Below are 72089 nucleotides of genomic sequence, written 5' to 3' on the forward strand. Positions count from 1 at the left end.
TCTAGTTGGCTCTGAAAGAGACCTTAGAATCAAATTGTAGTGATAATACTTTTAGGTTCTCTAATTTTTAACGCAAGAAATTGAATTATAGTCAAAGTGTATGTAGGGGAGTAATTAAAAACTATATATAGGGGTACTTTGGTTAAAACTTTAGAAATTAGTCATTATTTGTCCAAAATAAATATGTGTTTGCATTAATATAAAAAAAAGTTAATAGCACTCATTAAAATTAAAAAGTGCTAATAGGGGGTTTTAATCAAAAAAACAATCAATATCAATTATATTTAACAAAATAAAATGCAATTTGGTAAAAAAAAATAAACGAATTCAGTTTTAACTAAAAAAAATCTATACACCCAAATCAAACCAAAATTACCATTTTTGGTTCAAGTTGCTGTTTATCGATGATATTTTTTTTTTCGGCTTTGGAACAAATATTACTTCACACGAAGAGCACCAAATTCAAACAAACATATTACTATAAAAAATCCAAACTATATTGCTTAAAAAACAAACCTTTGCCTTGTATTTTATAATTTAACCACTCATCCACACGCAACATCCAAATCAAAGCAACATTTTTTTTGCTTAGATCGGGTTGAATAAAAGAATTGGGAATCCGTTATTTTCTAAATTTTTTAGCCAGCTGTGCAATCATTAATACTCTGTCACCAAGTACTTAATGATTAATCAAACCATTGTACCAAAAGACAAAGGCTCCAACTAAATCACATCAAGAAATCATACATGAAAATCATGACCAGCAACGGTGATGCGAAGGTCAAGGGAGAAGTTAAAGAGAGCGATGGCGATAGAACCACCTACAATTTGTACTTTCTTCTATAATCAATCTTGATTGCTGGAGCGGCTGTGTGTAAAGCTTTATTGAGTTCTTGTTTATCATCAGGGGTAATGTCTTTGGTATATAACTGAGCCAAACAGTGACGAATCCTGAAAAATAATCAAGGGTCAATTTTGAAGTTTGTTATTTGATAAAACTTGGATCTATTTTATTTTATAAATTTATAGTTTTAATTTAATACCTTCCATGCTTTTGAAGCAAAGATCTACAAATTGATTAAGTGGGATGAGAAGTCAAGACCGAGTCAAATCTTTGATTCTTGAGTGCATCAAAAACCTCTTCAGGGGACTTCTTAAGGTGATGCACAAGTCTCTTGAATGTTTCTTCGAAGTCGGATTCAGTTGTTGCATTAGCTTCATTAGCAAAGTCACCCTTCTTCAGCTTGATCCTACGTCTGGACCTCTTCTGCCAGATTTGCTAAGTTAAGCATGTGACAGAAAGCTTTTGCGATGACAATGGAGTCCCTTGGATCTAAGCTTGTGAGCACACTTCCAAGTTCCTCAAGCTTCTTTGGGTCATACTTTCCTTTATACTCTACAAAAAGATCATATCATTCTTGAACCTAAACAAGCAAACACATTAATCAGTTTCATGCAACCAAAGGATCCGATAACCAATGGACTAATTCCAATGTGACATTTTGTCGAACGGTTTCTAGACCTAATGCATCTCAGAATCCGAAATCAGGATTCTCGTTTAGGTTGTTTTGGCTATAAACGATCCGATATGATGTTCGATTTCCGAATTGTACATTCTTAAGATGAAACTTCGAAAAATCATAACTTCCTCATACGAAGTCAAATTTGGGCGTTCATTTTATGCACGCTCTTGGTTTAACGAACACTATAACTTTTGTTTAGATCGCTAAGGCTAAAAATCACTCTATCGTAAATTCACTATTTACGTCGAGCAGTGTCGTGCAGGTTCCGTCGCGAAACTTCGACGGACCATAACTTCTTCGTTATAACTCGGATTTCAACGTTCTTTATGTGTACGTAACCTTTTTAACATATACTATAACTTGGATAAGGTTAATCCTTCTAAATAATCTTCCATCAAAAACTCGGTTTTGATGCTTATTGTCTCTAACTTGACTAACTCGGATCTATAGGCGTTAGATAAAGTTTCCATGTTTACCCTCTATAACTACTCCAAATGCTCTAAGGTCCTTATCCAAGGTTGGCATACTCAGAAGTGTTTCCATGCATTCCCAAAGCCTTAGGGATCTGGAATCCTTCATTTCCAGAGGAGTTTCTAGTCCTCAGAACGTTCCAAAGATGTTGACTTTATGGACATGCATGTCCAATGCATGTCTTTAGGTAAAAATTTCCCAAAAAGGGGAAAATATGCTCTAAAAAGCTTGCATGGCATCCTTGCTTGATCAAAAGCAAGATCTAGCCCACCTTGGGACTATTTTACCGTGAAAATCCATAAAGTTGCAAAGTTTATGAACCCCATGCATGAAATCATTATGTAAAAAAGAAAACGGAGATTAAACTCAAGATGTAGCCATGTCCTAAGATAAAAATCAAATCTTGGAGACTTACCATAGTCCACAAGATGGTCAAGCTCAAGAATGAGAGCTTAGTTTGCTGCATCTTCTTCTTCTCCTCACTATCTCCTCCTTTTAAACTTCACAAGACACTCTAGCTCACAAATTTAAAGAGAATGGAGATTAGGGTTTAGCACAGACGTTCCTAGGGTTTGGAGGCTAATAGAAGGTTAGCCTCAACGTTCTTAAGGAGATTATATAGGGTGTAAACCTGAAATTAGGGTTTTCTCTCTTCAGCTCCTACTTGCTAAGTCGATACTTCTGACTAATAGAGTAGGTCCTAACCCCGCGTTGCTGAGATGGCCTCTACTCGATGAGTTGGGGCATCTAACTCATCGAATCCATGCACAAACACTTAAATCATATAAATTATTTAATACATGAAATAGGTGTTTTAATATATATCAAAACCAACCCTAATTGAGAATTAGGGTAGTAATCATAATCAAAGGTCCATTTCATATTCTCTCTTACTAGGGTAAGAGAATATCCTACCCTTTCCAAGCTAGACCCAACCAAACATGGCCTAAGGCCCAAAAATGGTCCAAGTACACTTTTAGGAGTACACCATGTGTACTCCTTCCTTAGGCCCTGCTTACTAAGCTTCTACAGAAAGAAAAAAAGCAGGTGGGGATGTCAATCCCGTATAGATCTACACATATCTATCTCGCTCTGAAGATTAACGGTTACAGTAGTGTGGGTATGCTAAGTATTTAAACTCAGCTAATGAAATGCGTCTTACTAAAAATCCCTTAACTAAAAAGTTTGAGAATAACTCTTAGCCGTAACTTACTTGGGGGTAAGTCACTAGGCATAATGAAGAACTTTGTATAAACTTTCTAAAAGTCGAGTATGTTTGACCTATATGTAAAAGTGTAATGTACTCGCTTTTATAACAATGAATGTTTCAAATTAACGAACATATGTACATGTATAAACGTGGTGTACTTAAACATATAAATAAACATGTTTAATAATAACTTTGAATCCTCGAAATACTATAGAGTTTCATACGTACTTGTTATAATATGCAATGTCACATAAAAATCATAAAACTTTGTATAATCTAGTATTTGTTGTGTGAACTGGATATTTCATGATAAAATAATCATAACATGTATACGAAAAGTTTTCACTAGTTTATTTTTAACATTATGGTAAATTGTTAAATAATAATATTTTATAAACTATGTTTGTTGTATTTTGCATAAAAAGGTAATTGGTTTGTATAAACAAAATATATTGGCACACGTATTTCCCCATAAAATAATTAAACTATTAAAAAGGGGCTGTAAGCACCCACCATTGAAGCGTGAGTTCCAATAGTGAGTTCCAATAGTTTGGATTTGGTTTTGTTGAAAAACTGGTTGTAAGAAACCGTAAATCCACCATTCCTGAACTTTTAAATACTTTTGGGACCATTTCGTAACAAATTGACACTATAGGGGTTGTTTCGTAATTTTGCTAAACTATAGATGCTGTTTTGGTATTTTAATTAACCGAAGTCGGACTGATTTGATAAAAATAATTTCAAAGGAGGGGTTGTTTTGAACAAATGGATCCAAGAGTTGGGGTTTGGACTGATTTTGTAAAGTATTTGTCAACCAAGGGTTGGTTTTTGAGTAATTCGCATTTAAATTTGATTTATCTTTGACTTTCACGAGGTCAAACCAGGAACACATATATCTGTGATGGAGCTCCTACCGTGATCCATTTATTGAAAAGGTTAGGGCTTATAAGCCCCGTTCCATTTCTTGGATCGGGTAAAGAAGCAAGGGCGATTGGAACGGGAATAAACGACTGAAATCAAATGAAGCGAAGAGGGGAAAACGAAAAAGATGGCAGTGGCGCTGCCGTTGGTTTCGGGGGTGAAATCGCGAAGGGGGCGGAAGGATAACGGTGTTGATCGGGTTAAGGGAAATATATGGAACGAAGGCTGCGTCGGAAGACGAACGGAAGTAGTGAACGAAGGTAGACGAAATCTCGCCGGCGCGCTTCGTCGGTTTCTTTCTGATCGATGGCGAAGAGGGTATCTCCGGGGTTTGACGAGACCGAAGCAACGACGACGGGAAGAAACAACGGAGCTTTCTTCTTCTCGTTTGGCTGCGGGGTGCGAAGGGGGAAAGTAAATCGAAGGGGTTCTGGGAGGCATCGCGGGCAGCAGCAGCAACGTAGACGTGGGTGCTCGGTGGGTCTTCGGTCTCGGTGGGAGAATTGCTTTGATCGGTAATCAAATGGTACGTAAACGGGGGCTGTTCCAGCAGTCTCTTGTTCTTCTCTTCTTCTTCTTGATTTGAATCAATGGGGGTGTTTGTGGTGATGTTGAGATTCACGGGAAACGGGTTGTGGGTGGTGGAATCGTGAGGGAGGCATCTCCGGTGGTTGCAACTATGCGATCTGCGGTTGGAGATGGGTGGTTCCTGGTGGTCAAGGGCCACCGGTGATGGTTCGTGGTGGGTGCAGGCTGAGAAGGAGGTGGGTCACGACAGGGGCAGTTCATAGATCGGTACCCTTCTTTTTCTCTTCCTTTAAATTTGACTGTAAATCAGTGGGGTTTAATGGTTTAATGGTGGGTGTTTAAGGTGGCTGGGCAGTTGTTTCCTTTATGTTCTTGGTTTTATGGCTTCTAAGTGAAAGAATGTGGAAGTTGTTGCGTCTTCTTGATTGCTGACGATCATAAGATGATATAGTACGTTTGAGTGTTGGGTTCGTTGACAGGGAACAAGGTTGGAAAAGGGAATGAAAGGGAAGGAGTGAAGCAACATCCATATTCATTTATTTGTTTATTTATTTATTTGTATTTGTGTATGTATTTAATTTGTATTATGTATTTGTTTTATTATGTAATTCATGTATAATTTGTAATTAATAAATTTCCATATGTATTTTGTTTCATTTGGATTTAGAAGCACCGTAATACCCTAATTATTTATTTATGTATTTGGGTGAGTATTGATTTATTTTACTAGTTATATTCACTGGCTTACGTATTTGGGTATTATATAAACTAGATGAGGAGCCCCGTTTTGCGGGGATGGAGCTAAACAGTTACGATCGAAAGCATATCATTTGAGTCCGAAAGTGAGTCCATTCAATTTCATTGTCTTCTTCACATACCATTCAATATTTGTCTGTTGATGTTTCTTTCACCTTCAAACAAAAGTCCTGAAACATGATGAAATACCAAATCTATGACATCCAACATTAACACAAGATCATGCACATTTGTGAGTTCTAACGCAAAGATAAACGATATGGACACTCAAAAAAATGTACAATACAAAGACATATAGCTTCATAACCAAAAGAGAAGGGTTTGCAGTTAAATGACACGCTAAATCAAATGCATATAAACTGTTTACTACACAGGTAATCCTAACATCTAGTTGGCTCTAAAAGTGACCTAAGAATCAAATTGTATCGATAATACTTTTAGGTTCTCTGATTTTTAACGCAAGAAATTGAATTATAGTCAAAGTGTATGTTGGGGCGTAATTAAAAACTATATATAGGGGTACTTTGGTTAAAACTTTAGAAATTAGTCATTATTTGTCCAAAATAAATATGTGTTTGCATTAATATAAAAAAAAAGTTAATAGCACTCATTAAAATTAAAAAGTGCTAACAGGGGGTTTTAGTCAAAAAAACAATTAATATCAATTATATTTAACAAAATAAAATGTAATTTGGTAAAAAAAAAAAAGAATACAATTTTAACTAAAAAAAATCTATACACCCAAATGAAACAAAAATTACCATTTTTGGTTCAAGTTGCAGTTTATCGATGATATATATATATATATATATATATATATATATATATATATATATATATATATATATATATATATATATATATATATATATATATTGGGTTTGGAACAAATATTAGTTCACACAAAGAGCACCAAATTCAAACAAACATATTACTATAAAAAATCCAAACTATATTGCTTAAAAAACAAACCTTTGCCTTGTATTTTCTAATTTAACCACTCATCCACACGCAACATCCAAATCAAAGCAACATTTTTTTTTGCTTAGATCAGGTTGAATAAACCAATTGGGAATCCGATATTTTCTAAATTTTTTAGCTAGCTGTGCAATCATTAATACTCTGTCACCAAGTAATTAATGATTAATCAAACCATTGTACTAAAAGACAAAGGCTCCAACTAAATCACATCAAGAAATCATACATAAAAATTATGACCATCAATGGTGATGCAAAAGTCAACGGGGAAGTTAAAGAGAGCGATGGCGATAGAACCACCTACAATTTGTACTTTCTTCTATAATCAATCTTGATTGCTGGAGTGGCTGTGTGTAAAGCTTCATTGAGTTCTTGTTTATCATCAGTGGTAATGTCTTTGGTATATAACTGAGCCAAACAGTGACGAATCCTGAAAAATAATCAAGGGTCAATTTTTGAAGTTTGTTATTTGATAAAACTTGGATCTATTTTCTTTTATAAATTTATAGTTTTATTTTTATACCTTCCATGCTTTTGAAGCAAAGATCTACAGAATGATTAAGTGGGATGAGAAGTCAAGACCGAGTCAACTCTTTGATTCTTGAGTGCATCAAAAACCTCTTGAGGGGACTTCTGAAGGTGATGCACAAGTCTCTTGAAAGTTTCTTCAATGTCGGATTCAGTTGTTGCATTAGCTTCATTAGCAAAGTCACCCTTCTTCAGCTTGATCCTACGTCTGGACCTCTTCTGCCAGATTTGCTAAGTTAAGCATGTGACAGAAAGCTTTTGCGATGACAATGGAGTCCCCTGGATCTAAGCTTGTGAAAACACTTCCAAGTTCCTCAAGCTTCTTTGGGTCACACTTTCCTTTATACTCGACAAAAAGCTCATATCATTCTTGAACCTAAACAAACAAACACATTAATCAGTTTCATGCAACCACAGGATCCGATAACCAATGGACTAATTCCAATGTGACATTTTGTCGAACGGTTTCTAGGCCTAATGCATATAAGATACCGAAATAGGGATTCTCGTTTAGGTTGTTTTGGCTATAAACGATCCGATATGATGTTAGATTTCTGGGTTGTACATTGTTAAGCTGAAACTTCGAAAAATCATAACTTCCTCATACGAAGTCAAATTTGGGCGTTCATTTTATGCACGCTCTTGGTTTAACGAATACTATAACTTTTGTTTAGATCGCTAAGGCTAAAAATCACTCTATCGTAAATTCACTATTTACGTCGAGTAGTGTCGTGCAGGTTGCGTCCCGAAATTTCGACGGACCATAACTTCATCGTTATAACTCGGATTTCAGTGTTCTTTATGTGTACGTAACCCTTTTAACATATACTATAATTTGGTTAAGGTTAATCCTTCTAAATAATCTTACATCAAAAACTTGTTTTTGATGCTTATTGTCTCTAACTTGACTAACTCGGATCTACAGGCGTTAGATAAAGTTTCCATATTTACCCTCTATAACTACTCCAAATGCTCTAAGGTCCATATCCAAGGTTGGCATACTCAAAAGTCTTTCCATGCATTCCCAAAACCTTAGGGATCTGGAATCCTTCGTTTCCAGAGGATTTTCTAGTCCTCAGAACGTTCCAAAGATGGTGACTTTATGGACATGCATGTCCAATGCATGTCTTTAGGTAAAAATTTCCCAAAAAAGGGGAAAATATGCTCTAAAAATCTTGCATGGCATCCTTGCTTGATCAAAAGCAAGATCTAGCCCACCTTGGGACTATTTTGCCCTGGAAATCCATAAAGTTGCAAAGTTTATGAACCCCATGCATGAAATCAATGTGAATGAAAGAAAACGGAGATTAAACTCAATATGTAGCCATGTGTAACATCCCGAAATCGCAAGAGTAGAGTTGAAGGGCTAAAAGTGTATGTTTTACAGGGTGACTCGGCGAGTCCATGGATAGACTCGGCATGTCAGGTCGCGGCTATGGTCGCGTGTCTAGTGGCCTACTCGGAGAGTCCAAAGATGGACTCGGCGAGTAGGTGCTGTATGGAGAAAACCCTAATTTTCGGGGTTGAGCCCTATATAAAGAGCATTATACCCCTCCACAGCCTCCCTTATTCCCCCCCCCCTTGAGTTCCAGAAACCCTAAATTCATGGAGAGTTCATTTGTGGAGCAAATTAGAGCTTGGAGAGGTGTTGTTTGAAGAGATCTTGAAGGAGAAGTGGCTTGGATCAAAGGGCTTTGCTTGGATTCGAGTTTGGTTGCTATTGAGGCACCTTTTGGAGGTAACACTTTCGTTCTTGGGTTGTAACTTCCTAGTTTCATCATTTTGGGGTTTGTGGGGTGTATATCTTGGAATGTTTTGGAGTTTGGAGGTTAGATCTGAGGTTGCTACCTCAGATCTGGAATATTGAAGGCCTAGAGTGCGTTAAAGTTCCTGTGTTTGAGTGCTTAGTGAAGCGACCATGTCCCAAACCTTGGTTCTAAGGTGAATAAGGCTTAGATCTCCTTAGATTCACGTAAAGTTTGCCACTTTACGTGATGGATGGATTGTAGGAGGTTGGATCTATGTTTTGGATCAATTGCATGGCCTGAGATGCTTCTGTATGGATTCAGACCGGTGGTACTCGACGAGTCACATGGGTGGACTCGACGAGTTGGAAGAACAACTTGGCGAGTAGGTTGAAGATAGCCTTGGACTCGACGAGTCCATTTGGACTCGGCGAGTCTTGTCGAGGAAGTCCCAATATTTCTGGTTGAGTCGATGAATCGGTGAGTCAAGGGATGACTCGGTGAGTTGGGTGCGAGTGGACTCAGAGTTGTTGGACTCAACGAGTCTTGGGGTGACTCGGCGAGTTGGGTCGCTGATTGAAGGAAGTTCTGAGCATATGGACTCGGCGAGTCATCGGGTTGACTCGGCGAGTAAGGTCAGTCAGGGGTTGACTTTGACTTGTCCATGGTTGAGCAGTTGTCTTCCAGGGGTATTTTGGTAATTAAGGGTATTTATTGAGTTGTATGTTTTGATGTTCAGTGGAGGAGTTCGTGTTAGCGTTCGGAGCAGCGGGATCTTATCTTTTCAGCTGACAGTTTTGAGGTGAGTTATCCTCACTATATCAACAGGGTCTAAGGCACCAAGGCCGGCCCTTTATTGTATTGAGATTCGGTTATGGTTATTATGTTATTGTGTGATGTGTCTGCATCCTGGTAGTTAGGATGGTACATGCTAGGAGGCCTTGCTAAGGTCAGTTTCCCGAGATACAGAGTGATGATATGCTAGTGACCGGTTAGGTCGGTAACCCAGTTAGGGTAATGATATGCTATGTGATCTGCTTGCTCGGTTCGTTGACTATGACTGTTATATGAATGTATGTTTTGTGCACATGGTTGTTTGGACTGGAGATGGGTTGAGGCGGGTCATGCTTTGTGCTGTAGGCCAAGATACCTAGGGCGGACCGATTGTTCCGAAGGCCCAGCGAGCGGTCCAGATAGGCTGTAGGCCCCACGAGGGCGGACCAGACGTGCCGAGGCTCGGAGAGTGGACCAGGCCGACTGAAGGCCCGATGCGGGCGGACCAGTCACACTGTAGACTCAGAGAGTGGACCAGGTGGGTTGAAGGCCCGATGCGGGCGGACCAACCCCACTGTAGACTCGAAGGACATGACTAGACCTGGAGGATGGATCCGATGGACTGAAGGCCCGATACGGCGGACCAGTCACACAGTAGACCCGATATGCATGGCTGTTCTATGTTCTGTTACGTTATGTATGTTTTGTATGTTTTGGACCGGAAGGCCGCAACCTGGAAGGGCGTATGCGTGGTTGGTATTTTGGGGGTATCTCACTAAGCTTTCGGGCTTACAGTTGTGGTTTAATGTTTTTCAGGTTCTTCAGGAGACCGTGGCAAGACGAAGGCGCGATCGTACCGCTCCTCATGATTTTGTAGCAATGTGATTTTGGGAATACTCTAATAATTTGTATTGAAAACCTTTTTGTAAACATTTTAATGAAAATCAGGTTGTTTTGAAAAATTTAAATTTGGTTGTATTTTTCGGATGTTACACCATGTCCTAAGATAAAAATCAAATCTTGGAGACTTACCATAGTCCACAAGATGGTCAAGCTCAAGAATGAGAGCTTAGTTTGCTGCATCTTCTTCTTCTCCTCACTATCTCCTCCTTTTAAACTTCACAAGACACTCTAGCTCACAAAACGAAAGAGAATGGAGATTAGGGTTTAGCACAGACGTTCCTAGGGTTTGGAGGCTAATAGAAGGTTAGCCTCAACGTTCTTAAGGAGATTATACAGGGTGTAAACTTGAAATTAGGGTTTTCTCTCTTCAGCTCCTACTTGCTACATCGATACTTCTGACTAATAGAGTAGGTCCTAACCCCGCGTTGCTGAGATGGCCTCTACTCGACGAGTTGGGGCATCTAACTCATCGAGTCCATGCACAAAAGCTTAAATCATGTAAATTATTTAATACATGAAATAGGTGTTTAAGTATATATCAAAACCAACCCTAATTGAGAATTAGGGTAGTAGTCATAATCAAAGGTCCATTTCATATTCTCTCTTACTAGGGTAAGAGAACATCCTACCCTTTCCAAGCTAGACCCAACCAAACATGGCCCAAGGCCCAAAAATGGTCCAAGTACACTTTTAGGAGTACACCATGTGTACTCCTTCCTTACGCCCTACTTACTAAGCTTCTACAGAAAGAAAAAACGCAGGTGGGGATGTCAATCCCGTGTAGATCTACACATATCTATCTCGCTCTGAAGATTAATGGTTACAGTAGTGTGGGTATGCTAAGTATTTAAACTCAGCTAATGAAATGCATCTTACTAAAAATCCCTTAACTAAAAAGTTTGAGAATAACTCTTAGCCGTAACTTACTTGGGGGTAAGTCACTAGGCATAATGAAGAACTTTGTATAAACTTTCTAAAAGTCGAGTATGTTTGACCTATATGTAAAAGTGTAATGTACTCGCTTTTATAACAATGAATGTTTCAAATTAACGAACATATGTACATGTATAAACGTGGTGTACTTAAACATATAAATAAACATGTTTAATAATAACTTTGAATCCTTGAAATACTATAGAGTTTCATACGTACTTGTTATAATATGCAATGTCACATAAAAATCATAAAACTTTGTATAATCTAGTATTTGTTGTGTGAACTGGATATTTCATGATAAAATAATCATAACATGTATACGAAAAGTTTTCACTAGTTTATTTTTAACAATATGGTAAATTGTTAAATAATAATATTTTATAAACTATGTTTGTTGTATTTTGCATAAAAAGGTAATTGGTTTGTATAAACAAAATATATTGGCACATGTATTTCCCCATAAAATAATTAAAATATTAAAAAGGGGCTCTAAGCACCCACGATTGAAGCGTGAGTTCCAATAGTTTGGATTTGGTTTTGTTGAAAAACTGGTTGTAAGAAACCGTAAATCCACCATTCCTGAACTTTTAAATACTTTTGGGACCATTTCGTAACAAATTGACACTATAGGGGTTGTTTCGTAATTTTGCTAAACTATAGGGGCTGTTTTGGTATTTTAATTAACCGAAGTCGGACTGATTTGATAAAAAGTATTTGTCAACCAAGGGTTGGTTTTTGAGTAATTTGCATTTAAATTTGATTTTTCTTTGACTTTGACCAGGTCAAACCAGGAACACATTTATCTGTGATGGAGCTCCTACCGTGATCCATTTAATGAAAAGGTTAGGGCTTATAAGCCCGGTTCCATTTCTTCGATCGGGTAAAGAAGCAAGGGCGATTGGAACGGGAATAAACGACTGAAATCAAATGAAGCGGAGAGGGGAAAACGAAAAAGATGGCAGTGGCGCTGCCGTTGGTTTCGGGGGTGAAATCGCGAAGGGGGCCTCGATAACGGTGTTGATCGGGTTAAGGGAAATATATGGAACGAAGGCTGCATCGGAAGACGAACGGAAGTAGTGAACGAAGGTAGAAGAAATCTCGCAGGCGCGCTTCGTCAGTTTCTTTCTGATCGATGGCGAAGAGGGTATCTCTGGGGTTTGACGAGACCGAAGCAACGACGACGGGAACAAACAACGGAGCATTCTTCTTCTCGTTTGGCTGCGGGGTGCGAAGGGGAAAGTAAATCAAAGGGGTTCTGGGAGGCATCGCGGGCAGCAGCAGCGACGTAGACGTGGGTGCTCGGTGGGTCTTCGGTCTCGGTGGGAGAATTGCTTTGATCGGTAATCAAATGGTACATAAACGGGTGCTGTTCCGGCAGTCTCCTGTTCTTCTCTTCTTCTTCTTGATTTGAATCAATGGGGGTGTTTGTGGTGATGTTGAGATTCACGGGAAACGGGTTGTGGGTGGTGGAATCGTGAGGGAGGCATCTCCGGTGGTTGCAACTATGCGATCTGGGGTTGGAGATGGGTGGTTCCTGGTGGTCAAGGGCCACCGGTGATGGTTCTTGGTGGGTGCAGGCAGAGAAGGAGGTGGGTCACGACAGGGGCAGTTCATAGATCGGTACCCTTCTTTTTCTCTTCCTTTAAATTTGACTGTAAATCAGTGGGGTTTAATGGTTTAATGGTGGGTGTTTAAGGTGGCTGGGCAGTTGCTTCCTTTATGTTCTTGGTTTTATGGCTTCTAAGTGAAAGAATGTGGAAGCTGTTGCGTTTTCTTGATTGCTGATGATCCTAAGATGATATAGTATGTTTGAGTGTTGGGTTCGTTGACAGGGAACAAGGAAGGAAAAGGGAATGAAAGGGAAGGAGTGAAGCAACATCCATATTCATTTATTTGTTTATTTATTTATTTATATTTGTGTATGTATTTAATTTGTATTATGTATTTGTTTTATTATGTAATTCATGTATAATTTGTAATTAATAAATTTCTGTATGTATTTTGTTTTGTTTGGATTTAGAAGCAATGTAATACCCTAATTATTTATTTGTGTATTAGGGTGAGTATTGATTTATTTTACTAGTTATATTCACTGGTTTACGTATTTGGGTATTATATAAACTTGATGAGGAGCCCCGTTTTGCCGGGATGGAGCTAAAAAGATAAGATCGAAAGCATATCATTTGAGTCAGAAAGTGAGTCCATTCAATTTCATTGTCTTCTTCACATACCATTCAATATTTGTCTGTTGATGTTTCTTTCACCTTCAAACAAAAGTCCTGAAACATGATGAAATACCAAATCTATGACATCCAACATTAACACAAGATCATGCACATTTGTAGTTTTTCTTTAGTACGTTTTTTTACTGCAAACAGGCAAAGAGTTAAAGATCAGTCATTAGTGAGTTCTAACGCAAAGATAAACGATATGGACACTCAAAAAAATGTACAATACAAAGACATATAGCTTCATAACCAAAAGAGAAGGGTTTGCAGTTAAATGACACGCTAAATCAAATGCATATAAACTGTTTACTACACAGGTAATCCTAACATCTAGTTGGCTCTAAAAGTGACCTAAGAATCAAATTGTATCGATAATACTTTTAGGTTCTCTAATTTTTAACGCAAGAAATTGAATTATAGTCAAAGTGTATGTTGGGGCGTAATTAAAAACTATATATAGGGGTACTTTGGTTAAAACTTTAGAAATTAGTCATTATTTGTCCAAAATAAATATGTGTTTGCATTAATATAAAAAAAAAAGTTAATAGCACTCATTAAAATTAAAAAGTGCTAACAGGGGGTTTTAGTCAAAAAAACAATTAATATCAATTATATTTAACAAAATAAAATGTAATTTGGTAAAAAAAAAAGAATACAATTTTAACTAAAAAAAATCTATACACCCAAATCAAACCAAAATTACCATTTTTGGTTCAAGTTGCAGTTTATCGATGATATATATATATATATATATATATATATATATATATATATATATATATATATATATATATATATATATATATATATATATATATATATATATATATATAGGGTTTGGAACAAATATTACTTCACACAAAGAGCACCAAATTCAAACAAACATATTACTATAAAAAATCCAAACTATATTGCTTAAAAAACAAACCTTTGCCTTGTATTTTCTAATTTAACCACTCATCCACACGCAACATCCAAATCAAAGCAACATTTTTTTTTTGCTTAGATCAGGTTGAATAAACCAATTGGGAATCCGATATTTTCTAAATTTTTTAGCCAGTTGTGCAATCATTAATACTCTGTCACCAAGTAATTAATGATTAATCAAACCATTGTACCAAAAGACAAAGGCTCCAACTAAATCACATCAAGAAATCATACATGAAAATTATGACCAACAATGGTGATGCGAAGGTCAAGGGAGAAGTTAAAGAGAGCGATGGCGATAGAACCACCTACAATTTGTACTTTCTTCTATAATCAATCCTGATTGCTGGAGCGGCTCTGTGTAAAGCTTCATTGAGTTCTTGTTTATCATCAGGGGTAATGTCTTTGGTATATAACTGAGCCAAACAGTGACGAATCCTGAAAAATAATCAAGGGTCAATTTTTAAAGTTTGCTATTTGATAGAACTTGGATCTATTTTATTTTATAAATTTATAGTTTTATTTTTATACCTTCCATGCTTTTGAAGCAAAGATCTACGGACTGATTAAGTGGGATGAGAAGTCAAGACCGAGTCAACTCTTTGATTCTTGAGTGCATCAAAAACCTCTTCAGGGGACTTCTGAAGTTGATGCACAAGTCTCTTGAAAGTTTCTTCATTGTCGGATTCAATTGTTGCATTAGTTTCATTAGAAAAGTCACCCTTCTTCAGCTTGATCCTACGTCTGGACCTCTTCTTCCAGATTTGCTAAGTTAAGCATGTGACAGAAAGCTTTTGCGATGACAATGAAGTCCCCTGGATCTAAGCTTGTGAGCACACTTCCAAGTTCCTCAAGCTTCTTTGGGTCACACTTTCCTTTATACTCGACAAAAGCTCATATCATTCTTGAACCTAAACAAACAAACACATTAATCAGTTTCATGCAACCACAGGATCCGATAACCAATGGACTAATTCCAATGTGACATTTTGTCGAACGGTTTCTAGGCCTAATGCATCTAAGATACCGAAATCGGGATTCTCGTTTAGGTTGTTTTGTCTATAAACGATCCGATATGATGTTCGATTTTCGAATTGTACATTCTTAAGCTGAAACTTCGAAAAATCATAACTTCCTCATACGAAGTCAAATTTGGGCGTTCATTTTACGCACGCTCTTGGTTTAACGAACACTATAACTTTTGTTTAGATCGCTAAGGCTAAAAATCACTCTATCATAAATTCACTATTTAAGTCGAGCAGTGTCGTGCAGGTTGCGTCACGAAACTTCGACGGACCATAACTTCTTCGTTATAACTCGGATTTCAGCGTTCTTTATGTGTACGTAACCCTTTTAACATATACTATAACTTGGTTAAGATTAATCCTTCTAAATAATCTTCCAACAAAAACTTGTTTTTGATGCTTATTGTCTCTAACTTGACTAACTCGGATCTACAAGTGTTAGATAAAGTTTCCGTATTTACCCTTTATAACTACTCCAAATGCTCTAAGGTCCTTATCCAAGGTTGGCATACTCAAAAGTCTTTCCATGCATTCCCAAAATCTTAGGGATCTGGAATCCTTCGTTTCCAGAGGAGTTTCTAGTCGTCAGAACATTCCAAAGATGGTGACTTTATGGACATGCATGTCCAATGCATGTCTTTAGGTAAAAATTTCCCAAAAAGGGGAAAATATGCTCTAAAAATCTTGCATGGCATCCTTGTTGGAATAGTGTCTATGGCTGCAACTATCTTAGGCAAGTATTTGACCCGATTGTGCATGGTCCTTTTGGGTTGCCTTCACCATAGCAACTTGATAGGATGATTTATTAAGAGAGAGTAAATACTATTAGTATATTATGAGAATAATATAAAGAATAATATATTAATATAAGTCATAGAATTAATTGGAATTAATTTGGTGACTTAAAGAGATTAATTAAATAAGAGGGTAGAAACTGTCAATTGCTTGATAGTTCAACTTTAGACTGTAAATCCTTATTGATAAAGGATTGGACGATTTCTAAGGCTAGGATAAGCCAAAATAGTCCATAGGGTTATCAAGGAAAGGATATGGATTAACTTAAAGTCTAAGTATCTAATTAGGGTTTAGGCTGTAACCCTTAAGGAGTCTACAAGTATAAATAGACCCTATGGCTGAGGAAATTCGACATCCCATCTAAAGTAGAGAGACTCTGGCCGAATTCCTCCCCTCTCCTCTCTCCCAAATCGTCCTCCTTGCTATTTGGTGTTTGTAAGCCATTAGAGGAGTGACAATTGTGACTCTAGAAGCTCCAAGACAACAAGATCAATAAGGAGTTCAAAGGTATGATTCTAGATCTGTTTCAATATTGTTATTACACCTAAATAGTCATTAGAAGTCTTGGATTCAAAGCATGTTTATTAGAAAGCCTAGATCCAAGCATTAGGGTTTTGCATGCGCACATAGGAAAATTCTTATGGCTAAAACCCATCAGTGGTATCAGAGCCTAGCTTGGTTTTCATTGAATTGTTGCTTGATTGTATGAAACTAAACTGAAAAATTCAATATTTATGTTTATGAGTCATGGACTCGGTGAGTTCCAAAGTGGACTCGGCGAGTAGGCCTGACTCGGCGAGTCCCTTTGTGTACTCGTCGAGTCCGAGCGTCAGGATTAGCCAAAAACGGGATTTTTTCATATTTATCTTATGGAAACTTACCTTAATCATATTAGATCAACCCTAATCCGATATTGTGATATATATGACTATATTTTTGATCTAATTGAAGATAATTATCGATTAATAAAATTTTTGATTTCCTTATATGATAATTATTAATCAAATATAGATAATTATGTGATTTAGATTATTTGTTATTTGATCCTTTATGTTTTAAATGTTTAAAACTTTTCCTCAAGTTTTGAAATTTATGTTTTGTGATTAAAAGTTTAATTTAGACAATTTAAATTTCAAACCCTAGAATTTTACAAGTTTAAAATACAACCCTATACTAATATAATATTACAAGATTAATATATATATATATATATATATATATATATATATATATATATATATATGTATATGTATATGTATATGTATAACTTAAATGCTAGTCGTTAGCCGAACGGGTAGGATAGGGCAACCTCATCCTCTCATTAAAAGTATAATATGAAATACAAAGTAACTACATGTTTTCTTAAAATTTCCCAATCTTATTTACTTTAGGAAAAGTGAATTGATGCAATCCCATGAAATTACACTTTGCACCTTGCCAAAAAGTTAGTGGAGCGTGTGTGGTTTACCGGAACACTAATTGGTTCTAAGCGAAGGTGGCAAAGGGTGATTCATTGTTTATCATAGTTCGATGGAGCGTGTGTGGTTTATCGGCACATCGAATAGGTGATCGTTACAATGAAGGCACCACGTTAATTTGTATGGTAATTCACACCCGCTTTGTGATCCTCGGTATCCCAGTCACAAACAAGAGGGGCATATCGAGATTTAAACATGCCATTGAAAAGTTTCAATGAATCTCATCCGAACCTAGGAATTCTCAATACATTTAGGACTTAAAGTTATGTTTTTCATGGTGGAGAATTAGTGAATCATCATTCACTTACCTTCAAATTGTTTGCATATTAGATTACGGCATCCCTTTTCTAATGTGTAAATATTGTTGTTGGATCCTAGCCCTAATTCTTCTTATTGGGTGATAATTAGGTATTCATATTCTAATCTATCTTTGTCCTTTCCATTTGTAGATGTCGAACGCTAACAATGTTGTTGCGAGTTCTTTCACTTTGATGAGCCTTTGCCAAAAGGTCACCTTTGATGGAACGAACTTTAGCGAATGGATAAGACACATTCTCACGATTGCTCACTATGAGGATAAGGAGTATGTCCTCGATGAGAAGCTCGAGAAAATCAACCCTGAAATCGCTACTCCCACCGAAATCACCGCTTTTGAAACTTACGAGCGTGATGCAACGAAAGTGCATTGCATCATGATCGCGACTATGAACTCCGAATTCCAAAAGTCCTACGAGGACATGTATCCGTACGAAATGCATCAAGACTTATTCAAGCGATACCATCAAAATGCGAGACAAGAGCGTTATGAGATTTTCACGAACATGTTTTCCGCTAAGATGGGTCATGGAGAATCTCTTACCGTGCACTTGCAAAAGATGCAAAGGTATGTCGACCGCTTTCGCAAGTTAAATGTTGACTTTGGGGAAGACTTGGCGATCGACATGGTGCTTCACTCTTTGCCTCCAAGCTACAATAAATTTAGGATGACCTATCACATGAACAAAGAAGAGGTCACCCTAAGCAAACTCCAAGGTCTCTTGAGGGTCGCTGAGAGCAACTTCAAGGACAAGTCTGTTGCACCAACTCCCAATCTGCCCGCTGCTCCTGTCTTGGAAATTGGACAAGGAAAGGGAAATAAGAGGAATGCTTCGTCAGAGAACCATCACAAGGTGAAAGCCCGAGATGGTGCCTCTTCTAGTGGGACCAAAGTTGATCTCGCTAAGCCCTGCTCCAACCCGAAGGAGGCAGAGTGCCACCACTGCCACAAGATAGGACATTGGAAGAGAAGCTGCCCGGAGTACCTGCAAGCCATCAAGGAAGGAAAGATCAAGCCATCTTTCGCAGGTATGTATACAATTAAATCTAATGATTCCCACAATACTTCTTGGGTTCTTGATACCGGTTGTGGTTACCACATTTGTTCTAATGTGCAGGGACTAAGAAGAATAAGAGACGTGGAGCATGGAAGAATAAATCTAATCATGGGGAACAGAAGATCGTCGCCTGTGACCAAGATTGGAGTGTATTCTTTAGTGCTTAGGAATAGTTTATCTTTAGATTTGAACAACTGTTGCTATTCGCTAGAAATGGCTAGAAACATCATTTCTTTTCATGGTTTGTTTAGACAAGGTTTTAGATTTTCTTTTAATAATGAGAATGGTTCTATTTTAGTTTATCTAAATGGTGTCTTTTACTTTGAAGCTATACCATGTAATGGAATTTATGAAACTGTTATGATTGTTGATAACTTAGGAAATGATGTTTTGTACTTGGATTCTTCCAATAGTATGGATAAGGCATCCTTATGGCATTGTCGTCTTGGACATGTCAACAAGAAACGCATAGCCCAACTCCAAAAAGATGGAGTGTTGGAGTCATTTGACCTTAGGGAAGATGACACATGAGAGTCTTGTTTACTTGGAAGGATGACTAAGTCACCCTTCGCTGGTACGTGAAAAAGGGGTGAGGTTCTATTGGACCTCATACATACCGATGTATGTGGACCGTTTAGATGTACCACAAAGGATGGAAACCGCTTCTACGTGACTTTTACCGATGAGTATAGTAGATATGGGTATATCTACTTAATCAAGCAAAAGTCAGAAACTTTTGAAAAGTTCAAAGAGTTCAAGAATGAAGTGGAGAATCAATTGGGCAGGAGGATCAAGATGCTTCGATTCGATCGAGGAGGAGAGTACCTAAGTCTTGAATTCCACGATTATCTCAAGAAGTGTGGAATAGTTTCACAATTGACGCCACCTAGGACACCACAATTGAATGGTGTGGCAGAAAGGCGTAATCGAACCTTGTTGGACATGGTCTGCTCTATGATGAGTCGTGCTTCACTATCTATCTCTTTTTGGGGGTATGCCTTAGAGACTGCCACCCATATCCTTAACCGAGTCCCTACTAAGAAGGTTGCCAAAACACCTCACGAGATGTGGACGGGGAAAGCTCCTTCGTTAACACATATCAAGGTTTGGGGTTGCGAGGCTTTCGTAAGACGAAATACTCACGACAAGCTCGAACCTCGTAGTGAGCGATGTATTTTCATCGGCTACCCGCAGAAATCCTTTGGATATCTCTTCTATAGACTGAAGGACAATGTTGTTTTTGTCGCGAGGAGAGGAGTTTTCTGACAGCGAGAACTCATAGGCCAAGGAGACAGTGGGAGGCAAATCGATCTTGAAGAGATTCAAGAGTCGATAGATGAAGGAACCTCAACCGTTGGCACTCAACCCAAGGAAGAAACTCTGGTTGAACCAATTGACATATCATTACCTCTTAGGCGTTCCGAGAGAGTTAGGTTTCAACCCCAGTTGTATGGTTTTCATATTACTACCGAAGGGGACACGTATATTAGTGATAGTACACTAATAAACCTTGATGAACCTAATAGCTATAAGGAAGCCATGGCAGGCCCGGAGTCTGCGAAATGGAAAAAGGCAATGGATAGCGAGATCCAATCCATGTATGATAACCAAGTTTGGAATTTGGTTGATAATGTACCCGGATGTAAGACGGTTGGGTGCAAATGGATCTTCAAGAAAAAGACCGACGTGGATGGAAAGGTACACACGTATAAAGCGCGATTAGTTGCGAAGGGCTTTACTCAAACTCCCAGAGTTGACTATGAAGAGACCTTCTCACCAGTTGCGAAGATAAAATCTATTAGAGTGATGCTAGCTATTGCCGCATTTCATGATTATGAGATTTGGCAAATGGATGTCAAGACCGCTTTCCTTAACGGGAAGTTGGCTGAGGATGTTTACATGGCTCAGCCAGAAGGGTTTGTGGATCCGAAGCATCCGAATAGAGTGTGTAAGCTTGATAAGTCCATTTATGGACTAAAGCAAGCGTCTCGCAGATGGAATCTTTGCTTCGATGAGAAAGTCAAAGAGTTTGGATTTGAACGAAGCGAAGATGAATCGTGTGTATATGTCAAAGCCAGTGGGAGTGTAGTAAGCTTTCTCGTTCTATATGTCGATGACATATTACTCATAGGAAACCACGTCCTGACTCTGCAGGAAGTTAAGTCCTGGCTCGGGAAGTGCTTCTCTATGAAGGACCTCGGAGAGGCTTCCTACATTTTGGGAATAAGGATAGTAAGAGAAAGAAGTAAGAGACTAATAGGACTTAGTCAGAACACTTACTTAGAGAAGGTACTAAAACGTTTTATTATGGAAAACTCGAAAAAGGGAGAATTACCGATACAAAACAATGCCAAGTTGAGTACGACTGAAACTCCGAGTACTGAAGCCGAGATAGCTGAAATGAGCCGAGTTCCATACGCTTCCGCAGTTGGCTCAATCATGTACGCTATGACTTGTACTCGCCCTGATGTAGCCTTTGCTTTGAGCATGGTTAGTAGATATCAAGGGAATCCAGGTAGAGCCCATTGGGTTGCGGTGAAGAATATCCTTAAGTACCTTCGGAGGACGAAGGAATGGTTCTTAGTCCTTGGAGGGAGTGATGACTTGAAGGTGCGAGGGTATAGTGATGCCAGTTTTCAGACCGACAGGGACAACTACCGTTCGCAGTCGGGCTGGGTCTTTACCCTGAATGGAGGAGCAGTAACTTGGAAGAGTTCCAAGCAGGAAACCGTAGCTGATTCAATGTGCGAATCAGAGTACATCACAGCAAGCGAAGCATCGAAGGAGGCAATATGGCTAAAGAACTTCATTAGTGATCTTGGAGTTGTACCTGCCATAAAGGAGCCCATGGATATTTTCTGTGATAATGAGGGAGCGGTTGCCTTGACCAAGGAAGCGAGAGATCATGGTAGATCACGACATATCGACATAAAATATCACTTTATTAGACATCGTGTAGAAGAAGGACAACCCGTAGTGAAGAGAATATCATCGGAAGATAACCCAAAAGATCCGCTTACGAAGGGACTGAGTAGGGTTAAACATTTGCAGCATGCTAGGAGTATTGGGTTGAAGGATGATATTAGCATAGATTAGATAGTATTAGAAACATATAATAGATTAATGTAATTAATATTTGATGATTAAATAAATGAGTTTTATTTATATGTAATGTTACTGTCTTATGTTAATTGTTTAACTATTGTTTCACTTTGCATGTTTTGACTTCCAGAATAATTGAGTTTATTAAGAATAATCGAATTATTCAAATAGTCCACAATCGTTCATATGTCGGAAGTAGATATGAATGAAGATTGTCATGAATAGGTGTGTAGAGTGTCTAAATGGTGTTAGACATAGCAAAAGATTGCTGCAACGTTCATTAGTGTTTATGAACTAGGTTTGAGCATTGGAACAAACCCGCGCTTGCTGGAATCACCTTATGGAATGTGATAGTAAATGGGTGATCGCAAGACGATAATATCATATAGTCTTAAAACCTAGATATATGGTTTGTTATTGGTTAATTGATTGTACATTGATAATGTGAAAACGCATTGGTAATTCGATGTTATAAAACGCATTGTTGTGTGTAGTTGGTTAGTGAATAAGTAAATGCATATAAGTCGAAGTTTATCTGTAACTTTTATCCTAAGAAGGGAAAAGTGATATCTCGGATGCTCGATTATTTGATTTGACTTATGTGCCGGGTCCGGTCAGAACTGAATTGATGTGTTCGATTAAGTTCTATGTCAAATAAATCGGAGATCCAGAAACCAAATGCTAGACTAACTATTCCATAGTATTGTCAGCATGATATCTAACAAAGGTCTGTACGATCCCCTATCTAACAGAAAAGATTGATTAGATCAGAGTTTGACAGCGTCTTTGACAGCTACGGTTGCAAATCGGAATGTACCTGCACATATAGTTACTAGACTTATGCAAGTGGGAGACTGTTGGAATAGTGTCTAAGGCTGCAGCTATATTAGGCAAGTATTTGACCCGATTGTGCATGGTCCTTTTGGGTTGCCTTCACCATAGCAACTTGATAGGATGATTTATTAAGAGAGAGTAAATATTATTAGTATATTATGAGAATAATATAAAGAATAATATATTAATATAAGTCATAGAATTAATTGGAATTAATTTGGTGACTTAAAGAGATTAATTAAATAAGAGGGTAGAAACTGTCAATTGCTTGATAGTTCAACTTTAGACTGTAAATCCTTATTGATAAAGGATTGGACGATTTCTAAGGCTAGGATAAGACAAAATAGTCCATAGGGTTATCAAGGAAAGGATATGGATTAACTTAAAGTCTAAGTATCTAATTAGGGTTTAGGCTGTAACCCTTAAGGAGTCTATAAGTATAAATAGACCCTATGGCTGAGGGAATTCGACATCCCATCTAAAGTAGAGAGACTCTGGCCGAATTCCTCCCCTCTCCTCTCTCCCAAATCGTCCTCCTTGCTATTTGGTGTTTGTAAGCCATTAGAGGAGTGACAATTGTGACTCTAGAAGCTCCAAGACAACAAGATCAACAAGGAATTCAAAGGTATGATTCTAGATCTGTTTCAATATTGTTATTACACCTAGATAGTCATTAGAAGTCTTGGATTGAAAGCATGTTTGATTAGAAAGCCTAGATCCAAGCATTAGGGTTTTGCATGCGCACATAGGAAAATTCTTATGGCTAAAACCCATCAATCCTTGCTTGATCAAAAGCAAGATCTAGCCCACCTTGGGACGATTTCGCCCTGGAAATCCATAAAGGTTCAAAGTTTATGAACCCCATGCATGAAATCAATATGAATGAAAGAAAACGGAGATTAAACTCAAGATGTTGCCATGTCGTAAGATAAAAATCAAATATTGGAGACTTACCTTAGTCCACAACATGGTCAAGCTCAAGAATGAGAGCTTAGTTTGCTGCATCTTCTTGTTCTCCTCACTATCTCCTCCTTTTAAACTTCACAAGACACTCTAGCTCACAAAACGAAAGAGAATGGAGATTAGGGTTTAGCATAGACGTTCCTAGGGTTTGGAGGCTAATAGAAGGTTAGCCTCAACGTTCTTAAGGAGATTATATAGGGTGTAAACCTGAAATTAGGGTTTTCTCTCTTCAGCTCCTACTTGCTAAGTCGATACTTCTGACTAATAGAGTAGGTCCATTTTATATTCTCTCTTACTAGGGTAAGAGAACATCCTACCCTTTCCAAGCTAGACCCAACCAAACATTGCCCAAGGCCCAAAAATAGTCCAACTACACTTTTAGGAGTACACCATGTGTACTCCTTCCTTACGCCCTGCTTACTAAGCTTCTATAGAAAGAAAAAGCCTAGGTGGGGATGTCAATCCCGTAAAGATCTACACATATCTATCTCGCTCCGAAGATTAACGGTTACAATAGTGTGCGTATGCTAAGTATTTAAACTCAGCTAATGAAATGCGTCTTACTAAAAATCCCTTAACTAAAAAGTTTAAGAATAGCTCTCACCCGTAACTTACTTGCGGGTAAGTCACTAGGCATAATGAATAACTTTGTATAAACTTTCTAAAAGTCGAGTATGTTTGACCTATATGTAAAAGTGTAATGTACTCACTTTTATAACAATGAATGTTTCAAATTAACGAACATATGTACATGTATAAACGTGGTGTACTTAAACATATAAATAAACATGTTTAATAATAACTTTGAATCCTTAAAATACTATAGAGTTTCATACGTACTTGTTATAATATGCAATGTCACATAAAAATCATAAAACTTTGTATCATCTAGTATTTGTTGTGTGAACTGGATATTTCATGATAAAATAATCATAACATGTATACGAAAAGTTTTCACTAGTTTATTTTTAACAATATGGTAAATTGTTAAATAATAATATTTTATAAACTATGTTTGTTGTATTGTGCATAAAAAGGTAATTGGTTTGTATAAACAAAATATATTGGCACATGTATTTCCCCACAAAATAATTAAAATATTAAAAAGGGGCTGTAAGCACCCACCATTGAAGCATGAGTTCCAATAGTTTGGATTTGGTTTTGTTGAAAAACTGGTTGTAAGAAACCGTAAATCCACCATTCCTGAACTTTTAAATACTTTTGGGACCATTTCGTAACAAATTGACACTATAAGGGTTGTTTCGTAATTTTGCTAAACTATAGGGGCTGTTTTGGAATTTTAATTAACCGAAGTAGGATTGATTTGATAAAAATAATTTCAAAGGAGGGGTTGTTTTGAACAAATGGATCCAAGAGTTGGGGTTTGGACTGATTTTTCAATGTATTTGTCAACAAAGGGTAGGTTTTGAGTAATTTGCATTTAAATTTGATTTATCTTTGACTTTGACCAGGTCAAACCAGGAACCCATTTGTCTGTGATGGAGCTCCTACCGTGATCCATTTAATGAAACGGTTAGGGCCTGTAAGCCCCGTTCCATTTCTTCGATCGGGTAAAGAAATGAAGCGAAGAGGGGAAAACGAAAAAGATGGCAGTGGCGCTGCCGTTGGTTTCGGGGGTGAAATCGCGAAGGGGGCGAAAGGATAACGCATGTTGATCGGGTTAAGGGAAATATATGGAACGAAGGCTGCGTCGGAAGACGAACGGAAGTAGTGAACGAAGGTAGACGAAATCTCGCAGGCGCGCTTCGTCGGTTTCTTTCTGATCGATGGCGAAGAGGGTATCTCCGGGGTTTGACGATACCGAAGCAACGACGACGGGAACAAACAACGGAGCTTTCTTCTTCACGTTTGGCTGCGGGGTACGAAGGGGGAAAGTAAATCGAAGGGGTTCTGGGAGGCATCGCGGGCAGCAGCAGCGACGTAGACGTGGGTGCTCGGTGGGTCTTCGGTCTTGGTGGGAGAATTGCTTTGATCGGTAATCAAATGGTACGTAAACGGGGGCTGTTCCGGCAGTCTCCGGTTCTTCTCTTCTTCTTCTTGATTTGAATCAATGGGGGTGTTTGTGGTGATGTTGAGATTCACGGGAAACGGGTTGTGGGTGGTGGAATCGTGAGGGAGGCATCTCCGGTGGTTGCAACTATGCGATCTGGGGTTGGAGATGGGTGGTTCCTGGTGGTCAAGGGCCACCGGTGATGGTTCTTGGTGGGTGCAGGCAGAGAAGGAGGTGGGTCACGACAGTGGCAGTTCATAGATGGGTACCCTTCTTTTTCTCTTCCTTTAAATTTGACTGTAAATCAGTGGGGTTTAATGGTTTAATGGTGGGTGTTTAAGGTGGCTGGGCAGTTGTTTCCTTTATGTTCTTGGTTTTATGGCTTCTAAGTGAAAGAATGTGGAAGCTGTTGCGTCTTCTTGATTGCTGACGATCATAAGATGATATAGTATGTTTGAGTGTTGGGTTCGTTAACAGGGAACAAGGAAAAGGGAATGAAAGGGAAGGAGTGAAGCAACATCAATATTCATTTATTTGTTTATTTATTTATTTGTATTTGTGTATGTATTTAATTTGTATTATGTATTTGTCTTATTATGTAATTCATGTATAATTTGTAATTAATAAATTTCCATATGTATTTTGTTTCGTTTGGATTTAGAAGCAATGTAATACCCTAATTATTTATTTGTGTATTTGGGTGAGTATTGATTTATTTTACTAGTTATATTCACTGGCTTACGTATTTGGGTATTATATAAACTAGATGAGGAGCCCCATTTTGCGGGGATGGAGCTAAACAGATACGATCGAAAGCATATCATTTGAGTCGGAAAGTGAGTCCATTCAATTTCATTGTCTTCTTCACATACCATTCAATATTTGTCTGTTGATTTTTCTTTCACCTTCAAACAAAAGTCCTGAAACATGATGAAATACCAAATCTATCACATCAACATTAACACAAGAACATGTACATTTGTAGTTTTTCTTTAGTACGTTTTTTTACTGCAAACAAGCAAAGAGTTAAAGATCAGTCATTAGTGAGTACTAACGCAAAGATAAACGATATGGGCACTCAAAAAAATTTACAATACAAAGACATATAGCTTCATAACCAAAAGAGAAGGGTTTGCAGTTAAATAAAACGCTAAAGCAAATGCATATAAACTGTTTACTACACAGGTAATCCTAACATCTAGTTGGCTCTAAAAGAGACCTAAGAATCAAATTGTAGTGATAATACTTTTAGGTTCTCTAATTTTTAACGCAAGAAATTGAATTATAGTCAAAGTGTATGTAGGGGCGTAATTAAAAACTATATATAGGGGTACTTTGGTTAAAACTTTAGAAATTAGTCATTATTTGTCCAAAATAAATATGTGTTTGCATTAATATAAAAAAAAAGTTAATAGCACTCATTAAAATTAAAAAGTGCTAACAGGGTGTTTTAGTAAAAAAAACAATTAATATCAATTATATTTAACCAAATAAAATGCAATTTGGTAAAAAAAAAAATAAACAAATTCAATTTTAACTAAAAAAAATCTATACACCCAAATCAAACAAAAATTACCATTTTTGGTTCAAATTGCAGTTTATCGATGATATATATATATATATATATATATATATATATATATATATATATATGTATATATATATATATATATATATATATATATATATATATATATATATTGGGTTTGGAACAAATATTACGTCACACAAAGAGCACCAAATTCAAACAAACATATTACTATAAAAAATCCAAACTATATTGCTTAAAAAACAAACATTTACCTTGTATTTTCTAATCTAACTACTCATCCACACACAACATCCAAATCAAAGCTACATTTTTTTTTTGCTTAACGTTCCAATCAAAGAATGTAATGAACATACCTGTTTGGATCAGGTTGAATAAACTAATTGGGAATCCGATATTTTCTAAATTTTTTAGCCAGCTGTACAATTATTAATACTCTGTCACCAAGTAATTAATGATTAATCAAACCATTGTACCGAAAGACAAAGGCTCCAACTAAATCACATCAAGAAATCATACATGAAAATTATGACCAGCATTGGTGATGCGAATGTCAAGGGAGAATTTAAAGAGAGCGATGGCGATAGAACCACCTACAATTTGTACTTTTTTCTTTAATCAATCCTGATTGCTGGAACGACTCTGTGTAAAGCTTCATTGAGTTCTTGTTTATCATCAGGGGTAATGTCTTTGGTATATAACTGAGCCAAACAGTGACGAATCCTAAAAAATAATCAAGGGTCAATTTTTGAAGTTTTCTATTTGATAAAACTTGGATCTATTTTAATTTATACATTTATAGTTTTATTTTTATACCTTCCATGCTTTTGAAGCAAAGATCTACGAACTGATTAAGTGGGATGAGCAGTCAAGACCAAGTCAACTCTTTGATTCTTGAGTGAATCAAAAACCTCTTCAGGGGACTTCTTAAGGTGATGCACAAGTCTCTTGAAAGTTTCTTCAATGTCGGATTCAGTTGTTGCATTAGCTTCATTAGCAAAGTCACCCTTCTTCAGCTTGATCCTACGTTTGGACCTCTTCTGCCAGATTTGCTATGTTAAGCATGTGACAGAAAGCTTTTGCGATGACAAAGGATTCTCCTGTATCTAAGCTTGTGAGCACACTTCCAAGTTCCTCAAGCTTCTTTGGGTCACACTTTCCTTTATACTCGACAAAAAGCTCATATCATTCTTGAACCTAAACAAACAAACACATTAATCAGTTTCATGCAACCAAAGGATCCGATAACCAATGGACTAATTCCAATGTGACATTTAGTCGAACGGTTTCTAGGCCTAATGCATATAAGATACCGAAATCGGGATTCTCGTTTAGGTTGTTTTGGCTATAAACGATCCGATATGATATTCGATTTCCGGGTTGTACATTGTTAAGTTGAAACTTCGTAAAAGCATAACTTCCTCATACGAATTCAAATTTGGGCGTTCATTTTATGTACGCTCTTGGTTTAACGAACACTATCACTTTTGTTTAGATCGCTAAGGCTAAAAATCACTCTATCGTAAATTCACTATTTACGTCGAGCAGTGTCGTGCAGGTTCCGTCGCGAAACTTCGACGGGCCATAACTTCTTCGTTATAACTTGGATTTCAGCATTCTTTATGTGTATGTAACCCTTGTAACATATAATATAACTTGGTTAAGGTTAATCCTTCTAAATAATCTTCCATCAAAAACTCATTTTTGATGCTCATTGTCTCTAACTTGACTAACTCGGATCTACGATCATTAGATAAAGTTTCCATATTTACCCTCTATAACTACTCCAAATGCTCTAAGGTCCTTATCCAAGGTTGTCAAACTCAAAAGTCTTGCCATGCATTCCCAAAACCTTATGGATATGGAATCCCTCATTTCCAGAGGAGTTTTTAGTCCTCAGAACGTTCCAAAGATGGTGGCTTTATGGACATGCATGTCCAATGCATGTCATTAGGTAAAAATTTCCCAAAAAGGGGAAAAATATGCTCTAAAAATCTTGCATGGCATCCTTGCTTGATCAAAAGCAAGATCTAGCCCACCTTGGGACTATTTTGCCCTGGAAATCCATAAAGTTGCAAAGTTTATGAACCCCATGCATGAAATCAATATGAATGAAAGAAAATGGAGATTAAACTCAAGATGTAGCCATGTCCTAAGATAAAAATCAAATCTTGGAGACTTACCATAGTTGACAAGATGGTCAAGCTCAAGAATGAGAGCTTAGTTTGCTCCATCTTCTTCTTCTTCTCACTATCTCCTCCTTTTAAACTTCACAAGACACTCTAGCTCACAAAACGAAAGAGAATGGAGATTAGAGTTTAGCACAGACGTTCCTAGGGTTTGGAGGCTAATAGAAGGTTAGCCTCAACGTTCTTAAGGAGATTATATAGGGTGTAAACCTGAAATTAGGGTTTTCTCTCTTCAGCTCCTACTTGCCAAGTCGATACTTGTAACGCCTGTGTTTCTGGGCTTGCCATTTTTAGCAATATAATAGTCTAGGTTAACCTTTGTAGCCCGTTTTGAAATAATAGAAGTGTATTATTTGAGTATTATGTGTTTTGTGTTTAATTGCTTAATTATGTGGTTTGATTAATTAAGAATAAAAATAAGCGTCAAAATTTAAGTGTAAAATAAACTTGATATCTTTAGATAATTTTGTAGTAGTTGAAACAAGGTTTCCGAAGATATATAGAATGCCAAAATCCGAGTTATAACGAGGAAGTTATGACCTGTCGAAGTTTCGCGACAGAACCGGCAACGCTGATTAACGTAAAAAGTGAAATTTACGTTAGAGCGATGTTTAGCCTTAGTGATCTAAACGAGAATCGAATATCTCGTTGTTAGTATCAAAGCGATAAAAAGTTAGGCGAGAACGGACGTCAAACGAAGAAGTTATGAATTTATAACGAAATTTTCTGTCCCGGCCTATTAAAAATAAATAATAAAAATAAATTCAAAATTAGCCGACGAAGTCTAAACGAAAGTTGTAAAGCGTAGTCTCACCTTCGCGTGGATATAAAGAACGTCGAAAACGGAATTCTTATGAAGAAGATATGAATTTCCGAAGTTTATTAAATAATTTATATTTAATTTTAATTTGGAAAATCCGGCCTTATCCGAAGGCGAGTCACCGGACTCATCCGGAGTACGCCCCGTGTACAGCGAAGATGTCGACATTCGCACTCGAGGATTTCGGATGACGCATGCGCTTACGATTTCGGAGCAGTACGCCCCGCGTACGAGGAGAGTTTGGCGTATAGTTTTTCTGATCGTAGAGTTTCTAAGACTTGTCGGAGATGTTGGCCATGATCTTCCTTGTTTCGAGAGTAGACAAGGATGTCATCGATAAAAACAATGACAAAGTTGTCGAGAAACGGTCGGCAGATTCGATTCATTAGGTCCATAAATGCGGCGGGGGCATTCGTTAGACCGAAGGGCATTACGACAAATTCATAATGTCCGTAACGAGTTCGGAAAGCGGTTTTTGGAATATCCTCTTCCCGGACTTTGAGTTGGTGATACCCGGACCGTAAATCTATTTTAGAAAAATAACTAGCCCCTTGGAGCTGGTCAAATAGGTCATCGATTCGTGGGAGTGGGTAGCGGTTTTTGATTGTGAGTTTGTTTAACTCTCTGTAATCGATACACATTCTAAAAGATCCGTCTTTCTTTTTGACAAAGAGCACTGGAGCTCCCCATGGCGAGTAACTAGGTCGAATAAATCCCTTATCCAAAAGTTCGCTGAGTTGACTGGATAATTCCTGCATCTCGGCAGGAGCCAACCGATAGGGTGATTTAGCAAGAGGAGTTGTTCCTGGGATAAGGTCAATTCGAAATTCGACCTGTCTTTCTGGGGGCACTCCCGGAAGATCTTCAGGAAATACATCCGGAAATTCACATGCTACTGGAATATCTTGAATGTTAGTTTCCTCCTTGGTTTTGTCCACCACGTGAGCCAGGAACGCCAGATTGTTCCTTCGCAGATATTTTTGTGCCTTGATGCACGAAACGAGGCGAAGGTTCATGCTAGATTTGTCTCCGTAGACCACTAGGGTTTCGTGATTTGGAAGACGAAGACGGACGGCCTTCTCGTGGCACATAATGTCGGCATAATGGGGGCTTAACCAGTCCATACCGATGATCACGTCGAAACTCCTAATTGATACTGGCATTAGGTCTATTCGGAAGACGTGTTGATTAAGAGTTAGGGTACATCCGATGTAGATTTCCCCAGTGGATTCGGTTTTCCCATTGGCCATTTCCACCGTATAGGCTTCATTTAGCTTTTGGGGAGGTTGTTTTAATAAGTGTTTAAACTTATTGCTTACGAAGCTTCGCTCCGCTCCGGAGTCAAATAAGATGCATGCATAAGCGTGGTTTAAGAGAAACGTACCGGTAACAACAGAGGGATCCTGAATAGCTTCCCCCTGACCCACGGTCATCATCCTTCCTGTTCCTCCATTTCTTGAATTGTTGTTGTTGGGACAGTCTCGGCGGACGTGTCCAGTCTTCCCGCATCCGTAGCAGGTGTAGCTAGGCCCTGAGCTGTTGCCGCTGACATGGGTGTTGTTGTTGTTGCGAGGGTTGTTGTTGTTGATTCCCTGATTTTGGTTATGGGGAGGGTAAGCTTTGCAGTACCTTGCAGTGTGACCCCTTCGGTTGCAGTTGGTACACTGAAAATCCTTGCATTCTCCATAATGATGGAAACCGCACTTGTTGCATTTGGGAAGATTACCGGAATAAGGTTTGGAAGTATTTGAAGTGGCTGAGGTTGGAGCATGTGGTGCGGCTGGAGCCGATGTAGTAACGGCATTTACCGCTACTGTCTGCTGTTTCTTGAAGGTGTCGGGGCCCTGGCGCCCCTTCCTCTTATTGTTCTTACCCGTCTTGTCATCTCCTTCCTTCTTCTTCTCAGCCTCCACTGGCTTTTCTCCCTTTTTGTTATTATGGTCGTACAACCTCTTCGCCAGTCTCTTTGCACTGTCAAATGTTTCGGGGTTTGCAGCTATCACATTCCCTTGAATTGGTGATGTGAGTCCCCAGATGAATCGTTCGATCTTCTTTCCTTCTGAGGTGATCATACCCGGGCACAACAGAGATAGTTCGCTAAATCTCGATATGTAGGCATCGATATTCGCGTTCTGCACAGTGAGGTTCCATAGCTCTTGTTCCATCTTCTGTATTTCGCCTCGTGGGCAGTACTCTACCATCAACATTTCTTTCATTTCTGTCCAGGGAATAGAGTTGGCTACAGGGAGCGTCATGGATTCGACATGTCCATTCCACCAGGTGAGCGCCTGATCCACAAAAGTGCAAGCTACGAACTTCACCTTCATGTGCTCAGGGCAGTCGCATATCTCGAATATCGATTCCACCTTCTCGATCCAGCGCTTCAGAGTAATCACTCCTCCGGTGCCATTAAAAGTTCGTGGTTTGGCGTTTGTGAAGTCCTTATAGGTACACGTCTTGGTGGATCCTTGGTTCGTTCCATTGTTTGAACTTCCGGCTCCTTGCCCATTGACTCCTCCATTGTTCTCTTGTTGAATTTGCGCAATCGCTGCAGTGACTGCTGCTGATACAGCTGCCTGAAAGGCGGCTGAGTCAACTTCGGGTGGGGTTGGTCCTGGGTTTCCGCGAGTAGTTGGGCGAGGCATCTTTCTGTCATGAAACGGAAAGATGTTGAGTGTACGTGGTTTCTGTGAGGTTGCGACCCTACTAACTAGGTGTATGACGCGAACCTAAACATTTCTACCATTGGGCACACAATCATAACGTCTCAACACATAACAACTGTGAATATCCTAGCAAAGCACACAAAAGTTTATTAATATTATCCGCGTTTAGTACAAGAAAATTTGCTCGTAAGAGCATACATAAGTAACACTACTCCGACAGCATAACGGCTCCATGAGTAGTGTAGCCACTTAAACATAGAGCCGGAGTACATAACATAGTTCCTAATGATCTACTATGATGAGTCTATCCCGAACCGCGATGAGCTGCGTCCGGAGGTGGTGCTGAGGATGTGGATGCTCCCTGAAGACGAGCCACCAAGCGTTCCGCATCCCGGAGTCGAGACTCCCACCGAACCTGCCTCATGTGAAACTCTCGAAGGACGTCACGCGTCTCCTGCTCCGCACGCTCGACCCTAGTCCTCAACTGGTGTACCTGATCCGCAGTGTCCTGGGCAAGATCGCCCGTATTCCGTAACCGTTTCACCATGACTGGAAGGGCTCGATCAGCCGGTCCTCCATCTCTCAGGTCAAAGAACTCGCGTGACATGCCGTACGGGGGTCGCTGTCCCTGCTGTCTGCTCCATCTCCAAAGGTCAATACCCCAGGGAGGTGTAGGGCCAGTGGGGCCCACTCGATATGCAGGCACCCGGATCGGGTAAGGGGGGTTGATGACTTCGGACTCCGCATCCGAATCACCCCTGTCACTATCATCGGCATCCTCTTCAAGGTTTCCTTCATCCTCCTCTGATTCTGCAGGCTCGCCCTCAACTTCGGCCTCCGGTTCCCCGTCAGATTCCTCTTCGGGGTCTTCCTCAGGCTCCTCCTCAGGTTCCTCCTCAGGCTCCTCCTCGGACTCCTCCTCTAACCATCCGTTGTTCCCCTGGTTAGGGAAGTAAGGGTCTCCAGGGTGATGAAAGCCAGCCATGCGGTCTGCGAGAGTGTGTGATTATGCTAGCGTCATTCCTAGGGTGCTAAAATTTTCACACAGATCAAGTAGGCGTTCTCGTTTTTGTGGTAGATGGGTATAATTTTGGGTTCCCTAGCTATCCCGACCTCATTGAGACGTGTATTAGTTTTACTTTGGAGAGAATGTAGTTGATCAGGCTACATTCACTCCTTGGTATCACTAAGAACAGTCCCAATTTAACCGAGATACCAGCATTATTGTGTTTGATTCCGGCGTTATGTTCTTATTCCTAATACAAGCAAGCGTATTTTATTTACTTGTTTTGTTCAGAGTTATGTTAGTCCCTCTTTTTGGTTTATAGTTGCATATCCGTGTGTGGCGAGATATGCTAGTTCACTATAAACAATGCTCTGATACCAACCTGTCACACCCCCGAACCAGACGGCGGAAACGTCCGGGGGCTATCGTGACTCATTGAATACCATTACAATGCATATACATGAAACATAACATAAAACATCACCAACATTTGGAATAGTACAACCGTTAGTGTTTACATTCGTTACATTGTTCAAACGTTACATTCTCAAAATAACTGTTCGACTTCACTTAAACTACAACAAACATCATAGAGTATAAATCATCTGTCACCTTATCTGTTACCTGAGAATACAAGTATTTTGAAAAAACGTCAACATACGAAATGTTGGTGAGTTCATAAGTAAAGTTTGAAAACCAATGTATTGTTTGAAATCCATCAGAAAATCCGATATTTTCTAATAATAAAATGGTATAAAAATATGTGTTGATCCATGAGTATGCTTGTTTGAGTTCTATAAATGTAATCGTAAGAGTTGTGAAATTCGACCGGTAATTTGTAATCGTTATTGAAATCCCAGGAAAACCCGACGTTTTCCTATAGTTGTATCGTTGTATTCCGGAGGCATCGAGAATACAGAGAGTGGTGAAGTGTTGGGACATGCGTTAGTGAAAACGTCAAGTCAACAACCTTACAAGTGATCCTTTTAGGCGTCACTCGTAAATCTTCACGCGACTCGATCCTCCCAGACTTGTAAAGTCCCACGATCGGAGGGAAGGGAGAAGGTACGAAACCTTCGGGGTTTCCCCGCGTCGTCCGAGACCAAATGCAATTGCGAAGGGCCCGAAGCCCAACTCGCAATCGTGAGTTACAGACTTTACTAGCAGCACTGAAGGACCCTTGGGGACCAGCAGCATGTTTGCCATTGAAAGTCCTTTTACGTTATGTCGAGTCGGTAAAACCCAACACTTCGTAAGAGAGAGAGACCTTCGGGCCTTAAGATCAGGTCGTTGGGCTAGCTAGGCTCAACAGACAAGATTTTACACTTTTGGGGCCCAAAGATGGTGCGTAGACGTCTGTGCACACTCGCATGTAATCGTAATTGTTATGGTTATGAATCGAAATGTCGTAGCTTCGTCATGTTAGTGATTTTGGGATTTTTATTGGTTCGAGACCGAACCAATTCGTTTGACAACGACTTTTGGTATTGTAGTATATTGTATTTCGTCGACAAGCGTGTTACCATCAATTGGTCAAATTGCATATATTAACTAGCCTTGAAGATTTTCTGTTTTCACCCCCTCCTTAATTGAAGAATTTACTCTTTTTACCCCTTTATTTAAAAACTTTTCCGGTTTGGTCCTTAAATCAATTTTCTTGACATTTTTATACCAAAAATTATTGACATAAGTATTTTTCCAGCAAACTTATCTTAGAAAACAGTTTAAGCCCTTGAAACTTCAGTTTTCTCGGTTATAGCCCCTATTTTTCGCAACTTTTACATTTTTGACCCAATTTGGAAAAATTTTACAATTTTGGTCCCTTTTAAATTTGGAAAGCATTTTAAACCTTTGAAAAGCATATGGAACACTTATAGCCCACTGTTTTACAGAAAAATGCAGTTTTGGTCCTCCAATTTAGAAAATTTCGCATATTGGGCCTTATTGGGCCGAAAATGTCATATTTAGCCCAATAAGCTTGGAATTTATGTTTTTAACCCTCTAAATAGTATATTTTCAGAAAAATACATTATATAAACTGTTTTGGTTCATCTCACCCATCAGATTTCGAAATGTTTCATATTAGGCCCTTCAACTTTGTATTTTCAACATTTCTTGTCAAAAAAAAAATGAGTTTTTAGCCCAAGTTAAGTGGTTTTAAGCTATTTAGCCATTTTCTTAGTATACTTTGCATGTGATAGTCTATTTTGTGCTATGATAAAATATATGTCTCGGTTTTTAGCATATCACCCTAGATCTATCCATAAAATCATACAAAACATACATGTAAGCATAGAAATCAACCACAACATACACATAATGATGGATCTTCACATTTTCTTGTATTCTCCCCCATAAAAACTCATAAAAATCGAAAATAAGGGGATATGAAACTCACCTTAGGATGTAGTTTCGGTTTTTTTGAAGAGAATATGGAAGAAATGGAGTGATTTTTCGGCCTTAGCACCTTTCCTTGGTAGATCTCGAGTTTGATGACTTCTAAGGTGTAAGATCACAAGTTGGAATAGATTTAGGGGAGGTTTTTGATGGAATGAAGTAGCTAGATCATGGATTAATCATCAACTTACCTTAGATGAGGATTTTTGGTGATGGATTCTCCTTGTGAGGCTTCTTGATTCACGAAAATTTTGAAGAAAGAGGGAGGATTGTTCTTCAAGACTTAGAGAGTTTGGAAGAGATTTTTGTGGTGTGTGTGTGTTTGCATACGGCCGAGAGTGAGAGAGAGAGAGAGAAGAGGTGATATTTGAAGTGATATATGCATGGAGGTATGTGATATGTGCATAGAAGTCCATTGGATAATAGTGAGGTGTCACACACAAGTCAACATGCTTCCTTTCCTCTTGGGCTTGTGCATTGGGCCGAGAATTTGGAATGGAAGGAGGAAAAATTGGGCTTTAATGCCCTATGCCCATATATAAGTTAGGTTGGATGGTTTTTAGTCCCAAAAGAAATATAGTATGATTTTTACACTTTGTTGGGCTAGTTTAGGTTAATCATGGTTCAAAATTTTGTATTTATTTCATTCTAGGCCCAATGTGACCCATAATATTGAAATAAATGAATGTGGGTCCAAATTAGAGCCCAATTAGGGTTCTAAGCCCATGATAGTCCAATTGGAAGCTTATTGGTCCATTTGGATCCAATAAGGAAGTTCTAGTCCAAAATGGACTTAACAAGAACTTCTAGGGTCTTCCAATTGTTTGATGACTATTTGTAGTATTTGTATAATGTATTTGATTGAAGTTTTTGATTCACATTAGCTTGAATGTCTGGATTACATGACACAAAATTTCCAGTTGTGACATCATCCCCCCGTTAGAGGGAATTTCGTCCCGAAATTCTGTTTGAAAGCTAGATTTGAGAAAACTAGAATAGGTGAGGGTACTTTTGCTTCATTTGGTCTTCTCGTTCCCAAGTGAATTCTGGCCCACGCCTTGCGTTCCACCGTACCTTCACAATCGGGATGCGACTCTGCTTAGTACGCTTCACCTCCCTGTCCATGATTTCGATGGGTTCTTCGACGAACAGGAGATTCTCATTGATTTCGATTTCGTCCAGAGGAATGACAAGGGTTTCATCTGAGAGACACTTCTTTAGATTAGATACGTGAAACACGGGGTGTACACCGTTTAGCTCTGCGGGTAGTTGTAGTCTATATGCTACCGGACCTATTCGGGCGACGATTTCGAAGGGTCCAATGTATCGCGGGTTCAGCTTTCCCCGTTTTCCGAAACGTATAACCCCCTTCCAGGGCGAGACTTTTAACAATACTCGATCACCGACCTGAAATTCTAAGGGCTTTCGTCGTTTGTCAGCGTAGCTCTTTTGTCGGTCACGCGATGCTTGCAATTGAGCTCTGATTTGAACGATCTTTTCCGTGGTTTCACGGATGATCTCCGGTCCCGTTAGTGTTTTGTCTGACGTATGAATTTTTGCTAGCTGGGTGTCACCTACTTCAGCCCAACATAACGGTGATCTACATTTACGCCCGTAAAGTGCTTCGAAAGGAGCCACCTTGATGCTCGAATGGTAACTATTGTTGTATGAGAACTCGATTAATGGTAGGTGAGTATCCCAAGACTTTCCGAAGTCTATCACGCATGCACGGAGCATATCTTCGAGTGTTTGGATTGTTCGCTCACTTTGACCATCCGTTTGAGGATGATAAGCGGTGCTCATATCAAGGGTTGTTCCCATCGCCTTATGAAGTGATTGCCAAAATTGGGACGTAAACCTACTGTCCCTATCCGAGATAATGGTTTTTGGCACTCCATGGAGTCTCACGATTTCTCGTAGGTACAACCGTGTCAGTCTTTCCATCTTGTAAGATTCTTTGATTGGCAGGAAATGGGCAGATTTCGTCAGTCGATCGATTATTACCCATATGGTATCCAGTCCGTCCGACGTCTTGGGTAGCTTGGTGACAAAATCCATTGAAATCCCCTCCCATTTCCACTCGGGAATTTCCGGTTGCTGCAACAATCCTGAAGGTTTCTGGTATTCCACCTTTACTTTGGCGCATGTAAGGCACTTACTGACGTAAGTCGCGATTTCTGCCTTCATGTTAGGCCACCAATAGTGTCGTTTAATATCCAAATACATCTTATCAGAACCGGGGTGAATGGAGTATTGCGTCCTGTGGGCTTCCTTCATGACAACATCTCTAAACCCTCCAAGTTTAGGGACCCAAATACGGTTCATAAAGTAGTATACCCCATTCTCCCTTGTTTCTAGGTTCTTTTCCATCCCGCGCAATGCCTCGCTAGCTCTATTTTCCATTCTCATGGCCTCTGACTGGACCGACGCGATTTGAGTGGCTAGATGAGATTGAATGGTGATTGAGAGAGTTTTCGTACGACGGTTAGAGTACTCCTTCCGACTTAATGCATCAGCTACTACGTTGGCCTTGCCTGGGTGGTACTTAATCTCGCACTCATAGTCGTTTAGCAACTCAACCCATCTTCGTTGCCTCATGTTTAACTCCTTTTGGTTTAGGATGTGTTGGAGACTCTTGTGATCCGTGAAGATGGTGCACTTTGTACCGTAAAGGTAATGCCTCCAAATTTTTAGGGCAAAGACTACAGCTCCTAACTCTAGGTCATGGGTTGTGTAGTTCACTTCATGCGTCTTTAGCTGGCGGGATGCATAGGCTATGACTCTCCCACGTTGCATGAGAACGCAACCTAAACCCTGATTTGACGCGTCGCAGTAGACTACAAAATCTTCCGTTCCCTCAGGTAGGGATAGTACAGGTGCGCTACAGAGAGCTTGCTTCAAGGTTCGAAATGCGATTTCTTGTTTTTCGGTCCATTTGAATGGTACGCCCTTTTGCGTAAGCGAGGTAAGTGGCTTGGCGATCTTAGAGAAGTTTTGGATGAATCTCCTATAGTAGCCTACTAATCCCAAGAATTGACGAATTTCCGTGGGCGTTGTCGGGATTGCCCAACCTTCTACCGCTTTGACCTTAGAGGGATCCACATGGATTCCATCTCGGCTGACTACATGGCCTAGGAAGTTCACGCTCCGCAGCCAAAACTCACACTTGGAAAATCCGGCCTTATCCGAAGGCGAGTCACCGGACTCATCCGGAGTACGCCCCGTGTACAGCGAAGATGTCGACATTCGCACTCGAGGATTTCGGATGACGCATGCGCTTACGATTTCGGAGCAGTACGCCCCGCGTACGAGGAGAGTTTGGCGTATAGTTTTTCTGATCGTAGAGTTTCTAAGACTTGTCGGAGATGTTGGCCATGATCTTCCTTGTTTCGAGAATAGACAAGGATGTCATCGATAAAAACAATGACAAAGTTGTCGAGAAACGGTCGGCAGATTCGATTCATTAGGTCCATAAATGCGGCGGGGGCATTCGTTAGACCGAAGGGCATTACGACAAATTCATAATGTCCGTAACGAGTTCGGAAAGCGGTTTTTGGAATATCCTCTTCCCGGACTTTGAGTTGGTGATACCCGGACCGTAAATCTATTTTAGAAAAATAACTAGCCCCTTGGAGCTGGTCAAATAGGTCATCGATTCGTGGGAGTGGGTAGCGGTTTTTGATTGTGAGTTTGTTTAACTCTCTGTAATCGATACACATTCTAAAAGATCCGTCTTTCTTTTTGACAAAGAGCACTGGAGCTCCCCATGGCGAGTAACTAGGTCGAATAAATCCCTTATCCAAAAGTTCGCTGAGTTGACTGGATAATTCCTGCATCTCGGCAGGAGCCAACCGATAGGGTGATTTAGCAAGAGGAGTTGTTCCTGGGATAAGGTCAATTCGAAATTCGACCTGTCTTTCTGGGGGCACTCCCGGAAGATCTTCAGGAAATACATCCGGAAATTCACATGCTACTGGAATATCTTGAATGTTAGTTTCCTCCTTGGTTTTGTCCACCACGTGAGCCAGGAACGCCAGATTGTTCCTTCGCAGATATTTTTGTGCCTTGATGCACGAAACGAGGCGAAGGTTCATGCTAGATTTGTCTCCGTAGACCACTAGGGTTTCGTGATTTGGAAGACGAAGACGGACGGCCTTCTCGTGGCACATAATGTCGGCATAATGGGGGCTTAACCAGTCCATACCGATGATCACGTCGAAACTCCTAATTGATACTGGCATTAGGTCTATTCGGAAGACGTGTTGATTAAGAGTTAGGGTACATCCGATGTAGATTTCCCCAGTGGATTCGGTTTTCCCATTGGCCATTTCCACCGTATAGGCTTCATTTAGCTTTTGGGGAGGTTGTTTTAATAAGTGTTTAAACTTATTGCTTACGAAGCTTCGCTCCGCTCCGGAGTCAAATAAGATGCATGCATAAGCGTGGTTTAAGAGAAACGTACCGGTAACAACAGAGGGATCCTGAATAGCTTCCCCCTGACCCACGGTCATCATCCTTCCTATTCCTCCATTTCTTGAATTGTTGTTGTTGGGACAGTCTCGGCGGATGTGTCCAGTCTTCCCGCATCCGTAGCAGGTGTAGCTAGGCCCTGCGCTGTTGCCGCTGACATGGGTGTTGTTGTTGTTGCGAGGGTTGTTGTTGTTGATTCCCTGATTTTGGTTATGGGGAGGGTAAGCTTTGCAGTACCTTGCAGTGTGACCCCTTCGGTTGCAGTTGGTACACTGAAAATCCTTGCATTCTCCATAATGATGGAAACCGCACTTGTTGCATTTGGGAAGATTACCGGAATAAGGTTTGGAAGTATTTGAAGTGGCTGAGGTTGGAGCATGTGGTGCGGCTGGAGCCGATGTAGTAACGGAATTTACCGCTACTGTCTGCTGTTTCTTGAAGGTGTCGGGGCCCTGGCGCCCCTTCCTCTTATTGTTCTTACCCGTCTTGTCATCTCCTTCCTTCTTCTTCTCAGCCTCCACTGGCTTTTCTCCCTTTTTGTTATTATGGTCGTACAACCTCTTCGCCAGTCTCTTTGCACTGTCAAATGTTTCGGGGTTTGCAGCTATCACATTCCCTTGAATTGGTGATGTGAGTCCCCAGATGAATCGTTCGATCTTCTTTCCTTCTGAGGTGATCATACCCGGGCACAACAGAGATAGTTCGCTAAATCTCGATATGTAGGCATCGATATTCGCGTTCTGCACAGTGAGGTTCCATAGCTCTTGTTCCATCTTCTGTATTTCGCCTCGTGGGCAGTACTCTGCCATCAACATTTCTTTCATTTCTGTCCAGGGAATAGAGTTGGCTACAGGGAGCGTCATGGATTCGACATGTCCATTCCACCAGGTGAGCGCCTGATCCACAAAAGTGCAAGCTGCGAACTTCACCTTCATGTGCTCAGGGCAGTCGCATATCTCGAATATCGATTCCACCTTCTCGATCCAGCGCTTCAGAGTAATCACTCCTCCGGTGCCATTAAAAGTTCGTGGTTTGGCGTTTGTGAAGTCCTTATAGGTACACGTCTTGGTGGATCCTTGGTTCGTTCCATTGTTTGAACTTCCGGCTCCTTGCCCATTGACTCCTCCATTGTTCTCTTGTTGAATTTGCGCAATCGCTGCAGTGACTGCTGCTGATACAGCTGCCTGAAAGGCGGCTGAGTCAACTTCGGGTGGGGTTGGTCCTGGGTTTCCGCGAGTAGTTGGGCGAGGCATCTTTCTGTCATGAAACGGAAAGATGTTGAGTGTACGTGGTTTCTGTGAGGTTGCGACCCTACTAACTAGGTGTATGACGCGAACCTAAACATTTCTACCATTGGGCACACAATCATAACGTCTCAACACATAACAACTGTGAATATCCTAGCAAAGCACACAAAAGTTTATTAATATTATCCGCGTTTAGTACAAGAAAATTTGCTCGTAAGAGCATACATAAGTAACACTACTCCGACAACATAACGGCTCCATGAGTAGTGTAGCCACTTAAACATAGAGCCGGAGTACATAACATAGTTCCTAATGATCTACTATGATGAGTCTATCCCGAACCGCGATGAGCTGCGTCCGGAGGTGGTGCTGAGGATGTGGATGCTCCTTGAAGACGAGCCACCAAGCGTTCCGCATCCCGGAGTCGAGACTCCCACCGAACCTGCCTCATGTGAAACTCTCGAAGGACGTCACGCGTCTCCTGCTCCGCACGCTCGACCCTAGTCCTCAACTGGTGTACCTGATCCGCAGTGTCCTGGGCAAGATCGCCCGTATTCCGTAACCGTTTCACCATGACTGGAAGGGCTCGATCAGCCGGTCCTCCATCTCTCAGGTCAAAGAACTCGCGTGACATGCCGTACGGGGGTCGCTATCCCTGCTGTCTGCTCCATCTCCAAAGGTCAATACCCCAGGGAGGTGTAGGGCCAGTGGGGCCCACTCGATATGCAGGCACCCGGATCGGGTAAGGGGGGTTGATGACTTCGGACTCCGCATCCGAATCACCCCTGTCACTATCATCGGCATCCTCTTCAAGGTTTCCTTCATCCTCCTCTGATTCTGCAGGCTCGCCCTCAACTTCGGCCTCCGGTTCCCCGTCAGATTCCTCTTCGGGGTCTTCCTCAGGCTCCTCCTCAGGTTCCTCCTCAGGCTCCTCCTCGGACTCCTCCTCTAACCATCCGTTGTTCCCCTGGTTAGGGAAGTAAGGGTCTCCAGGGTGATGAAAGCCAGCCATGCGGTCTGCGAGAGTGTGTGATTATGCTAGCGTCATTCCTAGGGTGCTAAAATTTTCACACAGATCAAGTAGGCGTTCTCGTTTTTGTGGTAGATGGGTATAATTTTGGGTTCCCTAGCTATCCCGACCTCATTGAGACGTGTATTAGTTTTACTTTGGAGAGAATGTAGTTGATCAGGCTACATTCACTCCTTGGTATCACTAAGAACAGTCCCAATTTAACCGAGATACCAGCATTATTGTGTTTGATTCCGGCGTTATGTTCTTATTCCTAATACAAGCAAGCGTATTTTATTTACTTGTTTTGTTCAGAGTTATGTTAGTCCCTCTTTTTGGTTTATAGTTGCATATCCGTGTGTGGCGAGATATGCTAGTTCACTATAAACAATGCTCTGATACCAACCTATCACACCCCCGAACCAGACGGCGGAAACGTCCGGGGGCTATCGTGACTCATTGAATACCATTACAATGCATATACATGAAACATAACATAAAACATCACCAACATTTGGAATAGTACAACCGTTAGTGTTTACATTCGTTACATTGTTCAAACGTTACATTCTCAAAATAACTGTTCGACTTCACTTAAACTACAGCAAACATCATAGAGTATAAATCATCCGTCACCTTATCTGTTACCTGAGAATACAAGTATTTTGAAAAAACATCAACATACAAAATGTTGGTGAGTTCATAAGTAAAGTTTGAAAACCAATGTATTGTTTGAAATCCATCAGAAAATCCGATATTTTCTAATAATAAAATGGTATAAAAATATGTGTTGATCCATGAGTATGCTTGTTTGAGTTCTATAAATGTAATCGTAAGAGTTGTGAAATTCGACCGGTAATTTGTAATCGTTATTGAAATCCCAGGAAAACCCGACGTTTTCCTATAGTTGTATCGTTGTATTCCGGAGGCATCGAGAATACAGAGAGTGGTGAAGTGTTGGGACATGCGTTAGTGAAAACGTCAAGTCAACAACCTTACAAGTGATCCTTTTAGGCGTCACTCGTAAATCTTCACGCGACTCGATCCTCCCAGACTTGTAAAGTCCCACGACCGGAGGGAAGGGAGAAGGTACGAAACCTTCGGGGTTTCCCCACGTCGTCCGAGACCAAATGCAATTGCGAAGGGCCCGAAGCCCAACTCGCAATCGTGAGTTACAGACTTTACTAGCAGCACTGAAGGACCCTTGGGGACCAGCAGCATGTTTGCCATTGAAAGTCCTTTTACGTTATGTCGAGTCGGTAAAACCCAACACTTCGTAAGAGAGAGAGAGACCTTCGGGCCTTAAGATCAGGTCGTTGGGCTAGCTAGGCTCAACAGACAAGATTTTACACTTTTGGGGCCCAAAGATGGTGCGTAGACGTCTGTGCACACTCGCATGTAATCGTAATTGTTATGGTTATGAATCGAAATGTCGTAGCTTCGTCATGTTAGTGATTTTGGGATTTTTATTGGTTCGAGACCGAACCAATTCGTTTGACAACGACTTTTGGTATTGTAGTATATTGTATTTCGTCGACAAGCGTGTTACCATCAATTGGTCAAATTGCATATATTAACTAGCCTTGAAGATTTTCTATTTTCAGCCCCTCCTTAATTGAAGAATTTACTCTTTTTACCCCTTTATTTAAAAACTTTTCCGGTTTGGTCCTTAAATCAATTTTCTTGACATTTTTATACCAAAAATTATTGACATAAGTATTTTTCCAGCAAACTTATCATAGAAAACAGTTTAAGCCCTTGAAACTTCAGTTTTCTCGGTTATAGCCCCTATTTTTCGCAACTTTTACATTTTTGACCCAATTTGGAAAAAATTTACAATTTTGGTCCGTTTTAAATTTGGAAAGCATTTTAAACCTTTGAAAAGCATATGGAACACTTATATCCCACTGTTTTACAGAAAAATGCAGTTTTGGTCCTCCAATTTAGAAAATTTCGCATATTGGGCCTTATTGGGCCGAAAATGTCATATTTAGCCCAATAAGCTTGGAATTTATGTTTTTAACCCTCTAAATAGTATATTTTCAGAAAAATACATTATGTAAACTGTTTTGGTTCATCTCACCCATCAGATTTCGAAATGTTTCATATTAGGCCCTTCAACTTTGTATTTTCAACATTTCTTGTCAAAAAAAAAATTAGTTTTTAGCCCAAGTTAAGTGGTGTTAAGCTATTTAGCCATTTTCTTAGTATACTTTGCATGTGATAGTCTATTTTGTGCTATGATAAAATATATGTCTCGGTTTTTAGCATATCACCCTAGATCTATCCATAAAATCATACAAAACATACATGTAAGCATAGAAATCAACCACAACATACACATAATGATGGATCTTCACATTTTCTTGTATTCTCCCCCATAAAAACTCATAAAAATCGAAAATAAGGGGATATGAAACTCACCTTAGGATGTAGTTTCGGTTTTTTTGAAGAGAATATGGAAGAAATGGAGTGATTTTTCGGCCTTAGCACCTTTCCTTGGTAGATCTCGAGTTTGATGACTTCTAAGGTGTAAGATCACAAGTTGGAATAGATTTAGGGGAGGTTTTTGATGGAATGAAGTAGCTAGATCATGGATTAATCATCAACTTACCTTAGATGAGGATTTTTGGTGATGGATTCTCCTTGTGAGGCTTCTTGATTCACGAAAATTTTGAAGAAAGAGGGAGGATTGTTCTTCAAGACTTAGAGAGTTTGGAAGAGATTTTTGTGGTGTGTGTGTGTTTGCATACGGCCGAGAGTGAGAGAGAGAGAGAGAAGAGGTGATATTTGAAGTGATATATGCATGGAGGTATGTGATATGTGCATAGAAGTCCATTGGATAATAGTGAGGTGTCACACACAAGTCAACATGCTTCCTTTCCTCTTGGGCTTGTGCATTGGGCCGAGAATTTGGAATGGAAGGAGGAAAAATTGGGCTTTAATGCCCTATGCCCATATATAAGTTAGGTTGGATGGTTTTTAGTCCCAAAAGAAATATAGTATGATTTTTACACTTTGTTGGGCTAGTTTAGGTTAATCATGGTTCAAAATTTTGTATTTATTTCATTCTAGGCCCAATGTGACCCATAATATTGAAATAAATGAATGTGGGTCCAAATTAGAGCCCAATTAGGGTTCTAAGCCCATGATAGTCCAATTGGAAGCTTATTGGTCCATTTGGATCCAATAAGGAAGTTCTAGTCCAAAATGGACTTAACAAGAACTTCTAGGGTCTTCCAATTGTTTGATGACTATTTGTAGTATTTGTATAATGTATTTGATTGAAGTTTTTGATTCACATTAGCTTGAATGTATGGATTACATGACACAAAATTTGCAGTTGTGACAGAATCGTGAAGAACTGTCAATTCGTGTGGAAGAGCCTGAATTAAATGAAGGGCACTCGGAAGGTGGAAACTTTAGTGGGCCTATTGGTCAAGCCAACCCACTGATAGTTAGACGAGACAACCATGATGGAAGGAATGAAGGAATGGGATGCAAGTACAAGGACTTTCTAACTTGCAAACCATCGACCTTCAATGGAAAAGAGGATCCGATAGGAGTGATGGATTAGATCTCTGAAATGGAAATGGCCTTCATGACTTGTGGCTGCAGAGGCAAATTGCAGACTATCTATGCAGTACGTCAATTCCGAGGTGGAGCCGTTCGTTGGTGGAACACTCTAGGGAAGACTTTAAGTCCAAATGAGCCACTGCAATTGTCATGGGCAGAATTCTTGGTGCAGTTCAAATGCAAGTTCTGCTCGGCTCAAAATCTATTGGAGCTAGAGAACAAGTTTCTGACACTAACGAAAGGTGGCATGTCAGTTGATGAATACACCAATAACTTCACCGATAAAATGGAGTTTGCCTTGCGTATCATTCCAGACGAGCTGACAAAGGTGGACCGATATGCGAAGGGACTCCCATGGGAGTATGAGGTGCCAGTACGTCAGGCACATACTCTAGAGGCGGTTATCTGGGCTGCCAAGTCTGTTGAGAACATGATCAAGGGGAGAACCACCAACAAGGTTGAGGTTGGTGAGAAGAGGAAGTTTGAGGGAACATCTGGTTCCGCTAAGAAAAGCAAATTTTCAAAATCTGATTCGAAAAGGTTTGGTGGGGGAAAAGGAGGAGAAGCGAAGTGGTGTGAAAAGTGTAAGAAAAAGCACTTTGGGAAATGCAGCGAGGATGTAACCTGCTACAAGTGTGGGAAGGTTGGACATTTTGCCAATGAATGTCCGAACAACAAAAGGATGTGTTTTAGTTGTAATGAAGAGGGGCACATTTTGAAAGACTGTTTGAAGAAGAAGGAGGCAGCTAAGCCCAACATTCCACCAAAGCCGAAGGCGAGAGCATTCCAAATGACACTGGAAGCTGCTAAGGATGAAGCTGATGTCGCTTCAGGTACCTTTCTCGTTAACAATTTTCCTGCCCAAATTTTATTTGATTCTAGAGCCAACTACTCCTTTATATCGCATGAATTTGGTAGAAAACTAGCTTTGCCTGTTGATAGACTAGATGATGCTTTATTAGTCGAAGTTGCTAGTGGCAAGTTTGTACCTGTTAGCCATCGTATGAAAAACATCTTAATTGACTTGAATGGGAATAAGTTCCGCGAGGAATTATTACCTATCGAACTTAATGGTTTCGACATCGTGTTGGGAATGGATTGGCTTAGCGCCAATGATGCCGAAATTTTATGCAAGAAGAAGATAGTTAAAGTGAACCCGCCTGGGAAGGAATCGTTTATGGTGTATGGGGACAAACGCCGAGTGAATTCTGGAATAATTTCCCTAATGAAAGCCAGAAAGTGTTTGACCAAGGGATGTACATCATATTTAGCATTCGTGATTGATGCTAAGAAGGAAAAGAAGGTGATGCAGATTATTCCTGTGGTGTGTGATTATCCGGAAGTATTTCCCGAAGATCTTCCTGGATTACCACCTGATAGACAAGTAGAGTTCAGAATAGACTTGTTACCAGGAACAACGCCAATAGCAAAAGCACCTTATCGATTAGCACCAACGGAGATGAAGGAGCTGATGATGCAACTTCAGGAGTTATTGGACAAAGGTTTCATTAGACCTAGTTCATCACCCTGGGGAGCTTCGGTGTTATTCATGAAGAAGAAAGATGGAAGCATGAGGATGTGCATTGATTACAGAGAGCTGAACAAGGCAAGGATTGATGACCTGTTTGATCAATTGCAAGGTTTGAGCTATTTCTCGAAGATCGATCTTAGGTCAGGATATCATCAGCTGAAAGTAAGAGAGCAGGATATAGAGAAGACTGCATTCAGAACTAGATATGGACACTACGAGTTCTTGGTTATGTCGTTTGGACTAACCAATGCTCCGGAAGCATTCATGGATTTAATGAATAGGGTTTATAATCCGTTCCTTGATAAATCTGTGATAGTGTTCATAGACGACATTCTGATTTACTCAAAAAGCCAGGAGGAGCATGGCAGACACTTGCGAGAAGTGTTAGAAGTCTTGAAGAAGGAGAAGCTTTATGCAAAGTTCTCCAAATGTGATTTTTGGATTCGAGAAGTCCAATTCTTGGCTCACGTGATCAACCAAGAAGGGATAATGGTTGATCCAGCAAAGATTGAAGCTGTAATGAAGTGGGAACAACCGAAAAGTCCCACGGAGATCCGAAACTTTTTAGGATTAGCCGGATATTACCGAAGGTTTATCCAAGGCTTTTCTTCGATTGCTACTCCATTGACAGCTTTGACCCACAAAGGAGCTACTTATGCTTGGAGTGATAAGCATAAAGAAGCATTCAAGAAGCTAAAGAAGAAGCTATGCGAGGCACCGATACTTTCTCTACCCGATGGAGTTGAAGACTTCGCTGTTTATAGCGATGCGTCTAGGGTTGGATTGGGTTGTGTTTTGACCCAAAGAGAAAAGGTGATAGCATATGCGTCTCGACAGCTGAAGGAGCATGAAAAGAATTACCCGACTCATGATTTGGAGTTGCCAGCGGTAGTTTTCGCTCTGAAAATATGGAGGCATTACCTCTATGTCACAAAGTGCAAACTTTTCACTGATCATAAGAGTCTCCAATATCTCTTTAATTAGAAGGAATTGAATATGAGGCAACGACGCTGGCTGGAATTACTCAAGGACTATGACTATGAGATACTTTACCATCCCGGTAAAGCTAATGTTGTTGCTGATGCTCTCAGTCGGAAAGTCAATCTTGAAAGGAAAAGGCCAAGAGCATTGAGAATTGAAGTTGTCTCGACCATTGTGGAAAGTATAAAGAAAGCTCAAGAGGAAGCTTCTGAGAAGAATGACCAAAAGGAGGAACGTTTGGGCAAAACGTTGGTGTTCGGTGTAAACAGTCATGGACTGAAGGTTTTCCAAGATTGGATTTGGATACCTAAGATAGGAGGAGTCAGAGATCTTCTGATGGAAGAAGCTCACAATACCATGTACTCGATTCATCTTGGTAGCACTAAAATGTATAGGGACCTAAAACCCTACTACTGCTGGCCGACGATGAAGCTTGATGTTGCAAAGTATGTGGCCGAATGTGTGACTTGTGCGAGAGTCAAGACACAACATCAGAAACCATATGGGAGTTTAGAACCTTTACATGTGCCTATGGGTAAGTGGGAAGACATCGCTATGGATTTTGTCACTAAACTGCCCAGGATAAAGAATGGTCACGACATGATTTGGGTGGTCGTTGATCGATTCACTAAGAGTGCGCATTTCATAGCAGCCAGGGAGAAATGGTCTATGGAAAAGCTTGCAAATTCTTATGTGAAGGAAATTGTGAGACTTCACGGTGTTCCGCTAATGATTGTACCAGATCGTGATAGCCGTTTCACCTCAAGGTTTTGGAAAAGTCTACAAGAGGAAATGGGTACCAAGTTATGTTTAAGTACATCTTACCATCCGCAGACTGATGGTCAGAGTGAAAGAACGATACAAACACTTGAAGATATGCTGAGAGCATGTACCTTGGAATTCCTAGGTAATTAGGATGAACAATTACCATTGGTAGAATTTTCCTATAACAATAGTTTTCACTCGAGCATTAAGATGGCACCTTACCAAGCTTTGTATGGACAAAAGTGTCGTACGCCGTCTTGTTGGCTTGAGGCTGGGAAAAGCAATTTATGGGACCGGAGAAGGTTCATCAAACTGCTGAAAAGTTGAAAATAATTAGGGAAAGAATGTTAGCGGCTCAGGATCGTCAAAAGAGCTATGCTGACAAAAAGCGAAGACCGATGACTTTTGAAGTTGGGGATTCGGTTTTACTTAAAGTCTCGCCGTGGAAGGGACTTGTAAGATTTGGTAAAAGGGGAAAATTGAGTCCAAGGTTTATTGGACCGTTTAAAGTTCTTTAGAGGATTGGGAACCAAGCTTACAAGCTCGAACTACCAGAAGAACTGAATGGAATTCATAACACTTTTCATGTGTGTTATTTACGGAAGTTCACGGAGGAAGTTCCCGACATGATTCCACTTTCGGAGTTGAGAATCGATGAGAACAAAAGGTTGATTAAAGAACCATAGGCAATTGTTGACCGAAAGACTAAGAAGTTGCGACGCAAGATGGTCGAGTTAGTGCTTTTCCGATGGAAACACACGAATGGGTCGAATCTCACCTGGGAGACGGAGAGTGACATGATGGGTCGCTATCCACATTTGTTTGTTGAGGTGTGATTCCGGGGACGGAATCATCCTAAGGTGGGGAGAATTGTAACGCTTGTGTTTCTGGGCTTGCCATTTTTAGCTATGTAATAGTCTAGGTTAACCTTTGTAGCCCGTTTTGAAATAATAGAAGTGTATTATTTGAGTATTATGTGTTTTGCACTTAATTGCTTAATTATGTGGTTTGATTAATTAAGAATAAAAATAAGCGTCAAAATTGAAGTGTAAAATAAACTTGATATCTTTAGATAATGTTGTAGTAGTTGAAACAAGGTTTCCGAAGATATATAGAACGCTGAAATCCGAGTTATAACGAGGAAGTTATGACCTGTCGAAGTTTCACGACAGAACCGACAATGCTGATTAACGTAAAAAGTGAAATTTACGTTAGAGCGATGTTTAGCCTTAGTGATCTAAACGAGAATCGAAGATCTCGTTGTTAGTATCAAAGCGATAAAAAGTTAGGTGAGAACGGACGTCAAACGAAGAAGTTATGAATTTATAACGAAATTTTGTCCCGGCCTATTAAAAATAAATAATAAAAATAAAGTCAAAATTAGCTGACGGAGTCTAAACGAAAGTTGTAGAGCGTAGTCTCACCTTCGCGTGGATATAAAGAACGTCGAAAACGGAGTTCTTATGAAGAAGATATGAATTTCCGAAGTTTATTAAATAATTTATATTTAATTTTAATTTGGAAAATCCGGCCTTATCCGAAGGCGAGTCACCAGACTCATTTGGAGTACGCCCCGCGTACAGCGAAGATGTCGACATTTAAACTCAAGGACTTCGGATGACGCATGCGCTTACGATTTCGGAGCAGTACGCCCCGCGTACGAGGAGGTTCCAGCCTCCTATAAATAGGATGCGAGGCTACCGAGTTTCTTTGCTATTTTTCTCCATTCTCTCTCCCGTTTTGCCTCGATTTGTGTGCCAGAAATACCCCGAAGCCCCGGTAATATTCCCGAGTCCCGAAGCAAGTCCCGAGATCCCGAAGATCCCGAGAAGTGCGGTTTCCGAGCCGAAGCTCTACCCGCGAGAAGTTCGATTTTTGTAGAGGTCTTCCAGATCTGCTGAGGATTAATACTTTTGCAAGTCATAGTGTTGTCCGATCATCTTCTGATCAAGTGAGTGTATACTACCTTTCATAAACGCAATAATAATACAAGTATGGTTTGAGTGTATTAAGTATATTGTTGCTTATACGTGTGAGTGCGTTGTTACTTTCTCCTAACGTATAATTATGAAGTATTTTATACGAGACACGTGTTATGTGTATATTTTCTTGTTATATGTGTGAATGTATATTCACTTTCTTCTATCTAACAGATCTAATTATTTCTATATGACATATGTGTTATGTGTGTGTGCCTCATCTGTTATATGGAAAATGTATTGATCAAGCATGCTATACAGGTTTTGAAAATATGTATAAAAATGTATGTTTTTATCTACTAATATGTTGGGTACAACATGGGTAGATAATTGGTGTGTAATAAACAGATGAGAGGCCTCGTTGTTGTTTTGTGTAACGCCCGCAGATCCGGGCTAGTCAATTTAGAGGCAATAGAGATCGAAAATGACTTTTCGACAAAAGATTATTTAGAATAAAATAATCTCAACCAAGTTGTAGAATATGTCACAAGGTTTCCGTACATATAAAGAACGCCGAAATCCGAGTTATAACGAAGAAGTTATGGCCCGCCGAAGTTTTACGGCAAAACCGGCACGGCACCGGGAGACGTAAATAGTGAATTTACGGTAGAAGACTTTTTAGCCTTAGCAATCTAAACAAAAGTTGTAGAATATGTTAAACTAAGAACATCGATAAAAAGAACACCCAAATCTGACTTCGTATGAAGAAGTTATGATTTTTCTAAGATTCGGCTTAGCAGTGCACGACCTGAAACTCGAATTTTAGTTCGAGCAGTTTTTGGCTTACGTGACCTAAATGAGAGTTGAAGATCTCATTAATAGGAACTCAACGGTAAAAAGACAGATGAAAACGGAGTCCGTATGAAGGAGTTATGAACTCCTCGCGGTCATTTAACAGTCTAAACGCCTCCTACTGTTAAATTTGAGATCGGTTGAGAATTAGCCGACAGAGTCTAAACGAAAGTTGTAGATCTTGATTTTACCTACGCGTGGATATAAAGAACGTCGAAAACGGAGCTCGTATGCGAAAGTTATGATTTTTCTAAGTTTGAGGGCTGATACGCGATAGGGGGTGACGTGGCACCACCAGAATTGGACACGTGGCACCACCAGAAGGCCACCACATGGACCAACTCGGCGAGTAGGTCCCCCCTACTCGGCGAGTCCATCAGATTCCACCCCTATAAATAGAGGTGTCGGGTTCCCTCATTTCCTCACCCCTCACCCCTCTTCTTTCTCTCTCTAAACTCTCTCTCTCTAGGCTCCCTAACCCCCCCTAAAAGCCTAGGTAAACCCCCTAGCACCCGAAGGAAGCCCCAAGGCTCCCGGAGTCCCGAGAAAAGAGTCTTTCGGCTCGAGAACGCTGCTCCAGTGAAGCCCGGTTTTCAAGAAAACCCGTTGTAAGTGAGCTACGCCTAACCTATCTTTAGTTTAGCTTATGTTTTAATATAGGAATGTTATTAGGTCCTTAAAATAATTATTTGGGATATTATTATGAGTTATATTGAGTGTTATTTATGCTTATATAATAATAATAATAGTCAGACAATTAATTTTTTGCGGTTATCATTAGACTAAACCCTAGTGGCATCGATACTAGGTTTTATCGAAGGAAAATCGTTGTGAGAGTATCGAAGCGCTGTCCGAGTGCTGAGTCACCACCTAATCAGGTGAGTGTATAGTTACTTTCAGCTTACAAATAGATATGAAGTATTTTATATAAATTACGTGCTGTGTGTGTATATTATCTGTATACTTGCTATCTATGCTGGATGAACGTTTTATACATGTTTTCAATGATTTAAACTGTATATGTATTTTATATCTACAAAATGTGTTGGGTAAAACATGGGTAGACGTATTAGTTGCTGTGTGATAAAATGAAATAATGAGAGGCCTCGTTATAGATGTTCTTGATGATCTAGTCATCTAGCGGAGTATAGATGACGACCACGGACTATTCTAGACGGTCCAGTGGAACACTAGCAGGCTCGCAACCTGTAGGTGTTTATTCGAACTGTGTGTTTAACTGAACTGTGTGTTTGTTCGAGCTGTGTGTTTATTCGAACTGTGTGAACTGTGTGCTCACCAGGTATACTCCATCCCAATGATAGTCCTTTGACTAGGTCCCTTGTGTTAGATGTTTTAGGGACGTAATGTGAGGATAACGGGAATGGGTAATTGGGTTGATTGTTTGATGTTTAAAAATAATAATTATATTATTGTGGGTTGAAAACCCTATGTGCTCACAAGGTTTCCCAACCTGACCCACTCAGTTTATTTATATCACAGGTGTTGATATGAAGTCACAATACACTGAGAGATTTAAAGAGATGTAGATCACTAGTGTAAATAATTGTAAGTTCTGTTTATGCTTATGTTTCTGTATTAACGATGACATCCCAAACGTTTTAAAATGAAATAAATACGTTTCTTCGAAAATGTTTTAATAACGTATTTACCATGTTTTTCTGGGAAACAAATTCCGCAGCATTTTTATAAAATGAAGTACTCTGATTTTTATAAAGCATAAACAAAATCGGTTTTTTCTGGCCGTGATTTTGGGGATGTCACATTTTGATCCAGTCATCTAGCAGAATTTAGATGACGACCACAGACTTTTCTAGACAGTCTAGTGGAACGCTAGCAGGCTCATAACCTGTAGGTGTTAATGAACTTGGGTGTTCATTCGCTGTATTCCATCCCCCTCATGGTTGGCTTATTTGACTTATATTGCTGAGGAACCCCCGTAGCATGTGTTGTCACCCCGATGAAAATATTCTTAGATTAGGTCCCTTGTGTTAGTTATTTTAGGGATGTAAAGTGAGAATAACGGGAATGGGTTTGTTGGTTGATAATAATTAATTTAATGATTTATTGTGGGTTGAAAACCCTATATGCTCACCAGGCTCCTAAGCCTGACCCACTCAGTTTTATTCGTATTCCAGGAAGTGGCACAAGGGCGTAAGATGGATGAACCATCAAGTTGTTTTGTTTACAAGTCTGTATATGTATATATTTGTTGAATGACTTGTAATATTATCGTTTATGCTTATTGGTCTATATCGGAACATGACACCCCGAGTTTTGATTATATAATGAAAAATACATTTCTTTTATGAAATGCTTTGGTAAACATTGTTTTATCATGTTTTGTTTTTGGGAACAAATTCCGCAACTCTTTCAAATCAAAAGGATTTACTCTGAATTTATTTTAAAAGCATAAATGAAAATCGGTCTTTTCTAACCGAGATTTTGGGGATGTCACAATACTTCTGACTAATAAACATGTTTAATAATAACTTTGAATCCTTGAAATACTACACAGTTTCATAACGTACTTGTTATAATATGCAATTTCACATAAAAATCATAAAACTTTGTATAATGTAGTATTTGTTGTGTGAACTGGATATTTCATGAACTTTGAAATACTTTTGGGATAATTTCCTAATAAATTTACACTATAGGGGTTGTTTCGTAATTTTGCTAATCTATAGGGGCTGTTTTGGTATTTTAATTAACTGAAGTCGGATTGATTTGATAAAAATAATTTCATAGGAGGGGTTGTTTTGAACAAATGGATCCAAGAATTGGGGTTTGGACTGATTTTGCAAAGTATTTGTCAAACGAGGGTAGGTTTTGAGTAATTTGCATTTAAATTTAAGTTATCTTTGACTTTAACCATGTCAAACCGGGAACCCATTTTTCTGTGATGGAGCTCCTACCGTGATCCATTTAATGAAAAGGTTAGGGCTTATAAGCCCCGTTCCATTTCTTCAATCGGGTATAGAAGCAAGGGCGATTGGAATGGGAATAAACGACTGAAATCAAACAAAGCGAAGAGGGGAAAACGAAAAAGATGTCAGTGGCGCTGATGTTGGTTTCGGGGGTGAAATCGTGAAGGGGACGGAAGGATAAGGATGTTGATCAGGTTAAGGGACATATATGGAACGAAGGCTGCGTCGGAAGACGAACAGAAGTAGTGAATAAAGGTAGACGAAATCTAGCAGGTGCTCTTCGTCGGTTTCTTTCTGATCGATGGCGAAGAGGGTATCTCCGGGGTTTGACGAGACCGAAGCAACGACGATGGGAACAAACAAGTGAGCTTTCTTCTTCTCGTTTGGCTGCGGGGTGCGAAGGGGGAAAGGAAATCGAAGGGATTCTGGGAGGCATCGCGGGCAGCAGCAGCGACGTAGACGTGGGTACTCGGTGGGTCTTTGGTCTAGGTGGGAGAATTGCTTCGATCGATAATCAAATGGTACGTAAATGGGCACTGTTCCGGCAGTCTCCTGTTCTTCTCTTCTTCTTGATTTGAATCAATGGGGGTATTTATTAATTTCTGAATTAAATTTGCATTTAATTTCTCATAATAGAAATAAAATATCATATACAAAAAAAAAAAAAAACAATCCATTGCATAATATAAAATAAAATTTCATACTAAAAAAATAAAAGAAATTGCACAAATTATAATATCATACAAAGAATCGTTCAAATGTTAAACAAAAATAATACATTACTAACATGGGTTATACATTCCTATAAAACTAACAAATATTCATACAACTCTGTTTCTTACTGGAAAGGAATGCCAAACTTGATTACAAGTCTCGCTTAGTCTTGATTACTCACCTGTTTAAGTAGAATTCTATTGTTGAGAAGGTTACCTAGCAACAAAGAAAAACACAACACTTGTCCCACAATCACAACATCATTTACAGAAAAAGAGTTGTCAATTACTTTCATTAAGACTTTCATTCAATCACAAAAATATTAAATAAAAGGGTGAAAAAAATAACTTACTTTTGATAAGTTGATCTCCCTTAGAGTAAACACAGCTAAAGCATTGAACAAGACCCTAGGGCCATCTTCTAATGTAAACACAATGCTCGTCTGCAAAATTGAGGGGATAAAATAAAATTTGAATATTGTTTGGGTAGTTGATATATGATTTGATAATTTGATTTAAAATACAATAAAATAAATTATCTTTTTTTTTACCTTATGGGGCTTGTCAATTCCTAGGATTATAGGTTCTCTTGCTAGTATTAGAAAACGAGTTATGCTATCTAAATCATCTTGAACATTCAATATAACAATTGTAAGACAAAAGGAGAAGTGTATATTTGAAAATACTATGAGATATGATTTTTGTAATGTTATCAATCCATAAATTAAGCACAACAAATAGTTACCTATCTTTTTTAAAAACTTTTATGGGGGTATAATGATTGAAATGCCCTTGTATTTATATATATATATATATATATATATATATATATATATATATATATATATATGTTTACAAATATAACTTTAATAACTAGGAGACACCTGGATTGTTTGTGCTAGAATATCAAGCCCAATTTTAAACGCAAGAATTAGCAACTAGTTTCATTTACCTATCCATAGTTTCAGTTTATAGCAATCAAAATATAATAATAAAGAAAAAAGTTGAGAAGATCTTACAGCTTCTACCATCAAACAATGAGTTAGCACTAGCTTAAATTACTTGATATGTTCCAACAATAATGTCCATAATAAGTGAAGCCATTTGAGACATGAGGACCATAGGGTAAACTCCCAATTCCATCAGTTCTCTAGCTCTTTTCATAGTTTCAGTTGTGTTTGATGACATTGCTAACTCCAGAAGTTCCAATAAATTCTCATCAAAGACAACTCCTACCTACAATTAACTCCAAAAGAATCAGTAAAAAGTTTGAATAAAAAGTTACAAGGATCAAGAAACCAGTAGATTAGATACTTACAAGTTCATTTTCAGCCTCTGAAGCATCTTCATCTTTTTCATTACATTGATTTACATCATCACCATTTGCATTTTCTTCCATCAATATATCAACAGTATGTAGCCCTAGCCCATGCTCCTCTTTCTACTCTGGAGACTCAGTTTCATCATCCATCTTCTCAATATCCATCTCCTTCTCTATCTCGGATTCAGGTGAAGTGATGATGATCCAATCAAAAGTAGTGGCTGCTACCTTAAAACCACAAGAAAGAGAAAGAATTAAAACCTAGTTAACATACTTGAAGGTTGAAGCTGCAAGAAATTTAGAGGAGATGCAAGGCGAACTAACTGCTCTGTTTGATTTTGAAGACTGAGTCTACTGGTTTCATCGACTCCTTTGTGGATAAATGTTGTCTGAAGGGTGCCACGTGGTATTGTAACAGCTTCCCATTTATCTTGAAATGAATATTTTCCCTTCTGTAAGAAATTTAGAGCCGAACCACCTGTACATGTATAAAGCACATGTATCAATGCATAACCATGTGAAAAAGACTGAAAATTTGAAGTGGATATAAGGATAAAAGATTATATAGTATAGTTACTCGTTCTAAAGGTAAGAAGAATGTTAAAGCACTTGAAGATTTGCTTCCAGCATTTAAGGCAACAACTCGTCCTTGCCAATCAACGACTGGGGACCCACTTGAACCACCTTTGGTTCCTGAAGCTGATTGCCGTAAGTAAAGAAATTAATAAAAATTAATAACAAACCTGAAGCATTGATCACGAGTACCAATGACAACACTTGAAAGGTTTTCATCAACTAAAGCCAAAGTTCCATGTTTCATTTCAACAACATTTGTTATAACTTAAATCAAAATATTGGATAAATTCAGGAACTTGTTCGTTGGATGGAATAGAATGACAACTAGATAATAATATAATAATAAACTATCCAACATCAACTTTCTTGATGCATGAGCAAAAGAATAGTGAAAAGCTTCTGATGGAAAGTTTTATTTATGGACACCGGATCGATGATGCCCAGATTTTCAAAAGGCATAGAAAGCAATAAGAAGTGAGAAGTGAAGGGCATCTTGATGTGCTTAAGCTTATATTCGTACCCAAAAAGAAATCTTGATGATGACTTTTTTACCCCTATGGATTCTGTTGCAAAATTTTCAGCCAATGTTTTGGTAAATCTAGTTGGTACCCATTAGAAAAGAGGAGTGTTGCTAAAGAGTATCTCATCTAGTAATTAACAGTGAATGCAAAATTCATCATTTACATACAAACTTCAGCCCTGCATTGAGAGAGGATGGAATAGACAAGTGTTAGAAGCTACCACATAAGATTTAAAAGTGATTACTGTATCGGAAGTGCACTGGTTTTATCAAAAAAGGACATGAGTAGAAACAAGATGAAAACTTTTTTTATAAATTGCAATTTGTCAATATGTTGACCAGCTTACTTGTCAATGTTGACTAAAGATCCAACACCTATCTTATAACAAACTTGCACTACGCCTGTAGACAGGATGCTCACTAGGTGCAGTTAACAAAGGAAACAAGAAGAAAACATCTAGGGATGAGAGAACGCTAAGCGAGCACTTTTTGGAATGAGAAAGCCTGATTCTTGAAACAATCTGACCAAGGGCATGTTTGCTCCATGTCTCAGAGGAAGCGTCTTTTGTATCCTGATAATCAGCGAGAAGTGTCAAGGCCTGAAACAAAATAAAATAAAATGACAACCAACAACCAACAAGAAGAAGTTGGAAAGAATACTACATTTATTAACTCAGGTACTACTATGATAAACAGAAATACATGGACTTGAATTTGCAGAAATTTGATATACTCAATTTCATCACCTAGAATACTTGCTTTCTCTCTCTGTAGTTGATGTAAGTTTAGTTCCAAAACAGAAAGGGGAAAAGAAAAAAAATAGACCCCAAAAAACAACAAAAACAAATTTTGTCATCACCTTGCTGTAGTTGGGAACAAGTGTCCACAGGGTTCTTATTCTTTCACTTATTTTATTCCTGAGCCTCTGCACAAAAACTCATCACCTTCAATGTTTTTGTATTCTCGACTATCTGAGAAAACTAGAGAAAGACATTTCATATTGAGTAAATATATAATTTGAACATATACAAAATTGATAGCGAAAGATAGTAATATATCGTACTTGCACATGATGATTGGGTGGTTTTTCGGTGTATGGTGACCCAACATCAGAACCAACAGACGATCCCTTCTGATTGTAAGAACTTCTACTCACAGGAAACAAATCGTCTTCTCTGTTACCACTCTATACGAATGATTTCTTGTAAAAATATGTTTGTGATAGCTATTATAAAACTTTATGAATTTGTAAGAAATTAAAGATAAAGAACCTTATCCTTGACTTCTGACAACATGTATCGAAGTTTGCTCTTGTGGAAACAAATCATCTTCTCCGTTACCCTCCTTTTTCATCACTAACCTGTTTCCATTTTTCAAAAATTCAAAATCATAGAAACCAATATTATATACAATCGCTAAGAATGAGTTATATATATATATATATATATATATATATATATATATATATATATATCAAAAACAGACTCTTCTAGGGTCATGAAAGAGACTAAATTAATTTACATTACATCATTAGTTAGCTTTTCCATATTCACAATATACCCTCCAAGTTTCTTAAACTCGTGCCTGTACACATAAATCAATAGATCAATAGCACTCTGATCAAGAATGATAAAAATTCAGAATTTGGACTTTCGATACACTTTTTTGGTAAACTCTAGCAATTTTTCATCTTTGTATTTGGTCATCATCAAAATTTCCTTGAAGCAAAATAGCTAAAATGAAAAGGCATTCAATCCTCAAGAATTTCCAAGGTTGGCATAGGCGGAAGAAAATCATTTCTACAGCTTTCTGTAATTGTGTATATTTTCCCATTCCTCGGCTCATTCTCATTAATCAATATATATACAAGATAAATACATTATGGGCTATAATACTAATATTTTGGGCCTAAATACAAACAATAATAATATAGCTAACATCCCCCCGCAGTTTAAACAGGTTCATGAGACTGAATGTTCAAACTGGACCGAAAATCAAGAAACAATGGTGTTGGGAGGCCCTTCGTGAAGATATCAGCATATTGATATGAAGACGGAACATGTAAAACACGAATCTGCCCGGTGGCCACTTGATCACGAACAACGTGAATATCAATCTCTATGTGTTTAGTGCGTTGATGTTGAACCGGATTGCTTGACATATAAACTGTGGTCACGGTGGCTTTATCAGGGGGGAGATGAAGCTCACTAAGTAGGTTACGAATCCAAGAATTTTCTGCCACGACATTTGCAACCCCACGATATTCCGCCTCAGCACTTGAACGAGAGACAGTGGACTAACGTTTAGAGGACCAAGATACCAATTCTGACCTAAGAAAATACAGAAACCAGAAGTAGACCGCCGGGAATCCGGACACTCGGCCCAATCCGCATCAGAATAGGCAACTAGTTGTTGAGAAGGTGATGCATACAACTGAAGACTGAAAGAGGATGTACCATGAATGTAGCGAAGAATTCGTTTAAGCGCATTGAGATGAGGCTCACGAGGATCATGCATAAAGAGACAAATCTGCTGAACAGCATAACTGATGTCAGGTCTCGTGAATGTAAGGTACTGCAGGGCCCCAGCAAGACTGCGGTATAGGGTCGGGTCAGAGACGGGGGGTCTGGAAGCAGGTAACTTGGAAGAGGCATCGGCTGGAGTGCGCACAGGTTTATAGTTCAGCATGTGAGCCTTCTCAAGAATCTCTAAGGCATATTTCTTTTGAGACAAGAACATACCCGTTTGATCACGAGTCACAGAAATACCAAGAAAATAATTAAGAGGTCCAAAGTCAGTCATGGAGAATTTGCCAGCTAGGGTAGTCATGATCTGTTGAAGTAACTCGGGTGAGGTGGTTGTAAGAACAATATCATCGACATATAAGAGCAAATAAGCCATGTGAGAACCCTGTCGATAAATAAATAATGAAGAATCACATTGACTATGAATGAATCCAAACTGGATAAGAAACCTGGGGGTTGTTGCATGTAAACTGATTCCTGAAGGTGGCCGTGCAAGAAAGCATTTTTGACATCTAACTGACGTATGGGCCAGTTTTGAGAAACTGCAAGAGAAAGTATTGTACGGATGGTGGCCGGTTTAACAACCAGGCTAAAGTTCTGATCACAATCAATGCCAGGGCGCTGGGCTTTTCCATTAGCAACAAGTCGGGATTTGTACCTGGATAAGGAGCCATCTGCATGAAATTTCTTTTGAAATAGCCAAATACAATTAATAACATTAGCATGAGACGGTCTCGAGACTAAGGTCCAAGTTCCATTTGAAATAAGTGCTTTATATTCCTCTGTCATGGCATTACACCGGTTGGGGTTCGAGAAAGCCTGAGAATAAGATTTGGGAAGAGGTGAAATAGAATCCACATGAAGGTTTAATTTGTTAACCTTCTTGACAATACCACGAGATGACCGAGTGGCCATTGGATGACACAAGGTGGTCGGGTGGGGGGCATGGGTTGTGGAGGTGTGTCAGCGACAGGAGGGGGACGCAGAAGAGGGCATCTTGGGTGGTGTGGTCTGTCTTGGTTCAGATGTGAATGGGGAAACCTAAGTATTTGGCTGTGTGCGAGAGTGGAGGAAGCGGTAGGATATAGCATTAGGAGCATCATCAATAATGTGATCAAGGAACTTGTGTAACAACCCGAAATTTTTCATCGTCGAAAACTTGTTCTACCCGTGAGATTTCGCCGTTAGTCGATTCGTTTTGTTCTCGCTTTGGGTTAAACTAATTAAATTTATATTTTTATTATAATTGAATGAGTGTCCAAACCTCTTGGAACTCATGAAATTAACCCAAAAAGTATTCATTTCAAAAAGTTAGAAACATTCCCGCCGGGTGACGAAAACTTAATCGGGTGCAACCTAAAGCCTCGTTTAGGGCTGGTATCGGGTAGAATTCCACCGTGTTCAAGTTTTGGGAACTATATAAACGTGTTAAACCTTTCATTTGAAGCTTTTCCCTTCTCTCTTTACTCTCTCTCTAACCTCTCTCCTAAAATCCAAGTTTAAGGGTCCAAAACTCAATTTTAAGGCCTCAAATCCCTAAGGTACCTTCCTAACCTTAATCTAAAGCATTTTTGGCTTCCAAATGCGAGATTTAAACATGGAATGGGACACAATATATGATTTTACAGCCCAGGAGGCTGCCTAGGCCGTAAACACCAAGTTTGAAGGGTTTTGAGCCCTTAAACCCCTCCTAGACAATTTTGGGACCTAGATATGGCTAAATGACTTCAAGATATGGACTTAAAACATTTAAAACTTGGTTTTTGATGGATTTGAAGGAGTTTACGGCCAAGGCATGTGCTTGGGCTATAAACTCATATATATAGGGTTTTCTTGACCTTAAACCCTTCCAAATCACAAACAAGGCTTAGATATGAATTATAGAATATTGGTATTAGCATTTGGACACTTGAAACATAATTTTTGAGGGGTTTGTGTGAGTTTATGGCCAAGGCATGTGCTTGGGCTGTAAACTCCTTAAACTTGGGTGTAAACTCACTTCTAAGGTGTTAGAAAGCCATCCAACACCACCAAAATCCTTGGAATAAATCAAAGGACCAACCAAAAATAGTTTTAGGGCTTTAAACATAACAAAATCCCATATATGAGAGTTTACGGCCATAGAACATACTCCATGGCCATAAACTCCAAAAACCCTTTCAAAACTTCAAACAAATGCATATAAGGCCTTGGAACGATTTTACCAATCACATGTGATTTGTTTTAGCATCATTTAACACCATTTTCATGAGAATTAAGGAGTTTATAGCCAGGAGCCTATGCTAGGTTGTAAACTCCCATAAATTAATCATTTTGATGATTTAAATCCATTCCAAGCCTTTAAATCCAAAACTAGAAAATTCCCTTAAGTGATTTGAAGCCATTTTTGCCCTTAACTCACTCCACCATGAGTTTACGGCCGTAAACTCATGGGTAGAGGGTCATGTGGCCGTAAACTCCTTAAGGAGTGTTCCTATGATGTCCCAACTCATTATCCTAACTATATGTGTCCCTAAACGCCACCCGGGTCCCTCCAAGCACTTATATCGGGGTGTTTTCGCGATTAGAAACAATTGTCCTTACCAAATAATCAATTTAGGTCCTAATTAGATACAAATGTGTATCTTTACATTATACTTAGGAACCTCGTGTGTTTACAAGCCCCTGACCAACACTTAGCATCCGAAATCGCCACATTTCTCGTCCGGTGAGTTCATACCCCTACCCTTTTTCAACTGTTTTCACTATTTTCAGGAGGGGAATACAAGCAAAAGTACAAGGAAATCTTGTACTCAAGTTTATTGTTTTCAGTTTAATCGTTTTCATTCTGTATGTTCTAATATCAATAACTGTGTTTATCAAATAGTTCGAATTACGAATTTAGCTTTCAAACTAATCATAGATTTATTGATAAAATGTTCTAATCTAAACTATGTTTCATAATCCACGAATAATTTATACTAATTTCCAATTATAACTAATTACGAATACGAATACGAAGACGAAACTATAACTAGGAATAGAACGAATACGAAACTATAATTAGGAACAGAACGAATAACGAAACTACAACTAGAAACAGAACGAATAACACATCTATAACTAGGAACAGAATGGATAACAAAAATATAATTAGGAACAGAACGAATACGAATACAACTGCGAATACGAATATGACTGCGAATACGAATACGACTGCGAATAGTAATAGGAGTAGGAACTTGATAGGATGATTTATTAAGAGAGAGTAAATATTATTAGTATATTATGAGAATAATATAAAGAATAATATATATTTATTTGATTAATATAAGTCATAGATTAATTAGTATTAATTTGGTGACTTAAGGAGATTAATTAAATAAGAGGGTATAAACTGTCAATTGTTTGATAGTTAAGCTTTAGACTATAAATCCTTATAGAAATACAAGGGATGAATTCTAGAAGCTAGGATAGCTTCAAAATCGTCCATGACTTATCTAAGGAAAGGATTTGGATAGCCTTAAGAGAAGATTATCAAATTAGGGTTTAGACTGTAACCCTTAAGGAGTCTACAAGTATAAATAGACCCTATGGGATAGAGAATTCGATACCCATCTAAAAGTAAAGATACTCTGGCCGAATTCCTTCCCTCTCCTATCTCTCAAATCATCCTCCTTGCTAGTTGGTGTTTGTAAGCCATTAGAGGAGTGACAATTGTGACTCTAGAAGCTCCAAGACTACAAGATCAACAAGGAATTCAAAGGTATGGTTCTAGATCTGTTTCAATGTTGTTATTTAACCTAATTAGTCATTAGAAGTCTTGGATTCAAAGCATTTTTTATTAGAAAGCCTAGATCCAAGCATTAGGGTTTTGCATGCGCACATAGGAAAATTCTTATGGCTAAAACCCATCAGTGGTATCAGAGCCTAGCTTGGTTTTCAGTGAATTGTTGCTTGATTGTATGAAACTAAACTGGAAAATTCGATTTCCATGTTTCTGAGTCATGGACTCAGCGAGTTCCAAAGTGAACTCGGCGAGTCCCTTTGTGTACTCGGCGAGTCCGAGCGTCAGGATTAGCCAAAAATGAGATTTTTTCATGTTTATCTTATGGAAACTTACCTTAATCATATTAGATCAACCCTAATCCAATTTTGTGATATATATGACTATATTTTTGATCTAATTGAAGATAATTATCAATTAATAAAATATTTGATTTCCTTATATGATAATTATTAATCAAATATAGATAATTATGTGATTAGATTATTTGTTATTTGATCCTTTATGTTTTAAATGTTTAAAACTAGTCCTCAAGTGTTGAAATTTATGTTTTGTGATTAAAAGTTTAATTTAGACAATTTAAATTTCAAACCCTAGAATTTTACAAGTTTAAAATACAACCCTATACTAATATAATATTACAAGATTAATATATATATATATATATATATATATATATATATATATATATATATATATATATATATATATATATATATATGTATAACTTAAATGCTAGTCTTACCGTTAGTAGGCCTCATTCACGAAGCCGGTCTATAAGGTGGGTATAAGGTTGCGACCTATAAAATGGTGCTTAATGGGTGTACACTCACACCCACCGCTTGCTTGATTGGTGGAGGGTCGTTAGCCGAACAGGTAGGATAGGGCAACCTCATCCTCTCATTAAAAGTATAATAAGAAATACAAAGTAACTACATGTTTATTAAAATTCCCAATCTTAGTTACTCTAGGAAAAGTGAATTGATGCAATCCCATGAAATTACACTTTGCACCTTGCTAAGAAGTTAGTGGAGCGTGTGTGGTTTACCGGCACACTAATTGGTTCTAAGCGAAGGTGGCAAAGGGTGATTCATTGTTTATCATAGTTCGATGGAGCGTGTGTGGTTTACCGGCACATCGAATAGGTGATCGTTACAATGAAGGCACCATGTTAATTTGCATGGTAATTCACAACCGCTTTGTCGTCCTCGATATCCCAATCACAAACAAGAGGGGCATATCGAGATTTAAACATGCCATTAAAAAGTTTCAATGAATCTCATCCGAACCTAGGAATTCTCAATACATTTAGGACTTAAAGTTATGTTTTTCATTGTGGAGAATTAGTGAATCGTCATTCATTTACCTTCAAATTGTTTGCATATTAGATTACGGCATCCCTTTTCTAATGTGTAAACATTGTTGTTGGATCCTAGCCCTAATTCTTCTTATTGGGTGATAATTAGGGATTCATATTCTAATCTATCTTTGTCCTTTCTATTTGTAGATGTCGAACGCTAACAATGCTGCTGTGAGTTCTTTCACTTTGATGAGCCTTTGTCAAAAGGTCACCTTTGATGGAACGAACTTTAGCGAATGGATAAGATACATTCGCACGATTGCTCGCTATGAGGATAAGGAGTATGTCCTCGATGAGAAGCTCCAGAAAATCAACCCCGAAATCGCTACTCCCGCCGAAATCGCCGCTTTCGAAACTCACGAGCGTGATGCAACGAAAGTGCATTGCATCATGATCGCGACTATGAACTCCGAATTCCAAAAGTCCTACGAGGACATGTATCCATACGAAATGCATCAAGACTTATTGGAGCGATACCATCAAAACGCGAGACAAGAGCATTATGAGATTTTCACGAACATGATTTCCGCTAAGATGGGTCATGGAGAGTCTCTTACCGTGCACTTGCAAAAGATGAAAAGGTATGTCGACCGCCTTCGCAAGTTAAATGTTGACTTTGGGGAAGACTTGGCGATCGACATGGTGCTTCAATCTTTGCCTCCGAGCTACAATCAATTTAGGATGACCTATCACATGAACAAAGAAGAGATCACCCTAAGCAAACTCCAAGGACTCTTGAGGGCCGCTGAGAGTAACTTCAAGGATAAGTCTGTTGCACCAACTCCCAATCCGCCCGCTGCTCTTATCTTGGCAATTGGACAAGGAAAAGGAAAGAAGAGGAAGGCTTCTTCAAAGAACCATCGCAAGGTGAAAGCCCGAGATGGTGCCTCTTCTAGTGGGACCAAAGTTGATCCCGCTAAGCCCTGCTCTAATCCGAAGGAGGCAGAGTGCCACCACTGCCACAAGATAGGACATTGGAAGAGAAGCTGCCCGGAGTACCTACAAGCCATCAAGGAAGGAAAGATCAAGCCATCTTTCGCAGGTATATATACAATTAAATCTAATGATTCCCACAATACTTCTTGGGTTCTTGATACCGGTTGTGGTTATCACATTTGATCTAATGTGCAGGGACTAAGAAGAAGTAGAGACGTGGAGCATGGAAGTATAAATCTAATCATGGGGAACAGAAGATCGTCACCTGTGACCAAGATTGGAGTGTATTCTTTAGTGCTTAGGAATAGTTTATCTTTAGATTTGAACAATTGTTGATATTCGCCTGAAATGGCTAGAAACATCATTTCTTTTCATGGTTTGTTTAGACAAGGTTTTATATTTTCTTTTAATAATGAGAATGGTTCTATTTTAACTTATCTAAATGGTGTCTTTTACTTTGAAGCTATACCATGTAATGGAATTTATGAAACTGTTATGATTGTTGATAACTTAGGAAATGATGTTTTGTACTTGGATTCTTCCAATAGTATGGATAAAGCATCCTTATGGCATTGTCGTCTTGGACATGTCAACAAGAAACGCATAGCCCAACTCCAAAAGGATGGAGTGTTGGAGTCATTCGACCTTAGGGAAGATGACACATGCGAGTCTTGTTTACTTGGAAAGATGACTAAGTCACCCTTCGCTGGTACGTGCGAAAGGGGTGAAGGTCTATTGGACCTCATACATACCGATGTGTGTGGACCGTTTAGATCTACCACGAAGGATGGTAACCGCTTCTACGTGACTTTCACCGATGACTATAGTAGATATGGGTATATCTACTTAATCAAGCAAAAGTCAGAAACTTTTGAAAAGTTTAAAGAGTTTAAGAATGAAGTGGAGAATCAATTGGGCAGGAAGATCAAGATGCTTCGATTTGAGGAGGAGAGTACCTGAGTCTAGAATTCCACGATTATCTCAAGGAGTGTGGAATAGTTTCACAATTGACGCTACCTAGGACACCACAATTGAATGGTGTGGCAGAAAGGCGTAATCGAACCTTGTTGGACATGGTTCGCTCTATGATGAGTCGTGCTTCGCTATCTATCTCTTTTTGGGGGTATGCCTTTGAGACTGCCGCCCATATCCTTAACCGAGTCCTTACTAAGAAGGTTGCCAAAACACCTCACGAGATGTGGACGGGGAAAGCTCCTTCGTTGACACGTATCAAGGTTTGGGGTTGCGAGGCTTTCGTAAGACGAGATACTCACGACAAGCTCGAACCTCGTAGTGAGCATGTATGTTCATCGGCTACCCGCAGAAATCCTTTAGATATCTCTTCTATATACCGAAGGACAATGTTGTCTTTGTTGCAAGGAGAGGAGTTTTCTGAGAGCGAGAACTCATAGGCTAAGGAGACAGTGGGAGGAAAATCGATCTTGAAGAGATTCAAGAGTCGATAGATGAAGGAACCTCAACCGCTGGCACTCAACCTGAGGAGGAAACTCTGGTTGAACCGATTGACATATCATTACCTCTTAGACATTCCGAGAGAGTTAGGTTTCAACCCCAGTTGTATGGTTTTCATATTACTACCGTAGGGGACACGTATATTAGTGATAGTACACTAATAAATCTTGATGAACCTAACAACTATAAGGAAGCCATGGCAGGCCTGGAGTCTGCGAAATGGAAAGAGGCAATGGATAGCGAGATCCAATCCATGTATGATAACCAAGTTTGGAATTTGGTTCACAATGTGCCCGGACGTAAGACCGTTCGGTGCAAATGGATCTTCAAGAAGAAGACCGACGTGGATGGAAAGGTACACACATTTAAAGCGCGATTAGTTGCGAAGGGCTTTACTCAAACTCCCAGAGTTGATTATGAAGAGACCTTCTCACCAGTTGCGAAGATAAAATCTATTAGAGTGATGCTAGCTATTGCCGCATTTCATGATTATGAGATTTGGCAAATGGACGTCAAGACCGCTTTCCTTAACGGGAAGTTGGCTGAGGATGTTTACATGGCTCATCCAGAAGGGTTTGTGGATCCGAAGCATCCGAATAGAGTGTGTAAGCTTGAGAAGTCCATTTATGGACTTAAGCAAGCATCTCGCAGATGGAATCTTTGCTTCGATGAGAAGGTCAAAGAGTTTGGATTTGTACAAAGCGAAGATGAGTCGTGTGTATATGTCAAAGCCAGTGGGAGTGTAGTAAGCTTTCTCGTTTTATATGTCGATGACATATTACTCATAGGAAACGACGTCCCGACTCTGCAGGAGGTTAAGTCCTGGCTCGGGAAGTGCTTCCCTATGAAGGACCTCGGAGAGGCTTCCTATATTTTGGGAATAAGGATAGTAAGAGAGAGAAGTAAGAGACTAATAAGACTTAGTCAGAACACTTACTTAGAGAAGGTACTAAAACGTTTTAGTATGGAAAACTCGAAGAAGGGAGAATTACCGATACAAAGCAATGCCAAGCTGAGTAAGACTCAAAGTCCGAGTACCGAAGTCGAGATAGCTGAAATGAGCCGAGTACCATACGCTTCCGCAGTTGGCTCAATCATGTACGCTATGACTTGTACTCGGCCTGATGTAGCCTTTGCTTTGAGCATGGTTAGTAGATATCAAGGGAATCCAGGCAGAGCCCATTGAGTTGCGGTGAAGAATATCCTTAAGTACCTTCGGAGGATGAAGGAATGGTTCTTAGTCCTTGGAGGGAGTGATGAATTGAAGGTGCGAGGGTATAGTGATGCTAGTTTTCAGACCGACAGGGACAACTACCGTTCACAGTCGGGCTGGGTCTTTACCCTGAATGGAGGAGCAGTAACTTGGAAGAGTTCCAAGCAGGAAACCTTAGCTGATTCAACGTGCGAATCAGAGTACATCACAGCGAGCGAAGCGTCGAAGGAGGGAATATGGCTAAAGAACTTCATTGGTGATCTTGGAGTTGTACCTGCCATAAAGGAGCCCATGGAGATTTTCTGTGATAATGAGGGAGCGGTTGCCTTGACCAAGGAACCAAGAGATCATGGTAGATCACGACATATCGACAGAAAATATCACTTTATTAGACATCGTGTAGAAGAAGGACAACTCGTAGTGAAGATAATATCATCAGAAGATATCCCAGCAGATCCGCTTACGAAGGGACTGAGTAGGGTTAAGCATTTGCAGCATGCTAGGAGTATTGGGCTGAAGGATGATATTAGCATAGATTAGATAGTATTAGGAACGTGTAATAGATAAATGTAATTGACATTTGATGATTAAATAAAGGAGTTTTATTTATAAGTAATGTTACTATCTTATGTTAATTGTTTAACTATTGTTTCACTTTGCATGTTTTGACTTCCAGAATAATTGAGTTTATTAAGAATAATCGAATTGTTCAAATAATCCACAATCGTTCATATGTCGGAAGTAGATATGAATGAAGATTGTCATGAATAGGTGTGTAGAGTGTCTAAATGGTGTTAGACATAGCAAAAGATTGTTGCAACGTTCATGAGTGCTTATGAACTAGGTTTGAGCATTGGAACAAACCCGCGCTTGCTGGAATCACCTTATGGAATATGATATAAAAGGGTGATCGCAAGACGATAATATCATATAGTCTTAAAACCTAGATATATGGTTTGTCATTGGTTAATTGATTGTACATTGATAATGCGAAAACGCATTGGTAACTCGATGTTATAAAACGAATTGTTGTGTGTAGTTGGTTAATGAATAAGTAAATGGATATAAGTTGAAGTTTATCTATAACTTTTATCCTAAGAAGGAAAAGTCATATCTCGGCCACTCGATGATTTGATTTGACTTATGTGCCGGGCCCGGTCAGAACTGAATTGATGTGTTCGATTAAGTTCTATGTCAAATAAATCGGAGATCGAGAAACCAAATGCTAGACTAACTATTCCATGGTATTGTCAGCATGATATCTAACAGACGACTGTACAATCCCTTATCTAAAGGACAAGATTGATTAGATCAGAGTTTGATAGCGTCTTTGAGAGCTACGATTGCAAATCGGAATGTACCTGCGCATATAGTTACTAGACTTATCCAAGTGGGAGACTGTTGGAATAGTGTCTAAGGCTGCAACTATATTAGGCAAGTATTTGACCCGATTGTGCATGGTCCTTTTGGGTTGCCTTCACCATAGCAACTTGATAGGATGATTTATTAAGAGAGAGTAAATATTATTAGTATATTATGAGAATAATATAAAGAATAATATATAGTTGTTTGATTAATATAAGTCATAGATTAATTAGTATTAATTTGGTGACTTAAGGAGATTAATTAAATAAGAGGGTATAAACTATCAATTGTTTGATAGTTAAGATTTAGACTATAAATCCTTATAGAAATACAAGGGACGAATTCTAGAAGCTAGGATAGCTTCAAAATCGTCCATGACTTATCTAA

The sequence above is a fragment of the Lactuca saligna genome, chromosome 7, assembly GCF_052625555.1.
Source record: "Lactuca saligna cultivar CGN05327 chromosome 7, ASM5262555v1, whole genome shotgun sequence".
Taxonomy (NCBI): Eukaryota; Viridiplantae; Streptophyta; class Magnoliopsida; order Asterales; family Asteraceae; genus Lactuca; species Lactuca saligna.